We start from the raw sequence: 71,236 nt of genomic DNA, 5'->3' as shown, positions 1-71,236 counted from the left end.
CCTTTCAACACCCTTTAATCATTCCCCTTTAAGTTATGATTTTATTTCCTAACCCTACATGCATTATTTATTAGCTCCCATTCCCTTATGCCATTCACTTCATCATTACACCACCACTCATTCTTTAATCCACATGCACATTCAATCATTCACTCAAGCACCCTTGTGCCATGTTTCCCCCTTTGTTCCCACCCATCACATGCATCATCATCAAACAAACATTGCAGCCACATGCACCTAAAACTAATCAATGCCGTGCACTTCCCTTGCATTTTCAGCCATCACACTTCATCATTGCAGCCACCATTCACCCTAATTGTCAATCACATACTTTCCCATTGTATAATACATCCACATGCATCTTTAACCAACAAACATTGCAGCCACAAACACTCAAACACAATCAATGCCGTGGGGTACATTACAATTCCAGAAATTCCAGCTTTCCAACCTAGCCACATTCACATGCATTCACTCATAATCATTCACCAAACTTGCAGCCACATTTCCACCTATTCCAAGCTGTCATGTTCCCTCTCATTTACCTATAAATAAGCATGCAACCTAGCCACAAGGGATTCATCTCATTTTTCATTCATTTCACAACACAACACACCACACAAATACACATCCATTGCCGCAATTCCCCTTCCATTTCTGTGCAGTTTTTCTCCTCCATTGCAGCCACTATCCAACCACTTCCCATCCCTCCAAAACACTTCACATAATCCCCAAAGCTCACCTTAGACCTTGTGCTACAACAACGAGGAAGAAAAGAGTGCTTAAACGTTCATACAATTCAAGTTTGAGTTGTTGGAATGTTTAGGTGTTTCTTTGATTTCAAAGTTTAAATTTAATTCTCTTTGTTTTGTACGTATGAGAATGGAAGATAAGAGTGCCTAAACGTTCATACAATTCAAGTTTGAGTTGTTGGAATGTTTAGGTGTTTCTTTGATTTCAAAGTTATGAGGAACTAAACCCCCTTTAGCTAGGGGGTGATTCGAAACTATGTTTATATTTGCAATTTGAATTGATTACGTTTGGTTGGAATTTCATAAGTTGTGGATTCAATTCGTTTAACTGTTTGATTGATAACTTATTTATGTATGTTCATTGAGATTGCAAGCTTAATTTTCATGCATAAATATGACGCTAGAATATAAGTGAATTTCACCTAATCGTTATGAACTTATATTCACAAGTAGTGGAGGTTGCTTATAAACAATCGCGTTAAACGAATTCTTGGCATAAGTTTCATGCGTATTCCATAGTAACGAATGCCTCGTCGATGTTTATGATTTCCGTTGAACTTAATGATCTTTGTTGAATGTCTCTATCATGCGTATTCCATAGTTAGGGACTTTGATTAAGAATAATTTGGTTGTAATGCGTATTCCATTCAATCCAACGAATCTAGGGAAATCTGAAAGTTAATTTAAGCGGATCTAATTAACTTGGAGCATTGAGTTTCACAACTTATCGAAAGACCAACTGAGAATCAATTTTGTATGCAAGTGTAACATGTGTGGAGAAGAACCCCTTGGCTATTCCATCATCCATATTTTCATCACATTCATATTTACATTTTGCCTTTAATTATATTCTGTCTTTTTAATTTAATATCGTCCAAACACATTTCCCCCATATTTCGTTGAGTCTTAATCATTCGTATTTGTTTTATTTTTGTATCTTTAAGCTTTTGGAGTCATAAACGCTTGCAAATTCGTCTAAATCAAGTTCTAGCTTCTATTTGAGTCAATTTGATTGTTTTAGACAATTTGAGTTTTTCAAAGCCATTCTGAGTCATAGTAGTCTTGTTAAGAGTATTTTGATTTAGTTTTTATGTTTTTAAGTCAATTTAGAAGGTTTTAGCAATCCCTCCTAATCCCCGGTCCAGAACGATCCCTCACTTATCCATTCTACTACAATTGTCAAACGAGGGTTTAATTTGAGTGTGCGTATAAAAATCGCATCAAATTTTGGCGCCGTTGCCGGGGATTTGCAACTTTGCTAATCCTTTGTCTTTATTTTTATATTTTTGTTTTTTTTTTTTCGTGCATTCTTATTTCAGATTCTTAGTTTGTTTGTTTCCTTGTTTTTTAGGTACTGTGTATGACTCGTAGCTCTCGGCCTATTATAGAGAACATCTCCGACTTTGATGGTGATTTTGAACGCACTTTGAGGAGAACGAGGAGTCAACAAGAGCCACCACAACCTCCACCACAACCTGGGCTAGAAGAAGACGAAGTAGGTGTAGAAGAAAAGCCCACGGATCAGATTTTTGAAGAAGAACAAGCCATGGCAGCAGATAATAGAACCATCAAGGAGCTTTCGGCCTCGGGTTTGGATAATGCATTGCCTCTTTGTATCCAATACCCCACGGCTGCAGAGGGGAAGACTGAGGAATTTGAACTCAAATCCAGTTTGTTACACCATATTCCGAAGTTCCATGGCTTGTCTATGGAAGATCCCAACAAACACTTGAAGGAGTTCGAGGTGGTTTGTTCGAGCATGACCCCCATCAATGTGGATGGGAGTATATTGAAGATGAAGGCCTTTCCATTTTCACTTATGGACAAGGCCAAAGATTGGCTCTACGAACTAGCCCCGGGAACTGTGACTTCGTGGGAGAGTATGAAGCGTGCTTTCTTGGAGAAATTCTTCCCTACTTCGAGAGTGATTCTCCTACGGAAGAAAATTAGTGGTATTCAACAGAATCATGGTGAGACATTCCCGGCTTATTATGAGCGCTTCAAGGGCCTTGTAGCTTCATGTCCTCAACATCAAATGAAGGAGGAACTTCTCCTTCAATATTTCTATGAGGGCCTCCTTCCTATCGAACGTCAAATGCTTGATGCATCAGCGGGAGGAGCATTGGTGGACAAAACACCAAGGGATGCCAAGATTCTCATAGCCAACCGAGCGCTCAACGCTCAACAATATGAAGGAGTGGGTCAAAGGGAAGCCCCACGACAACAAAGTGTAAATGAGGTGAGTGCTATTTCTGAAATTCAATCACAACTTGCTAATCTTACTTCTCTTGTTTCTCAGGTTGTGATTGGTCCAAAAGCACAAGAACACCAAGTTTGTGGCGTGTGCTCAATTCAAGGGCATCCATCCGACAAGTGCCCTCAACTAATCGAGAATGGTGGGTGGGAATCTGCCAATGCAATTGGTTTCCAAGGACAAAATCAAAACAACCCATACTCGAACACTTACAATGCCGGATGGAGGGACCATCCAAACTTCAAATGGAGGGAGCCACAACAAGCTGCCCAACAAGGAGGATTTAGGCCAAACCCCCCTGGTTTTTATTCCAAGCCGTATGCACCCCAACAACCCCAACAACCTTCGGCATCATCTCATTCAGGTACGTCCTTGGAAAGTGATCAAGCTATGCAATTACTAACCTCTATTTCGCAGGGGTTGCAAAATCAAAACAACCGGATAGCAAATAACGAGAAGGAGATGACGGATATGAAGAAACAAATAGGGCAGATTTCTGAGTTCCTTGGACAGATTAGAGAGCAAGGAAAGCTTCCTAGCTCAACCACAGTCAATCCAAAGGGAGGATTCGAATCCGCCAAGTCCATCACCCTAAGGGGTGGAAAAGAAGTTGGGACCGAGCCAAACAATCCCAAATCTGCCCAGAAAGTAGATGAAGAGACGACACAACCTGAGGCAGATCACCCTAACTCGGCCAAATCAGGTAATTTAAGTTCAAATTCATGTACTTCACGTCCTAATCTGCCCAATGTACCTTTTCCTCGTAGGTTCATGCAAGAAAAAAAGGAAGAAAGCGAGAAGGACATTCTTGAAACGTTCCGGAAGGTGCAAGTGAACATACCGCTTCTCGATGCAATCAAACAGGTTCCAAAGTATGCTAAATTCCTCAAGGACCTATGCAATACAAAGAGAAAAAGGGCAAACAAAGAGGTAGTGAAGGTAAGCGAGAATGTGTCCGCTGTTTTGCAACGTAAACTGCCTACCAAGTGCAAAGACCCCGGTAGTTTCACGATTCCTTGTGTGATTGGACATAATCGTTTTGAACATGCCATGCTTGATTTAGGTGCATCCATAAATGTCATGCCTTATTCTATTTATGCATCTATGAATTTGGGTGAATTAAAACAAGATGGTGTAATTATACAATTGGCTGATCGTTCTAACGCGTATCCAAAAGGAGTTTTGGAAGATGTGCTTGTGCAGGTGAACCATTTAATTTTTCCGGCTGATTTCTACGTCCTAGACATGGAGGATTCAGCCCATTCTACATCTTTTCCGATTCTCCTTGGTAGGCCATTCATGAAGACGGCCCGAACGAAGATTGATGTATACAAAGGCACCTTGACAATGGAATTCGATGGGGAAGTGATTGATTTTAATATTTCTGAAACTATGAGATATCCCGTTGATGACCATTCTTGTTTTTCCATTGATGTTATCGATTCTTTGGCGCAGGTATACCTTGAAGAATTGAACGAGGACGCCCTGGAAACAACCATCACTAAGGCCATAGAATGCAAAAATGAAGGATTTGGGCCAATGCAAGGCCACGGCAAGGAGGAGGAATTCTTTGCCATGGGTTCTAGTGAAGAAATAATTGAGGTTGTGGCAGCCCTTGAGTCATTGCCACAACAATATGGTAAGGTTCCACTCTCACTTTCAAATTCAGTTTCCACTAAGATGCTACCTTCTGTTGTTCAGGCACCATCGCTTGAACTTAAGCCGTTGCCGGACCATTTGAAGTATGTGTTTTTGGGAGAAGGCGAAACATTGCCCGTCATCATTTCATCAAGTCTCACGGCAATGGAGGATGAGAAGCTTGTGAGGGTGCTGCGAGAACACAAAACGGCCATAGGGTGGACTTTGGCCGACATTAAAGGAATAAGCCCTACCACATGCATGCACCGTATACTTCTTGAGGAGGGGACTAAGCCATCCCGAGAGGCTCAACGCCGTCTCAACCCTCCGATGATGGAAGTGGTGAAGAAGGAAATAATCAAGCTTTTGGATTGCGGAGTGATCTACCCTATCTCCGATAGCCGTTGGGTCTCTCCAGTTCAAGTCGTTCCCAAGAAGTCCGGAGTAACTGTTATCAAGAATGATGAGAATGAGCTCGTACCTACACGCATTCAGACTGGATGGCGAGTATGTATCGATTACCGGAAGCTAAATGCCATGACTAGGAAAGATCACTTTCCTTTGCCATTCATCGACCAGATGCTCGAAAGGTTAGCCGGTCATGCCTTTTACTGTTTTCTTGATGGATACTCTGGATATAACCAAATTGTGATAGCCCCGGATGATCAAGAGAATACCACATTCACATGTCCCTTTGGAACATTTGCTTATCGTCGCATGCCATTTGGCTTATGCAACGCACCGGCCACTTTCCAAAGGTGTATGGTAAGTATATTTTCCGATTTTGTTGAAAAGATCATTGAGGTTTTCATGGATGATTTCAGTGTGTTTGGGAGTTCATTTGATAATTGCTTGGATAATCTAACCTTAATTTTGAAACGATGTGTTGAAACTAACCTTGTCTTGAATTGGGAGAAATGTCATTTTATGGTGAAACAAGGTATAGTTTTAGGACATATTGTTTCAGAAAAAGGAATTGAAGTAGATAAATCGAAAATAGACCTTGTACGTCACTTACCCTCTCCTACTTCGGTTAGAGAGGTACGTTCGTTTCTTGGCCATGCAGGGTTCTATAGGCGTTTTATCAAGGACTTCTCCAAGATGTCCAACCCTCTTTGCCGATTGCTTCAAAAAGATGTGCCATTCAAGTTTGATGAAGAGTGTAATTTGGCATTTAACCAACTCAAGGAGAAGCTAGTCTCGGCCCCCATTATTGTACCTTCAGATTGGAGCCTTCCGTTCGAGCTCATGTGCGATGCATCCGACTATGCATTAGGAGCTGTTCTAGGACAAAGAAGAGACAAGCGGCCGCATGTCATATACTATGCCTCTCGGACTCTCAATGATGCCCAATTGAACTACTCCACGATGGAAAAAGAACTTCTAGCTGTGGTTTTTGCTTTAGATAAATTCCGTTCATATTTAATTGGTACTAAAGTAATCGTTTATTCTGATCATGCAGCTTTGAGGTACTTGATCACGAAAAAGGAAGCAAAGCCGAGGCTTATCCGTTGGATTCTTCTTCTTCAAGAATTTGATATTGAAATCCGGGATAAGAAAGGAAGCGAGAATGTAGTGGCTGACCATTTAAGCCGAATGATCCACGATGAGCATGAACATGCCGTACCTATCCCTGAAACTTTTCCCGATGAGCAGCTGCTATCCATTGAGGTAAGTGAACCATGGTATGCAGATTTAGTGAATTACTTGGTGGCTAAACAAATTCCAAATGAACTAAACAAGCACCAACGTGATAAGCTTAAAAATAATGCACGTTTCTATGTTTGGGATGACCCTTATTTGTGGAAGTATTGCTCAGATCAAATTGTACGTAGATGTGTGCATGATTCTGAATTTCACTCAATTCTAAGCTTTTGTCACACATATGCATGTGGTGGTCATTTTGGCACACAACGCACTGCCCTCAAGGTTCTAGAGTGTGGTTTTTATTGGCCGACTATATTTAGGGATGCTAGAACCTTTTGTATGTCTTGTGATCGTTGCCAACGAATGGGTAACATAGGTACCAATGACCAAATGTCGCAAACCCCTGTCTTTAATGTTGAAATTTTTGATGTTTGGGGCATTGATTTCATGGGCCCTTTCCCTCCATCTTATGGTTTCACTTATATCTTGCTAGCCGTTGATTATGTTTCTAAATGGGTGGAAGCAAAAGCCACCCGTACTAACGATTCTAAGGTGGTTGCAGATTTCGTGAAAACTAACATTTTTGCTAGGTTTGGAATGCCGAGAGTAATCATAAGTGATGGAGGGTCTCACTTTTGCAATCGGACCATTGAGGCGTTGCTAAGAAAGTACCATGTCAACCATAAGGTCTCCACACCTTACCATCCTCAAACAAATGGCCAAGCCGAGGTGTCTAATCGAGAAATCAAACAAATTTTGGAGAAGACCGTTGGACCAACAAGGAGGGATTGGAGCTTACGTTTAGATGATGCACTGTGGGCATATCGTACGGCATACAAAACACCCATTGGGATGTCACCTTTTCGGCTCGTCTATGGTAAGCCATGTCATTTGCCCGTAGAGTTAGAGCACAAGGCACATTGGGCCGTGAAGACTTTCAACATGGACATAGATGCAGCGGGAGTTCATAGGAAACTCCAATTGAATGAACTTGAGGAGATTCGGAATGAAGCCTATGAGAATACCCGGATGTACAAAGCCAAGACCAAAGCATTCCATGATAAAATGATTCGAACCAAGACCTTCACAGTTGGGCAGAAAGTGTTACTTTTCAACTCTCGCCTACGTTTGTTTCCTGGTAAGTTGCGTTCTAAATGGATTGGCCCGTTTGTTGTTACTAATGTTTTCCCTCATGGTGCAGTGCAAATCAAAAGTTCAAGGACGCAGCAAGAATTCAAAGTGAATGGGCATCGATTGAAGCCCTATTACGAGATGTTTGAGGAGCATGTCGTGGAGGAGGTACCCCTCCATGCCGTGGAACCTAGTCATGCTTAAACGGAGGTACCGTCCGGCTGCAAGACGTAAAAGAAAGCGCTACTTGGGAGGCAACCCATGCATTCAACAAAGGAAGACTTAGAAAGCACTCCAAATCCAGATTCCTAAAAAACTCTTCTCTTTGTTGCTATTTCGTTTCTGCCTTGTTAGGTTGTTTAGTTGTTATTGTTTGTTTGTTTATTAATTGTGTGAGTCTATGATTGTAACATTGAGAAAATGTTTGATTTATTGATAGGCACTGCTAAACAAAGAAAGATGGTGCTTCACAAAGGTTGTTTGCTTGAGGCCCCACTACGTGGCTTTACTCTTGAAGCGGAAGGCGTAGGAACAGAAGGCATCGGAGCGGAAGGCATAGGAGCAAAAGGCATCGGAGCGGGAGGCATCGAAGATAGAGCATTCCAGGCCTCAATACTTGGCCAAGCGCTGGATGAGCCAGGAAAAAGGTGCCTCTGGAGGAAAGACGAAAACCTTTGACGGTCACTGTGAATCCGACCTTCAGACTCTTGCAGCTCATCAAGCTTCCTCTTCATGCCCGTCGAATAGTTGTTTGCAAGCACGTGCAAACTTCTATTCTCATACTTCAGCTGCTGGATCTCCTGCTTGAGACTTTCCACCTCTGCCATCAATGATTCCACCTGACGGGAGCGGGCAAGCAGGCGTTGGCCCATGTTGGACACAGAACTCGCACACTGAACACTAAGTGCGAGGGACTCTTGAACGGCCAACTCATCGGACCATCCTGACAGCAGCCTACTATCTTTCGGAGTGAGGAGGTTCCTAACTACTATTGTAGCTGTTGTGGCGTCCTGCATCACGGAGTCTTCACCTGTGAGATGACCGTTAGAAGAAAAGAAAGAAGGGCGCCATACGTTACCTTGACGCGGCGCGCCCGTATCACTGCTAAGGCTCAATTCCAAGCTAAGGTTCGATGAGTTTGCCATTTTTCAAAAGTGTTCAAAGAGAAGGGATGGAGTTAAATTTCAAAGGGCCGGAGTCGATTTTCAAGAATGGGAAATCTTCAGAGTGTGTTTGTTGTGGTGATCGATAGCTCAATAAAAAAGCCAAGGCGACGCGTCCACCAATTCAAAAAGCCGGAATTTTCGGCGTAATTTAGGCGACGCTTTCTCGGCTTTTCAGAAGGCGCGTTCAACTTTGTCAAAAGATTTCTTCTTTTCAGACAACACGTGGAGGCCATCATCACAACTACACATCTTTAGCCGACAAGCGCAAAGTTCGGCGACGCTTTCTCTGCTTTTCAGAAGACGCGTGCAGCTTTGTCAAAAGGAGCCGCATCTGCACTACCACGTGTCGCTCAGAAATCGAAGGGGCGCCTGCTCAGAAATCGAAGAGGCGTATTCAAAAATCGAAGAGGCGCCACTATTTCAAAAAGCCAGAGTTGCGGGATCAAAACGTTTGTCGACAAAGGTAAAAAGTACCACCACTTGCTATTATCTCTATATATGTCGACCTTCGTCTTTTATGGCAGGGCAAACCTGAAGAAAATGCCCAACTCTCCCTCACCTCTGAGGGTGCACTCCCAGCAAAGCCTTTCGAAATACTAAATTCTTTCTTCTTCCCCAAAGATGATACCAGATGTCTGGAGTACAGATGACCCAGGAGGAAACAGCACAACAAATACATGTGCTGATTCATTCACCGCTTCTTCAAAAGCAAAGGTATCTCATATCATCAAGGTCAAAAGCAAAAGTATCTCATATCATGCTCTTTCCCTGTCTTTTTCTTTGTCCTTGTTCTTACTCGCATGGCAAAGTAAAACAAGCAATCAGCCGGCACTTGGAGTCAGTCTTCCGTTCTGGAGCCAACTGCCTGGAATCTATTCCTGATTGCTTACCTAGCGTTGCTCTCGAGTAGTCATCTTCAACGGTTGATACACTTCCAGAGAAGGGACCACTTCTGCAAAGGGGAGCGAGTAAGGCAAGTGAAAATGATACATTGAAGCATGTGGAGACAAACATAGGCTGAGTTATCCTCCAACCCTTTTCAATACGAATTGGAAAGATTGAACAAAGAAACAGATAAAAGGGATAAGCTCAGACCTTCGGGGGAGACCAAAAGAACCATCCTGCTGCCCAGTTCAAGAAGTAACACAAAGGAAAATCAACGATGGGCAGAAACCAGTTCAAGAGTAAGCCTGTGGAATCACAAAGATCAAAAGCCTCAATGCAATTACCAAGGAGAAGATGGAATTTACACTCTATAACCAGATTTGCGTCTCTAAACTCTTCTCTTTGTTAATTACATTCTGCCATGTTTATTATGTTTAAGTGCTTTTTGTGTATTTACTTATGCTTTGTGTGAATCTATGCTTAAAACATTGAGGACAATGTTTGATTTAAGTGTGGGGGGGGTAACTAAGTATGTTGATGCAAATTCGTTGAATTTTATCACCCATAACTTCAAGTGTTGTTCCTTGCTGTTTTAAATGTTTTTAAGGTGTTTTTAAACTGTTTTAGCGTGTTTTGTTTTATAACTCCGAAAATCACATAAAAATTTGAAAAACATTTTTTTTTTGAAAAGCCTAAAAAGAGTGTTTTGAGTTGTTTTTGTGTCTTAGGGAACCTTCCAACGTTATGATGAGGATTTGGTTTGTAATTGCATGACTGTTAAAAAGAGTTATAAACATGGATGAAAGTTTGATTTACTCTTGGTATATGTTTAGTTATGGTTATAATGTATGACTTCACATGCAATCATAAAAGAAAAATTCGTTTTTGTAACATGCTTGAAGGAAGGAACTCATAATGACGCTACATCCCTGTGAGACTCGAGCCATTACCTTCTTTGGAGAGTTTTAATCTGTGATTTCTTGTTTTCTAAAGTCGTTGCATGATCTCATTATTCTTTGCTTGGTTACTACTTAGAAGGCGTTTCATCATATAGTTCCAAATGCTAGAACTCATGCCCATTTCATTCAAAGCATGTTATTGATTTGCATAACACATATTCAAGATGAAGTTGTGTAGTTACCACCATAGCCAAATAGCCTCACTTCCCATATTTCGTATATGTTGTAAGTTGTACCCCCGTTGAGCCGTGTTAGCCCATGTTCTTTGTTAACCCACTTTTTCCTTACCTAGCCTAGTTTAGGACAATCCCCACCCTTGTTCTTAAAAGATAGTGAGCATGACTTAATTGAATTCCTTTTGAGTTACATTATGAAAGAAAATAAGTGTGGGGGAGAGAATGTTTAAGTGTTTATGTTTTGATATTCAAAAGAAAAGAAAAAGAAAAGAAAAGAAAAAAAAAAAAGAAAAGAATAAGTGATTGAAGAAAGGTTCCAAAACACCAATTCTGGGCGTAAATTGTCTAAATTCTCCCTTTTTGTTCAAAAGTTGAGTTTTCATTCAAAAGTGAATTCTAAGTTGATTCAAATGCTTTGCTCACTATTTCTTTAAGAACCTTTGTTTTCCATATCCCTTCTTTGTTATCCACATACCCCAAGCCCCGTTACAACCCTTGACTTCTATCTTGAGTGTTGTGTATTTCAATTTGTGGAGTTTGAACTTGGTATGAGCTTATGGTGTCACTGGTTCTCACGTCTAAGTAGTAGCATTCCATTCATGAGATCATATCTAAACATGCTTATTAACTCCAGAAATTGCTCTCTTTATGATACATATATGTGAGTGTTCGTTTTCATATTTACATCAATCTTCTCACATGTAACTAGATTAGGGTGTGTAGTCAGAAAATCTGAGTGAAATTTGAGTACATATCTTGTAAGGAATTGAGCAAATTTTCTAAAAGCATGTTACTACATTCAAAATATAGTTTTAAATGCTTAATTGTGAATTAGTATGTGGTGACTATGATTAAGTATGTACTTAAGTGTAAAGATAACCAAAATATGTGGGAATAATGATTTTTAACATGTCATATGCATTGGAAATCCCTGAGGCAACGTTGGAAGGTTTAAGATTGTGTTTGGTTTGTTTCGTTTCGTTTTATTTTGTTTTTCTGTTTTGCTCGAGGACTAGCAAAAGCTAAGTGTGGGGGTATTTGATAGGAGCATATTCATGCGACTTAAATGGCTTGTTCTCGTGCATTTACGTTATGTTTCTCTCGTTATTTTAGTCCTTTATGCTTCTTTTGTGTGTTTTCAGGTTCTAAGGGCCTAGGGAGCAAGAAAGTGCATTTTGAGGCCATTTGGAGCATTTTTGGGCATGGATTGGATAGCTTATCCATGGAGCCAAGAGGATGGACGAATTTGAAGGCCTTGTATGCACTTGAAGACACAAAACAATGGCCCTAACCCAATCACATAACACCTTGCCATGGGCTTAACACAAACACCATTCCTTGCCATGCAAGGAGGAGCAATTTGGGTCCATTTCATGTACTTAAACTCTAGCCCAATCCACAATCACTTCAAAGCCATGCAAAACCTTTCAACACCCTTTAATCATTCCCCTTTAAGTTATGATTTTATTTCCTAACCCTACATGCATTATTTATTAGCTCCCATTCCCTTATGCCATTTTCAGATTTCCACCCACTAACCTAGTCATCAACACATGCATTCACTTCATCATTACACCACCACTCATTCTTTAATCCACATGCACATTCAATCATTCACTCAAGCACCCTTGTGCCATGTTTCCCCCTTTGTTCCCACCCATCACATGCATCATCATCAAACAAACATTGCAGCCACATGCACCTAAAACTAATCAATGCCGTGCACTTCCCTTGCATTTTCAGCCATCACACTTCATCATTGCAGCCACCATTCACCCTAATTGTCAATCACATACTTTCCCATTGTATAATACATCCACATGCATCTTTAACCAACAAACATTGCAGCCACAAACACTCAAACACAATCAATGCCGTGGGGTACATTACAATTCCAGAAATTCCAGCTTTCCAACCTAGCCACATTCACATGCATTCACTCATAATCATTCACCAAACTTGCAGCCACATTTCCACCTATTCCAAGCTGTCATGTTCCCTCTCATTTACCTATAAATAAGCATGCAACCTAGCCACAAGGGATTCATCTCATTTTTCATTCATTTCACAACACAACACACCACACAAATACACATCCATTGCCGCAATTCCCCTTCCATTTCTGTGCAGTTTTTCTCCTCCATTGCAGCCACTATCCAACCACTTCCCATCCCTCCAAAACACTTCACATAATCCCCAAAGCTCACCTTAGACCTTGTGCTACAACAACGAGGAAGAAAAGAGTGCTTAAACGTTCATACAATTCAAGTTTGAGTTGTTGGAATGTTTAGGTGTTTCTTTGATTTCAAAGTTTAAATTTAATTCTCTTTGTTTTGTACGTATGAGAATGGAAGATAAGAGTGCCTAAACGTTCATACAATTCAAGTTTGAGTTGTTGGAATGTTTAGGTGTTTCTTTGATTTCAAAGTTATGAGGAACTAAACCCCCTTTAGCTAGGGGGTGATTCGAAACTATGTTTATATTTGCAATTTGAATTGATTACGTTTGGTTGGAATTTCATAAGTTGTGGATTCAATTCGTTTAACTGTTTGATTGATAACTTATTTATGTATGTTCATTGAGATTGCAAGCTTAATTTTCATGCATAAATATGACGCTAGAATATAAGTGAATTTCACCTAATCGTTATGAACTTATATTCACAAGTAGTGGAGGTTGCTTATAAACAATCGCGTTAAACGAATTCTTGGCATAAGTTTCATGCGTATTCCATAGTAACGAATGCCTCGTCGATGTTTATGATTTCCGTTGAACTTAATGATCTTTGTTGAATGTCTCTATCATGCGTATTCCATAGTTAGGGACTTTGATTAAGAATAATTTGGTTGTAATGCGTATTCCATTCAATCCAACGAATCTAGGGAAATCTGAAAGTTAATTTAAGCGGATCTAATTAACTTGGAGCATTGAGTTTCACAACTTATCGAAAGACCAACTGAGAATCAATTTTGTATGCAAGTGTAACATGTGTGGAGAAGAACCCCTTGGCTATTCCATCATCCATATTTTCATCACATTCATATTTACATTTTGCCTTTAATTATATTCTGTCTTTTTAATTTAATATCGTCCAAACACATTTCCCCCATATTTCGTTGAGTCTTAATCATTCGTATTTGTTTTATTTTTGTATCTTTAAGCTTTTGGAGTCATAAACGCTTGCAAATTCGTCTAAATCAAGTTCTAGCTTCTATTTGAGTCAATTTGATTGTTTTAGACAATTTGAGTTTTTCAAAGCCATTCTGAGTCATAGTAGTCTTGTTAAGAGTATTTTGATTTAGTTTTTATGTTTTTAAGTCAATTTAGAAGGTTTTAGCAATCCCTCCTAATCCCCGGTCCAGAACGATCCCTCACTTATCCATTCTACTACAATTGTCAAACGAGGGTTTAATTTGAGTGTGCGTATAAAAATCGCATCAAGGGGGCAACAAAGAATACCACAAAGATGCTAAGCCCACCAAGGAGTTCCCAAACAATCTCAACTTATAGTTGGGATTATCTTCAAATGCCACGTAGTTATTAGAGAACTTGAAAATGTGATCTTTGGAAGACACATTACCATCTTGTCCACTGAATGTTGGGGATGCAAGCATCTTGAAGTTGACTGGAAAAGGGTTCTGCTCGTCAATGTACAAAAGATAAGGCATCTGATAAGTGATCCTAAATAGTGGGCGAGCTTGTGGCTAAGCATTCCAGGCCATCATCCTCCTCAACTCGACTAACTTATCCCTGAGCTATTGGTGAGTTGTATTATTAGGAAGAATATGAAGATGTTCCCATTTCGGGCAACGATCATTGCTCGAGAAAGTCTCTTTTCTTGGCTCGGGCTTCCTCCACTTGGGATCCCCTCCCTTACTGGCCAATGATGGAGGCCTATAAGGAAAAGGCTTGTCTGCCTTGGTAGGCCTGCCTTTTCCGCTGGATTCCCAGATCAACTAGGGCATCCCATACTTCATTCTTTCTTGCCCATTTTGCCCCTACTATTAATTGGAAATAGTAAAGGGTTAGGCAACTCTACTTCTAAGATTTCCTCCAACACTGGCTCATTGGTGCCAAATTCTTCTTTGTTTTTATTTTTACCATTCTTCTCCTCAAGCAAATGAAAGAATGGAATAACTAGTTCTTCTTCAGGGCTTACTCCCCTTACATAACCATTTTTTGGAGTAGAATACTCTAGATCTAGTCTTCTTTGCAAACTCTCTGTTAAAGAACAGAGTTTGCTTACTTCTCCTCTGGTTTCAAGAGAAATCTTCTCCATACTCCTTAACACTTGCACCATGGTGATTTTCAAGTCCTCATTGGTTACCATTCCCCCTAACTTCTCAAATAAGGTCGGGCTTCTCAAAACAGCTGGTCCTTGTGAGGATGGAACGTTCTCTGGGTAATTTGTCATCACTAAGCATGATGTCAACAGCTACTGTGTACGCAAATGCATCGTCGACGATCATCTTATTCCTATTTCAAACCTTATCCAATACTGCGTAGTGGATCGAAATCTCACGATTCTCGGGAGGTCAGGTTGTCTCGTCTAAGACATCGCCATAATCTAGAATAACCTTATGCTTTGGAACGGATGAGTGAGTGATGGTCGGATTCAAACTAAGGTCACTCGTTGGTGCCATTTTCTTCTTCCGAGGTTAAGAATCCTTTGAATAATGGGGGTCTACCACGCTTCAGGGTCGGAACAAATGATTGGTTAGCAGCCAATGTACCTTGCCGCGTGGAAGGTGCGGCCTCCCCACCTTCGGGGATGGTCCAACCTTCCCAGGCGGATTGTTGATATACACGAGGTACATCTATCCTTGCATGTGTGTTTGTAGTGAGTATATGTGATCTTGTCACTTAGCTAAATCATTAAAAGCATCTGGCATGCTCTGAAGATCTATAATTCGGTGCACCTTAGTTTCAAACTGAGCAGTGCAGGGATCTAAATGAGACATAGTGGAAGCATACCACAACAATTCACGGCTGTAACATCCAAAAAAATTTATTTCGAAAGATAATTACTAAGATAGGCCAAATTCCTTTTCTTAGACAATTTTCAATAAAGGATTAATCTTAGTTATTTTATGGATGCATCTAACCTCCTTGTTAGACTGCCTACGTACCCTAAAAGGGATCAAGCCATTTATAGTTCTCCATTCACTAAACTCCAACGTTTAACATAGTACATTCAAGCATAAAGCATGACCAAATGAAAGCAAACACAAGTAAACACCTATTAGCAAGTATGGAAGTGAGTAATTACAATTTATTAACTTGTGTAGCATAGGCATGATTTTAATACAACTTATACTTCAAATAACAACAGTAGTATAAAGCAAAGTAATTTAAAGAAAAACTCGGATAAGAATTGCATAATGTAGAAATAACAATCTTTCCTATGCAAAAGTTGTATATAACTGCTTTGATCAACCAAGTTTAAGCTTATAATGAACGCTCAAACCTGAACCAAATAGTACCATCTTAAATGGTTGTTGGAGGCTTGCTCTGTGTACTTTAAAATCATATAATAGTGGTAGAGAACGGAACCCTAAATTGAAAGTTAATGCCAATTATAAAATGGAATCCCAAAACTGGAAATACAAAACTTGCTGCTGTCTGGCAACCCTGTGACTCAACTTTGGACATAATTTTGATCAATCAAAATTCAACAAAATTAAGTGAAATCAGATAGGTTTTGATCACCGACATGTCTAATTCAAAACACACAATATTAGATCAAAAGGAACTCATAAGGACATAGAAATCAAGAGCCAAAGTAGGCTACTTGAAACGTAGTTTCTCTCTGCAAAATGAAAAAGTTTTCTGCAATGTAGAACCCATACTTATTTAATCCAATTTACAATTTTAGGGCAATCCTAAACTATCCAAGAATCATATTTAACTTCTATTTCAATGTGTTAGTTTACCCATATCATGCTTAGTTCTTCTTCTTTTAGCCAAAGACTACAAACAATTCAATAAAATTAAAGTATGTACCATTTCTTGTTCTTGTCCTGCCCTTCAAACTCCTCCAAAGTTGTTCATCAACCTACCACTTAGCTACTAAGCTCTTCAATCAATGTCACCACCACAACTCCTCAACAAGAACACCAGAAATTCAAGTTAAACACATAAATCTCAAACTTGTTCGAAAATGAAACTTGAAATTCGGAAGATCCACTTACATATCCTGGAAGTGCATGAAGAGAAGAGTATTTTTCTCTCTTAAGTCAAGACCTATCTCCGGCGAGGTTAGCTGGAATATGCGAAAAAACTATGAAAACCATCAAAGCTTCTAGGCTTCAACATATGGGCACGCTTGGTTCAAGCATATGGGTTTGGTAACAAATTGAAGACGGCTTCGCTACGAATAATAGACTTTGACCGCGCTTGATTTCGTTGCCGTACGAGAAAGTTATGATTCAATGAAGTTTTTGGAGGGAAGGAGAATTAAAAAGGAGAAGAACACAACAGCCCCAGCTGCTGGTTTTGCACGTAGGGAAGAAGGAAAAGGAAGCCATTGGCTTCTAGAAAGTTCCACTTGAATTTACCAAAATGTTCTTTTATTTAGAAAATTCGTAACTTTCTCATTCGAATTTCAAACTTCAATCCGTTTGCGCTTACATTTTCATAGTAACATGTAATCTCTAAATATGCCAAGAACAGTAGAAAAAAAAATGTGGAAGAATCAAATACGTCTATGAAAAATCCCGTTTAGCACAACAGGGGCATTTTCGTCTTTTTCACGTATCGATAAATTTTTCGACGTAAATTATAATAAATCCCGGAAACAAAATTCTAAAATTTCTCTAATCAAATTTTCATAACCATAAATCATGTATTCTCGATTTACTCCAAATAATCATATATTTTAAATTTTTAGGGTATTATAGTGGCGTTCTCCAGGAACGTTACCATGCTTATCTCCCCCTAACGACGAGAAGACTGTCTCATCAAAGTGACAATTCGCAAAATGTGCGGTAAAGAGATCTCTTGTCAAGGATTCTAAATAGCGAACAATTGATGGCGAATCATTTTTGACATAGATTCCTATTTTTCTCTAATGACCCATTTTGATACGTAGTGACGGCATTATTGGCACAAATGGCACACCCAAACACTTGTAAATGCGAGACGTCAAGCTCATATCCAGTGACAAAATATAACGGTGAATGTGGTTGGGTAGTGATGGACCTCAGGCAAACCAGTATAGTTGCGTGCAATATTGCATAGCCCCAAGCAGATATCAGCAATTTGGTTCTCATAACCAAAGTTCGAGCTATCAATTGAATGCGCTTTATGAAAGCTTCTGCTAGGCTGTTTTAGGTGTGAACATGGGGTATAGGGTGTTCCACATCAATCTCTACTGACATGCAATAATCGTCAAAAGTCTGTGACGTAAAATCTCCAACGTTATCCAATCAAATCGACTTGATCGGATAATTAGGGTGGTGAGCTCTTACCTTAATAATTTGTTCTAGGAGTTTAGTGAACACAGACCATCGTGTCGATGCATCAACCAACACTGTATAATATTTAAATGGTCCGTAGGTTGGTTGGATAGGTCCACAAATATCCCCTTGAATCCTCTGAAGAAACTTAGAGGGGTCGTGAATGATCTTTGTAATCGAGGGTTGAGTATTCAACTTCCCTAAAGAACACACTTTGCATGGTGGGAATCCAACATAGGGAGATAACTGATGCCCATGTGATGATTTGAGTATACGACGCATCATGTCACGTCCGGGATGTACCAAATGGCCATGCCAAAGCAACAAAGTGTCCTAGAACTCAGGTATATGGCCGGCCAAATCGTGGGCTTCTATGCCGCGAATGGTTGTGATGTACAACCCACTCAGGAGACGTTCCAACTTCTCGTGAATACGCTTATGGCCTTATTCGTACAAAGTGATACAAAGAAATCCAGAACCATTATCTTCAGTGGTTTCAATATGATATTGATTCTCTCGAATATCTCTAAAACTCAGCACCGTTCTTCCGAAACGTGGAAAATAAAGTGCCTCTTTAATGGTTAAGACTATACCATTAGACAACATGATACATGCCTTTTCATATCCTTCAATCAGGTTGGATAGGCCTGAAAGAATTGTCAGAGGTGCTTTCATGGGTATTTAGTTAGTAAAATAGTGTCGCTCACGCAAGATGGTGTGCGTGGTAGCACTATCAAGTAGACAACTAACTTCCCCACTAGACATACCTAGAAATAAATTGATTGAATTGGTCACATGCATAAATAAAAGTCCACTCATTCAATTAAGCAATTCGAGAAATAATATCCATCAAATAACAATCCATAATTCAAAACAAACCAAAGCCAAAAAAATTATTCCAAAAACTTAGAAAAATTGTTCAAAATTAAATCATAAACCTAGAAAAATAGGGGAGAGGGGCCGACCACTCCTAGTGGGTTCGGCCATCAAGGGTAAACACCCTAGAAATATGTCTAATTTATTCGTCCATAAGAGCTGATACCTCTTGAAAATCCGATATCTCCATTAATATAGTAGCATCTTCCGGATGATCCACATGTGCAAAGTTAGACTCACAAGGGGAATTGTAATGCCCTGAAAATTTATTTCGGAAAATAATTTCGGTGATAGGCCAAATTAAAATCTTGTTTATTTAACTACCATTAATCAAAATTCATTATTTAAATTTCTTAATCACTCACAAAATATATAACCAAAATTTACTTACCAAAAACATAAGATTAAATTTTCAAATTAATCACCAAATTTCTTTTCTTAAATCAAATTCCCAACAAAAGATTAATCTCTATTATTTAAGGCTGCATCTAACCCCTGTTAGACTGCTAACGTACCCTTGAGTGGGATCAAGCCTTTCGTAGTTCACCAACTTTTAGATGTCCTGAATTTTTATGAAGAACCCAATGTTTTCTTTTTTGGATATCCTTCGTAGTGACGCTAAAGCCATACAACTCAATGCTTGCAATTAGTAATCACAACATCATTACCACGCAGTTATGATGTTTGATACAGCTCCATTGTTTGAAATAAACTCAACAATGTTTATTGGCACCATAATCCAAGTTTGAGACTCTAACTCTCAAATGTAAGCACACTCAACTACACAACCCTTCGTTTATCAATGAGCATAGATCTTTCCAAATATACAAAAACAAGCGCATAATATCAAGTTAGAAAGTTGACAAAATATTTTGCTAGAAAGTATGGAGCTTCCTGTACCTAATTAAATGGACTAAGATTCAAAATTTAATATTAAGAAGAATTTAGGAGAGAAGATAAACTTTGACAATGTGAAGCATTGCATTTCCCAGGGAGATAATTCGATCATATGCATTACAAAATTATTCATTCTTATCTCCTTCGTCAGAATTACTATGCTAGAAATAAGGCAAGCAATAATTCATGCCAGTTGGTCTTTCTCTAAGGATCTTCTTGGAAAAAAAAATCTAATTCCAATTCAGAACTGGTACAAGGATTAAGGAATTAAAACACTTATGATTTCGGTATAAAGTATAACCAAGATACCCAATAAAATTCAAACTAATTAACAAACACAGATGAAGGGAATGTGAATTGGAGAATTATGGCCTTACCAATTTACTATCCAAATCTAACCCACTCATAACTTCTTGCTCCTACTGTTTTACTATCTTCTCCAAAAACCAAACAGGGGAAGTCGGAAACGGTGAGTCCGAGCGATAGATAACGGCGAGAGAGAGGGATGGCAAAGTAGAGTGAGAAAGAGAATAGGGAAAGCTGCAGGGTTCGAACCAATTTGGGTTAAAGTCCCCATCCCTTTTCTCCTTTTTCTCATTTCCTCATTTCCCTCATTTATTCCCTTCCCAATTGGCCTACTCTCCCTCCCTCTCAAAGCCCTTCATGTGGCATATTTCCACTAAAACACACCTCCAACCAAATTTGGAGCCTTCTAGATTCATGGAAAAATGACTATTTTGCCCCTACTTTCGTTCATTTCTAATTCATTCGTTATAACTTCGTTTGTCAAACAGTTTTTGCCTACACGCTCGTGCAATCATCCTATATCCAAGTATGTCAAAAAATACGATAAAACATATGAGGATAAAATACATCCTCGTAAAATTACGTTTAGTCAATTAGGGGCATTTTCGTCTTTTCCACTTATCAAAAGTTTTCGACGTAAATTATAATAAATCCTGGAAACAAAATTCTAAAATTTCTCAAATCAAATTTTCATAACCATAAATCTATTTATTCTTGATTTACTCCACATATTTTAAATTTTCAGGGTATTACAAGAATGAAACTTGGCAATAGCCTCGGGGTTAGCTCAGCATACGCGTGACCAATGATCCTTTGATCCACAGCGATAACACATATCCAATTCAATGGAAGCCGATTAAACAAGAGCTTTGCCCTTGTTCTTAAAGTTCAGGGCCTTAAGGGCAAAGGGTGGATGCTGTTGGGTCACATTTCCTCCCTTGGGTGGGCTTGCCTCCCATTACCACGGCCACGACGGTTCTTTCGTCGTTTGTGGCTACTAGAATGTGTCGCATGTGCTTCAGATGTGGCGTTCAAGCCAGTCGGTCGAGTTTGATGATTCTTCATCAAAAGCTGGTTCTGCTTTTCAGCGAGAAGTATCACAGAGATCAAATCTGAAAACTTGGTGAATTTATATGCCCTATATTGTTGCTGCAGGACAATATTGGTAGTATAGAAGGTCGAATAGGTCTTCTCATGGAAATCTAATTTGGTTAGTTCCACTTTACAGAACTTCAGCAGTGATCAAATTCTACAAACTTCAGAGTTGTATTCATTCATTGACTTAAAGTCTTGGAAGCGAAGATGCTGCCAATTGTGCCTTACTTCAGGCAAGTATATGTCTTTCTGGTGATCGAAACGATCGACCAAAGCAAGCCAGATGGTGTGTGGGTCCTCCTCAGTAAGGTACTCGGTCTGTAGAGCATCATGGATGTGTCTTCAGATGAAGATTATTGTAGTAGCTTTCTGAGCTTCATCGACATGTTTGTCTTCGAGAGGTGCCTCGATGATGGCTCTGATACCCTTTGCAGTGAGATTGAGCTTCACATCATGAACCCACTTCAGGTAGTTTCTTCCAAAGACTTCCAGAGCGGTGAAATCGAGCTTGTTTAAGTTCAACATGTCCCTAAAATGGTGGGTACAAAAAACGTGATTAGTCATATGGTGATCCATAAACATATACCATAGAATATTTGGGTTCTAATAGACATGTATTGGTATAATTTATGCATCAAAACTACAGGTTTCATGTGGTAAATTTTGAATGAAAATTTCGGGTTTCAAACGCACTAAATATGAAACTTCAGGTTCAATTTAGTTTTATGAACAATTAGTTCATAAAAGAGAGGTTCTTGCAAGAAACATAAAATGCAATATGCTGATTTAAGTATAGTGGAATTCAAATTCTTTGGGAACTCAAGTGTGAGAGCTTCGTTACTACGAAAGTATGTCAACGGTTCAAAGTATAAAAATAAATTATTGAATTGTTAATGTCCAAAAGTGATCTTCAAGTCAATAATTTTGGATTCATTATAAGATTAATGGACTGCAAGTCACTTTAATTAATTCAATAGATCAGGACCAAAAGGGGTCGATTGTGGAAGCTAAATAATGCTAAAATACTAACATTGGATCGAGAAAACATAGCCCAAAAAAATTGGGTTGGTGCCATGAGTAGAGGGCCTGGATTTCACTATATAATCTACGTATTCGTATTATTGAGATTTTATATTATTTTTCGAGAATATATTTTAATTAGTTTGAATTTAGATTTTTTATTAAACTAGTTACGAAAAGTGAAGTTTGGAAATTATTTATTTAAAACTCGTAGGCGTTTCGAGGTCACAATTTATATCTTTGGATATAGCTCAATCTTAAAAACGCATAGGCGCAAACTGTTCGTGAAATGGAGCTATAACAAGAAATTAGAGACGTTTTGGTATAATTTCTTTTTTTTCAAAAAAAGAAAAAAAAAGAAGGGACTAGATGCAGCCAGATGGCAGCGGGAGAGAGAAGAAGATGAAGTCGCAGGAGAAAAAAAGAAGGGAGGAGTGACCAATGGAAGGGATGAGAAAGGAAGGTAGATGAGAAACCTGAAATGGGTCATTTTTGACCCGCAAACCCCCATTTTTTACCCAGCCATATCTCATTCATTTGACTTCCGTTTGGGGTGATCTTGGTGTCTATGTCAAGCTCTTGATGAGTCCTACATCTATATAGTGTTAGATTTCCATTTTTCAAGGTCGTAGCAACAAAGTGCCGAGGGTTTTTCGGCAAGTTTTCTCATTTTGTGGTGATTCCAACAATGATTACCGTCTATCACCACCACCAATAGACTCATATCAACCCTTGGAGCAAGGTCCAAGCATTGGATATGGCATTGAAGTTCGTTTTGGCGATGAATCGACAAACACCCATTTCTAAGGTTTCCTGTGGATTTGGATGAAATTGGGACACTTCCTAACCAAATTGGACTTGGCCAAAGGTATGAAAATTGCTCCCCTCACTGAGATATACTTGCCTATAAAATTTGGTAATTTTTTAAAATTGTTGAATTTTCCGATGAGTCGAGGCGGCCGACCGCACTGGCGGCGGCACTTTGGCCAGTGGGCTGACAATGCCTTTCTTAGTTCAATTAGATGTCCTGAATTTCTATTTGATATTCCTATGACGTGGTTTGATCGTTTGAACCTAATTTCATTATGACACATTACTTGATCAAAATATGAATCGACGATCCAACTGTCGGATCGCTATGAAATTTTAGTATGTTGTTCTAGAGGAATAATGTGAATTTTAGAAGATTACGGATCCAAAATCCGATGTGTGGATCTTCCGGATCAAATTACGTAAAGATGTGGACCCTACCGTTGATCGGAAGTTGACTTTTGGTCAATAGGTATTGAACCATTTTAACTTACTAAAATTAGTATTACTACAGACTCAGTGAGGCTTTGCGAACTTGTCTTGGTGAGTGACTTTAATATATGTGATATGGTTATTACCCTGTTTTCTTATATTAGTATCCTTTGTGGATATAACTTGGTTTTATAAATGTGTTTTTTGTTAAAATGTGATTTTATAATTGGTCATTGATCTATTTTTATTAAATGTGATTTGATTCATGGATTGGAAATATTTGGGAAAAGGTGAGTTGAAGTGCATATTGAAATGTTTATGAATTGTGTTATAAATATACATTTGAAATGTTGAGAAATGCGAGGGCTAGTAGGGGACCGTTACCTTAGTGTCGCAAGGTTAGGTGAAACCGAGTATGCACCATGTAGCAGTGGTACATGGATGGTCCTGCTTGGTTAATCCACGATGGGGGACCATATTATTTAAGGATCGCACTTGGTTAATCCGCGATGGGCGATCCTTATGGTCATGTATACTTAGGAGTGATCATGCTTAGTTAATCCGTGATGGGTGATCACTGCCTAACAGTTTTGTAGGTGTGACTCTGCTTGGTTAGTCCACGATGGGCGGTCACTGCCTACTTGATTATCTTGACCCTGTTTGGTTAATCTGCGATGGGGGGTCACTTGTGGTCCTGCTTGGTTAATCTGCAATAGAGGACCATATTATTTATGGATCGTGCTTGGTTAATCCAGGATGGGCGATCCTTATGGCCATACATACTTAGGGGTGATCAAGCTTGGTTAATCCACGATGGGTGATCACTGCCTAACAGATTCGTGGGAGCGACTTTACTTGGTTAATTCGCGATGGGGGGTCACTACCTACATGGTTACTCAGGGGTGGCTCTGCTTGGTTAATCCGCTATGGGGGCCACTTTCTATTTGGTTACTTATGTAGGTTTCGGCCGAATTGCGTCCCTCTAGCCCTAGTTTTTAACGTACATATGAACGATGGTTTTTTGGGAATCTTATGGTTTGAATTAGAGAAGTCGTTAGATGTTTAGGTGACTCCTTCGGAGTTTTCAGCGACATGATTATGATTTCATAAAGCATGATTCTATATTTGATGTTTATAGATTGTGATCGATGGCCTGTTTTTATTGGATATCACATACTTGTATTATTGTCACTCACCTGAACTTCGTAGCTTATTCGAGTGTCTGATTTGCCCAGTGTGCCATCTCCTTGATGTAGGCATGATTGTAGATATGACAGGTATGAGGTGATTGCGAGAAGCAGCTTGGTATTTTAGTTACGTTCAGTGGTTCGGAACCTAAGATTGTTGGATTTCGTTGAGTGGTCTGGAATCCTTGCTCTTGCTCATTTTCATAAGGTTAGTCTAGAACCCTAGATTCGAGTGAATGGGAATTATCCCTAATAGACGTTGTGAATATAAATTAGAATTACCATACTTATTACTCATAATCCAAGTAGGGAATTATATAGAGTTCCTTAGTTAAATTCGTGAAATGATAAGTTATCGCATTGATTGATTAACGTAAATAAATGCTAAGATCATGCATTTTTTTATTCATGAATTGATTAATTGACGGGATTGCAAAATGACTTTGGATATGGATGTTATTATTATGATTATTTTAGTTGATCAATATGGCTTGAGAAGAATATTGTGCTTTGTCATTGGTTCTTTGACATATCGCATGGTATGCATTGTGAAATATTGTTGAGACATAGCGATTTATGTGATGGATGTTTAAGCGTAGTAAAATGACAAACTACGAATGGTTTAATCCCTACTAAGGGTACGTAGGCAGTCTAATGAGAGGTTAGATGCGGCCATAAAATGTACAAAAAATTACTACACAATTCAAGGCATAGGATGTGCTTGGTACATATCCTTGAGGCTAGTATGTTAGATATATGGTTATTTGATGACATCATGTGTCGATCCTGGACGTATGTTGAGATCGAGGTGTGACAATGGCTTTGCGATTGCCCTTTTCATTAAATTGCATGAATTTTGGCGACTGATAACCTATTGGCATCCTCAAGGTGTCAATCTTCTTGGAGTATAGCTTTGAGTACAGCACGAAGTCATGTGAGCTTTCTTCGTACTGCACCTTAATGGTGCTTGTGATCATCTCTTGCAGTCGTTGGATAGAGAGATATCCCATAAGCATGGTAGCTCAGTCCATATTCAGCTTCTCCTCAGCTTTGTCCATCAAAGGCTCCTCCTTTTCGTCAGTTTCCTCCTTTGGTGGATCAACCTTCGGGTCAGCTTTCTCGTTATGATGTGCCTCCAAACGGTTGACGAGTGTAGCAATCTGCAAGTCATTTTCCTCCACGGTCCTTGTCAGCCTTACGATCGCTTCGCTCATTTGTGCCAGCTACTCTTTGATTGAAGTTGCACCAGTGGTCATGACTTGCATGGCTATAGGATACAAACTGATGCTTGAGTCGGCATCGGAAGTTAACGACTCGGAGTACCTTTTCGGGCTTTCTTCTTTTGGCCCCCTTAACGAGGCTAGGGTGATCACGGGCTCGTGCCTCGGGTTCTCTTGCTTATTCAACAGAGTTGATGTAGGGGTGGAAGGCACGGTAGAGAGAGCTCTTGCCTTGCTTCGGGTTATAATACCCAAAGTGCCACTATTTATGGCAAGGATGATTTTGTTCTTCACGTTGGTTGCAGGAACAGCTTGATCTTTTCTTGATGCCATTTGTGCTTCTTGTGAATTTGAAGACAGGGATGAGAGGTAGAGAAGTCCCACCGGGCGTGGCAAATTTGTAAACACGAAAATTCTGTAACGAATGAAACGAGAACATGTGTACAAACTAGATTTGTATTGATTTGAATTTGTAGGGTTACAATCTCTGTTTACAATATTCCTCTGATTCAGTCTTCAATTTTGATGTAGATGTGTAGGTTCTTAATCCAAGGGTCGCGATGACTTGATCTCAGAAGAATGATTGAATGATTACCTCAAGTTTTGGGCTTGAAACGATGCTTGGATGGTTTTCACCTCAAAGTTGCAGCAAAGGGTGATGTTGATGTAAGATTTAGTTGATTCAAGGGTCTTGGCGACTTGATCTTAACACAAATGTGTTACAAGTTTTGAGCTTGCAACAAAGTCTTGAAGGAATCGGCACGAGTGCTAGTTGATTCTTCAAGGGAGTGCTTCGGGTTTGGTCAACAGAAAGCTTCGGCTTTGGTTGTGTGTTCTTCGAAGAGAACTTTGGTAGCGTATTAGTCTTCAAATATTTGTGTAGAGGTTCTTCTTAATGTGTAATTTTCAACCCATTTGTGTGTCTTGGGTCCTTGTATTTATAGACTTCCAAAGCCATGCATTTGGATGGATTTGGCCTTGATTTGTGTCTTGATTCGTCCATGGGAGAATTTAGGCATGTTTTGTATCTTAATTTCAGCCACCTTCCTCGTATTGGCCGAAATTTATAGGCCTTGTTGCCTATTTGTGAGCAATCTTCAATTCTTGCTTATTTTGTGAAGATGCTTTGACTTTCTTTTCGGTTTTGAGAGATTTTGGGCCCCTTACCGATTTTAAGGGGGATTTTCTCCCTTTTTGCCGAATTTTGGGAATGTTTTACACTTCCTTTGCTTGATTTGTGCCACATGCCATTGATGACTTTTCCATTTGTGATGGGTCATTTGCCACATGGAACTTTGTGATGTATCATTTGTATGCAATAAAATTTACATGTTTACAGTTCGCTCTTCAACTCGCTTTCCTCTATTTAGTGAACTAAGCATGCTGTATTTTTGTAACTACTGGTGCAGTGCAGTGAGCATTTTGAATGGGCTCTCTAAATAGCTCTTAACCAAAATTTAAGAAAAAATAACAAAAAAATTATTTCCAAAATTAATTAGAATAATTATTACTTCTTAAACTGGTTTATTTAATACCCTGGATATACTAATGTGTGATATCTCACGCCGATGCTTCTAACAGTACAATCTAACACCACCCAATGAGCCCAAACCCACTCCTAAAGGCTAAAGGCCCAAGAAAAGCTTGGTGAGGACGGTCGCACACCGGCACAAGTGCCAACAAAACGCCCATAAGTTACATGACATGACCAAATCGGTCGACTGACTGCACATAGCCAATCTCGCTCTCGCGGCCCGTTTGGTGTGCTTGTTAGGGACAAGATACGGACAATTAGAATGAATATTAATCTCGACGTTTGTTTGGTGAGTGTAAACTGTATCTCCGATTGATTGATTACCCATCGTGGACACGAGTCCAGAATTCAAGGGATTTCAATCCCGACTCGACACACGGGTTATGAATCCCGTCGACTTGCCGACCTTCTTCTTCTCTGTTGAAGCAAGCTGTGAAATTGCTAGTCACAAAGTCCAACTCATCTCTCTCTCAACAATATGAAACTCTTCAATTATGGCGTTTTCTCTTATTTTTCAGAAAATTCCAACGATCTCCTATTTAATTTTTTTTTTTAAGTTTAATTATTTAAAAAAAAAATTAACCAAAGCCAGTCCGCTCCTACTGGCTTAGTGAGTACCAAACAACGGACATGAATCCAGTCAAGTCTCATCCAGTCCAGTCCAATACTGCAAGCCATTCCCATGTCAATCCATGCCAGCCAAACCTAAAGTGATGCAGCAGGAAACGGGATAGGATGATTGAAAACCGTTTGGATCGAAAAATACATAAATATAATTTCTTCAGTATTTACAACTCTAAGCTAGTAGGCAGCAAACCTTAATAGAATTAAGGAATTAGAAATCTTTTTTTTTTTTTTTTTAGATTTTACTATGATTAGGGAGGGAGAGTTTGAAATTATTACAATAATTTAGGAGTTTTGAACCCAAAACGCATAAGTAGAAGCCTAACACTCAACACTATTCACTAGGATGTTGGAATGCATAAAAAAACTCCTTGTCAACTAGAAAAAAGAAAACCAAATCCATATGGACATGTAAAGACAAAATTATCCAAAATTTAAACTTTTATACCAATCTTAAAACTCAAACCTCTCTTTTCTTAAAACGCACTCGAGGCACCAACAAATATGTAACACTAACATGTCTTTTCCTACACAAAATATATGGGTCAAAAAGGAGCAAACAACAACGACCATATTGGGTCGACACGAACAAGCGGAGCGTTTGTCTTGGTTACATGAGAGATTCTCTCGTCAACACCACCTACCACAAGACTAGTGAATGCCAGTGATACCTAGCCATGAACCCAAGTCCAAAGACCAAAAATGACTCTGGCTAAACTTTTAAGTCTGCATCTGATGTTAGCGTTCCTAAAACCTCTTGCAGATGAATTCAATTGACAGAACTTCACAGCAATTTCATGCCCAATCATTAGTAATTACTGGCCAATTGATTGGACGTCACGCTCGAAATTTGAGAAAGATCAAACGTCCAGCACAGAGAATTGTACATTAGTTCAGCACTTGTAATTAATTGGATGAACAACAAAATTACCGAGACAGCCAGAATTCTGGAAATTTAGATTGATGTACAAAAATATTGCAAGAAAGAAAGATTCAAGAAAAAGTCACAAATGCATTAAAACAAGCTACAGGTTCCCTAATTATTCAAAACTAAAACAAACAAAAAAATCACTCCGTTTAGACAATGAGGCTCCGCTCCAGGAAGGCCGGCGGTTGCCCACCGCTCTCTGGACCCGTGATTCCTCCGGCTGAAGGTGGCACCGCCACCATCACTGCCTCTAAAACTAAAACCCAAAATTGCCAACAGAGCCATTACTCTCATACATCTCTTTCGTCGGCAGGAGTAGAAGAGCTCGAACCAATATCGAAATTCAAACCCAAATAATCCTTGGTACAAAGTTCTCTCCTATTCATCTCATCCAACTTAATAGCCGCATTCTCCCTCAAACGTTCTAACAAAGACTTGTACTTTTTAAGCTCCGGCAGTTCCAATCCTTCTTCAATCGGCTTCTCCCACCACAAACTCCCCTTCTCCTCGTCCATAACATTGGAACCTTCTTTCACTTCCTCTCGACTCGATTCCAAATCTTGGTGCTCATTGCCGGCACTAGCTGACCCAAGAACCTCCTCTCCGTCATCATCGGATGCACACCTCGCTCGTTCACCAAGAAATCGATCAATGACAGATTCCGCAGAGGGGTGGCCGAAGAGGAAAGGATTGTTACCGGGCGAAAAGGCAATAACCGCAAGGGTGGCGCCAGTCAAGCAGCAAAGATCAGTGGCCTTTCGGAACAAACCCTTGCGCCGCTTTGAGAATGTGGCCTTGAGGTAGTTCTTGTTGGTTATTTTCTTGATGTCGATCCTGTTCTTCCCCATGATGATTCGTATATAATCTGCACACACACATATATATATATATATATATATGTATATACGTCGTCTTCTTCCTCTGAATCTTCTTCTAAATTGGTGGAGGGGAGTTGTGGGTACCCAAAAAAGAAGACGCGGTTTTGTATTTATATTTGAAGGGTTAGGGTTTCCAGGTTGCCCCTTTTTTATAGATTAATTGTTTCCCAAGTTAACACGGCATAGGAAAACATTTAAATGGGATTTTGCCACGTGTCAAATCAATGTTTCTCTTTTTTTTCTTTTTTAAGTACATCGATATTTAAGTCTCCTTCTTAAATTTGTCTATGTTTTTATGAGAATTTTTAAGCTCCGAGTTAGATTTCATATTTTTCAGATGAATCCCAGTTGTCAATCGGAAAGGGATCCAAACCGGAGTATCACATATTCCGAGGTATACTTCGAGATATTGTAGAAAGTTTCGACTTTGGTACAAGAATTTGTACTTTTCTATTCCATTAGCTCTCATTATGTGTATTCATCAACATTCGTTGTGCTTGTTATGTCTTTATTTCGTATTTGACTAAGTTCCAGGAGTCAAAATGAAATTAAAATCGAGTTCTATGGGGCAAAATGAAGTGAACTTTGAGTTTCATGAAGTAAAGCTACGACTTTTGAGTTACATGAAGTAAATTGAGATTAAAGTCGAGTTCCAAAAGGCATAGCTAAAAATAAGCCCTTGATCAATCAGAAATGTAGTTCATCATGAACATAACCATAGAAGAAAGTAAAACAGTCCACCGTCCAAATCTCACTCGCTGTGAATATTTTCGTTTCCATTGAGAATCCGACATTCGTGGAAGTGGCTGTCTAGCTGATCAAGGAAAACAAAAGCGAAACAACAAACGAAATAACATATGCGAAATAACATATGCGAAATAACATATACATGAAGCTCACTAGATAGCATGAAAAAGGTCCACCTGATGTTTCCAATGACTCAAAACTACATACATTAATCTAAGAATACAACAAAACCAGAACCTCTGGTTCCTCAAATGTACACCAATGTCTCTATAAGACCTACGAACCTAACAAGTTGCAACTCCGTTCGTGCAGGAAAAAAGTGTTTCCAGACCAATAATTAAGAGTATGTGCCCCGAACTTACATTTAGAATCGCAGTAGAGTACAATTGTCCCCTGAAAATGGCTGCTGGGAAAGCCTGAACTTCTGAGTAATGCCAACACCAACCACAAAATTCTGTCAAATGCCGACCCATTTCACCCATCTGAAAACCCGGCTAATTCTGAAGGGCAGCTGATAGTCCTTGGCAACTGCAGGCTCCCTCTTAGCAACCTCAGATTCAGACCACACATACACCCCGCGTTCTTGACGACTGCCAGGGACAGTGTTATCCAGGATAACAGCCACAAGGAATGCAACCACCATGTGTAATGAGAATAACGTGTTCAGCACATAGTTCACCTGCAAAAATAACTTCTTAAGTAGAGTTTATTGGTTTGAAAAATCAATTACGCATGCAGGCCCAGCATGTTTATGAAACATTAGACTCATTGTGCCACCGATATATCCAGTGTTTTAGCAGCACTAGTGCACCTGCAAAGAGAACATCTTAAGTAGAGCTTATTATGTATGCAGGCCCAGCACGTGTAATGATCAGTAGATCGACTATGCCACCCAAATAGGCATATGCCAGGGAAATAGCGACAAACATACTGGTTTCTATAGGGTTGATATGCAGAGATATAACACCTAATAATTGAAACCAACCATCTCCCATGCTATCCAAAACATACCGATTTTATCTTCAAAAAAAATGACAATCGCCGAACAGAATTTTAAAACATTGTCCAACAAGAATGCAGAAAATACAATGAATAAAGTAGAAAAGGACCAGGTACCAAAATGGTTATAATTATCTAAAATTGTCCCAAGTAATTGAAGTAAGGTGGTTGGTTCTATTTCCCAACCACCAAGTGCTTTGTCTGGGAAAACAAGGTAGAATCAGGGATTCAGGATTCAATGAATTGATGACTAATGTATGCGCCACACCTAACACACAGAAGGGCAAAAAGGGAAAAGGGAGGTAAGCATCAACACGGTAATTTCTAAGTGTTACAGTATGTTCAGGGAGAAAGTTATGGAATGAGCATTGAGTCTTAGATAAGTAACATGTTAGGGGCAAAAATTGTTGTACAAGTCTTAACTCTCGCATCAGTCAACTAGATGTTGTTGAGTATAAGTGGGACATTGAATCAGTATTAGATGATTCCACCAGTCGTGAAATAGTTTTGGAATATGAGTAGCTTAACTTGTTTTGACTTTTCCTATGTTCACGGGATTGTACGAACTCTATTTAAACGCTAGAATGAATAAAGAAAGGCAGCTGATTATCTTATGTACTATTATGCGCAAAGGACATGGATTCTCTTGTAGTATGGCAGTTATTTAACAAGGAAACACAAACAAACACAGAACACATTCTTCTTATAGCAGAAGGCCAAGTAGAAGCATACCCCTCTATTTTTGCTGCGGAAGGGCCCATGAGAAGCTATAATGTATGGCTGAAAGTAACTTGGAACAGATAAGTTGGAGTTTGGAGAGATGCCATATTGCTGAAAGTAGGCCGGTATTGACAGCGAGAAAAACAAAGATAACCCGACTATGATAATATTCCTAGAGCTTCCAGCCTCACTATAACGTAGATTTGAAAGGCCTAATGCAGCAAGCATCGCCCACATGAAGCAGAGCAGTGCGGCAACCATGACTTGGGGAATAGATGCTAGAAAGCCTCCAACTTTACCTGCAAGTATAGTGTCTGTTATTAGTTGCAGTGAGAAACATGCCCTTGATTCTACATATAACTTGCATCTTTTAAGTTGTACCAGGGGTAATGGATATCAGATCACCATGATGTGGTGATATGAAGACATGAGAAACAGAGGAAACATTCAAAACAAATGTTGATTATAAGTTTCTATTATACGAACAACAATGGTCAGGATCCAATAGCCAATTTCTACAGCAGAAGATCTGCTCTGTCCAAGATATGAAAATACAAACATATTTCATTGTAATCTTTGCAGACAAGCTTTGTTCAAAAGTTTTAAACAGTGGAGCACAACAATATGCTAACAATTTAATTGCACAGAAAGATCAGTGGTGGTGAAATAACTGCAGAATAAGCAAATGGTAATCCCGAAAAGTGTATAAAGAAGATTGAGAAAAATGTGTAACCCAACGGGCCACAAACATATCAAGTGAGCAATTATAATCCACCAACCAATAGAAAAGCTGCTATTATAGATATTCAAACTACACACTTTATATTTAAATGCTGCAATGCCCAACCAAATGAGAAACTGACTAGTAGTCATACAGATTCTTGTTCAAGTACAGTCTCATTGTTACAATTGAAAACAGAAGTTTAACACACTTACCAACAAGGGATAAGACGATCAAAACGCATGCACCCAACTCAACAGCTCTACGGCTTCCCATCTTAGTGACAGCTATTGTGTGCACATTTTCAGTTAAGCTCGTGGACCCTGTTCCAGTACCCCATAGACCAGCCAAGACACTAGAAAGACCTTCCAGACCAATCCCTCGACTAAGAACACCAGGAGTAGGAGGTCTGGATGCCACCAATAATGACGATGCATGATATGACCCAATCTAGGAAGTTCATACACAAAGAAAAGGTCAGAAACCAAACTAATCAGACCGTCTGACACAACAAATTAAACTAGCAGCTTGATGAGAGTGAAAAAGAAGAATAATACCTAATGTTGTAAATAGTTTTCATTGTAACCAGTAATTTGGTAGTTTTTTAATATTTCCACGACGCAAGTATAGAGGGCATTCTCAGGAGGCCATCTCATGCAATGATGTAACCGGGATCTTAAAACCAATACAACGTAATCAGACTGGTGTTTTTCTAAAGTGAAAAATTAAGACCATGAGACAATAGATTTTCACCTAGCAACAAAGAAATTATGAGTTGCTCTCAGTTTATTATCCTAATCAAAAAAGTTCTAGGGGACCAAGACAAATGAAGAGAAAAAATTATAAAGCATTAGTCCAGGACATGAAACCTTCCAATCAGGAATCGCTTAAGGACTAATTTATCAAACTGGGTTAAAGCCAAATCATTCATTTCATACTCATCCATTTAATGGAATTAGACTTCTAATAACATATATAAATTTGGAACTCTCATACAAATACCATTGTCGTGTCCATTAAAATCATGAGTCCAGTGTGTGCTTAACAGTGGAACTAAAAAAAAATGAAAATATAAAAGTTCATGTTATAAAGAACTATAACTCCATGAAGTTTATAGCCAAAATGAATGACAAGAAAACTAACCGAATCAACTGACGCAATAATTGATACCACACACATGACAAGGGACATTTTCCAGTGGAATACAGGAGTACCCCATTGCAACGGATAGGGAAACCTAAACCAGGGGGAAGACCTTAGTGCATGAGAAGTATCAACTCGACAGCTCTTCATCCTCAAAACATGCTTTCTGCAATGTTCAGATACTATGTTTGATGCAGGTACATTTATATCACAACCTTTATAGCTATATGCTCCAGCTTCAGTTAGTAGGAAAGCAGCCGACCATGTGATTGCCAGACCCAACGGAACCTGGCAGTTTAGACAGAACCACATCAATTTACAGAAGGCATGCATACAAGTGTTACATACCTGCTGAGATTACTCATTGTAAACAGTATGAATATGACACAATTATGAATCTTTCTAAGTTACAGAATATATCTTTTTTATTTTGTTACATGGAGGAACTTACCGCATATATCAGAAATACACGATGACCAAAAACAGATATCTTTCGTAAGTACTGCAGAAAGTAAAATAACGGTGCGTTAGGTGTTTTGGCAAAGAAAAAATAAACAGCTCACATGAATAATCTATAATTTACCTATAAAAGAAATGGCCAAATACAAATACAAGGGCAGCTTCATATACTTACAAGAGAAAAAAGAATGACCACTAATATCTGCACCGCACCAATCTCAAGACAATTACCAACTAACGGGAAACCATAACTATAGAACGAAAGTCCAACAGCAGCAATTGTTGGTGACACAACCACTGGATTGATCAACCTGAATAGGAAAGGCAAACGAACTGACGTTAAGTTATTAATTTTGCAGTACATGACCCAATTATTGCAAGTATTGTACAGAAATCTAGGAACCAAATCCAACACAAATATTTCAAGAGTACAAAGATATCATACTTGGCAAACACATAATGAAAAGTGATTCAGTGGAGAACCTATATTGAAAGACCCTATGAATTGTGAGGTATAGCATGTATAACAATGAACTTCATGTTTTACTTAAGTTTCTTCTCAATAATCTTACTGTTGAGAATGAATCCCACATTGATGAGAGGAGGGACCTTGCATGGGCTTATAAAAGGTTGGGCTACTCCCCATATTGCCAATTGGTTTTATGGTGGAACCTCAACTTTCTTTATGATATCAGAGCAGGTTGTCCCACGTGTGAAACCAAACGACCACACACACTCCACGTCACCCCGTTGTGTTGTCCACGTGTTAGGCTTGAAAATTCGCCTCACTTGGGGGCGTGTTGAGAATGAATCCCACATTGATGAGAGGAAGGACCTTGCATGAGCTTATAAGAGGTTGGGCTACTCCCCATAATGCCAATTGGTTTTATGGTGGAACCCAAATTTTCTTCACTTAGGTGTGGGTGGTCTCACAATACCTTGGTCTTAGCAACAACAACAGCTCCTTATAAGTGGCAAAAAGAGGGCCAAATCACATAGGTTGGTGGTCGCAGTATGCTGGTAGAACAAATATAACACACTCAGAAGTGGCAGGAACCATTTTCACTAAATTCCATAGACATACAAGCCAAAAACATTTTCCATACAATGATCCATGAGCTCCAGCACACCAAGTCTGACTCAGAGACAATAAGAAACCTAAGCTTGAAAATACATCTCAGTGCTCCTAACTTTTTTCTATCTCCCACTAAGCAGTACTCAATCTCCTTCTTGTCTTTTCAAGGCACCCACTTGGGGTTGATTGACAGAGTACTGTTACACTTTCTTCGATTAGGATGATGATTTATAATCTAGGTTATTCTCAAATATAGGAAGATGCAGAAATAACTCTGCCACGTGTTGCATATGTGATTAAAATTGTTGCTCTTCCCACCTAACCATTTCAGACCAATAAGCTGACTAAATTATTGAGCACGTATTCCAGCATCCACTAGATGAGCCAAGTCTTAAATTAAGGGGTGTGATATCCACACACCCCATTTTACTTCTCACACACCTTTTTAAATTTCAGCCGTTGGATCGGATGAATTGAAGAAGATCAATGGACATAAATTATCAAGAGGTGTGTGAGAAGTAAAATGGGGTGTGTGGATAGCACACCCCTAAATTAATTTATGCAATTTTTGCTACCCCCCTATACTTTACACAGTACACTCTATACTTTACCTTATTTCATCAACTGGTTAAACGAGGCTTAATTTTGGTGATGTCGAAAATGGTCTTTGGTCCTTTCAGCTCATTTGCACATTTAGAATATCTGAAACCACAAAAATACCCTGGCACGAAGAACAAAAAACAAAACACTCACCAAAAACACCCCAATTTCTTTCCTTGGCAACCCTAAATGACTCAATTCCCAAAACTGCCTTCAAAACTCACAATTTTTTGACCTATCCCTATAATTCACTGCTGAAAATGCCAAAGAAACACTGTCACATCAGCAAAACTAATGCTTCTCTCAACCAGTTGACAAAATGGGGTAATATGGGGCATAAAAAATGAGTGCAGGGTGTTGAGAATATCGCGTTTAAGAATGGGAAAAATAGAATAAACTCCGGAAATCAAAAACAAATAACCAAGATAAATAACATCAAGAATTTACATGGTTCGGCAATATGTGCCTACGTCCACGGGACAGCAACAACAATCTTTCACCATATCAATAATGAGTACAACCAATAATCTTGCCAAATCTCTAGAACTAGGACTTGACGAAAAACTTGAAAGAACAAGAACAAGAAATACACTATCTCTTTTCTTTTCTCTTGCACACACTTTACAATATTCTCTCACTCTAATCCCTTGAGTGGTATACAATTTATTGTTTTGCTCCCTTAAATTCAAAACTAGTACAATAGCCCCTTTATATAGACATAATAAAGGTCTTCTTCAATAAGGATTATTAATCCTAATTGGAATCTAGTTATGAATCCTACTCCAATTGAGAAACTAATTCCCAATTGGGTAAACAACTCCAATTGGAAAAACAATTTAATCCTCTAAGACTATAATTCCTTATAGACTTAGGACAACTTATCATGGGCTGGAAAAAGCTAACATTCTCCCCCTTCAGACCATGAGGAAGGTATACCAAAAAAATAGAATTGCTCCTCTTGACCAAACTCCCATTGATCGAACTTTTCATGACCAGACTCCTCCTGATCGAATTACCCATAACCAAGCTCCCCCTCATCGACCAGGCTCCCTCTGATCGCAATACCCATGACCAGACTCCATGTGATCGAACATCTCTTGACCAAAATTCACTTGACCAAACTTCTCTTGACCAGGCTCCCCCTGATCAGAACTACCATCGTCATTGGCAAAGGCAATTATAGACTTCTTTGCCAGAAAACATCGCTTATCTTCATCTTGGTCCAATCAGCATCAGACATGCTTGCTTGCTCAACACCTTTAGTAAAGCATGTCATCCGCTTGATTTCCACCTAACCCAATTAAAGCGGGTTGCACCCTCCATTCTTAAACACAATATTCTCAACACAGGGGGTAAAGTGAAACAAAATAGTGTAGGGGTAAAGTGATATTTTTTTATTGAGTACAGGGGGCATAGCAAAAAATAAGCCTTTAATTTAATCAGCTCCAGTACCAACCAAGATTAATATTTCTAACATATTAATGATCCATCAATTGGTTTAAACGTTAGGCTAGTTTACAATATCACCATGCACTCTACATTATTCATATGATTGCTTACCTGCACTCTTCACAAATACTTGATCCCCTTCAATATATTAAAAACTCAGTATACACTATTATCATATAATCGTCCCACGGTTCACTCCCCCTTTTCATGCATAATAATGATGGCATATCAAATCAACCACAGCCAAGACCAAAACCCATGGAATAGTGGATCACTGTCAACTAAGCTGCATCAAATGATTCAATCCCAAATACCCCTTCTGAATAAATCGAGACTTGAAAATCTAATCGGTGGTTTCTGGGAAGCATCCTGTATCACTTTTTTCCCCTTACATTCACAAAATTGTCTGCTTTCCAGTTTTTCATATTGGAGAACCCATTACCTATCTTGCCAGAATCGAAAAGTAATTATTGCAACTTACAAGCCACAGATCACACATATAACAACGAAGCTGCTATCTACTAGTACTAAAGATCATTACAGTAGTAACATATTATTAAATAAACATGTCAACTATCAGCACAAACACCAACAAACATTCGAAACCACTACCACTACAGCAAATGAAACTAATATCTATCAACTCAAGCTCCGATTAGGCAATACCAGTTGGAGGTATGGCAAGTATTTGAAGGTAAACTATCAAATACTTGTCATTCTGATTTTTTTCCAATTAGCACAACAACAACAACAACAAAGCCTTACCCCACTAAGTGGGGTCGGCTATATGAATTATAAAACGCCATTGCGCTCAGTTTTTTCCCAATTAGCACAAAAAAATAAAACAGAAATAATATAAATAACCAAACATGAGGGGGATGTGGTAAAGATGCTAGAATCAAACCTCAAAAATACTGACATTAGTCCACTATATCCAAGTATTGCTTGAAAAGCTGAACCTATTATTACAGCCCCCTGTAGCTCTTTCATGATATGCTTAAAATTCTGCCATGTCAAAGGATTACCATCAGTTGTGGATAAGACTTCACCAGTAGTTAAATAGCTATTCAATTTCAAAAGGAATGTAAAAGTTGAATGAAACTAATAAAATAAAGAAAACAGGAATTCTGAGGCATTCATAGATGGTAACAGCACAGTTTATTGCATATAACGTATCACTGATGTTTGTATGTGAAAATGACCTCTGGTTTACTACTTAATTGCAGTTGCTGAATATCACGAAATATATATATATATATATATATATCAACTGGTGGCTGGACAAATTTCCCAACATTTATTTTGTAATGCTAAGATTCCCTTCCAAAATTTAGGAAAACCTCTATTTCAAGATTGAGATTATTCAAGCCAAATATATGTCAATTATTTTTTGAGTGGGAAAGACATTTCTTTAAGTACATAATTATGCTTTATAAACAAGGTCTACCCAATGTACATTCAGCACTCTTGGGCACTGATTAAGAAACTTTACAAAATCTTCTCTTCATTTAGCACATGGCATAATGTAATTTGAAGTCTCAAGTACTGCCTAGGTAATGTACAGGTGCAAAAATAAGTTCATGGGTCGTTGAATACTTGTGACATGGTCTAGAGGAGCCGATATTCTTCTTGTCCATCTCCTCATTGGTGTGCTATGTGTAAAGGTGGGGCTGAAAGCTTGGAGCATTTGCTTCTTTACCTTCCAGTTGTGTTGTCTTTGTGGTCGAGGCTGTTTTGGCCTGAGTTGGGTGATCCCAGTCTCATGTGCTTCTTTGTTATGGGAGAGGTTTCTGGCTTTTGGAGATAAGAAGGGAGTGGAAATGGGGAGTTGTGCTGTGATGGCTGGGTTTTGGGTAGTTTGGGAGTATAGAAATAGAAGGATAATTGATGACATTAGGGGGCAGAAGGTCAACAATTTATGAGAAAGAGTCCAATTTCAGGCATCCTCATGGGCTTCGGTTTCTCCAAAGTTTAGGGACTATTCTTCCTCTGTTAGACTATCTTACTGGAATGTAGTGTCTTAACGTTTTGGTATTGTTAAAAATAAAGATAAAACTGATATGATCCACTGAAAGACAGCTTTGTAATCAGTGAGTCTTTCTTCTTCAGAAATAGGATAAAGCAACAGTTCATAGAATATATAAACAATGAAATAGAATCCTTGCATGTAAAGTAATCCTGATAACTTACATGAACCCTATTAAAATGCAAATTTTAAACTGAAGCAACAAAACGCAACTTCTAATAATATAACCGTACGAGCTAATCAACAAAGGACAGAAAGAAGAAAAGCAAACAACATTATTAGATGGCGGACATCATGCCTGGAGTAATCACTAAGATGTGCGCTATTTAAAGCATTCGGAAATTTTATAAGATAACACTAACAAAATTCACTTTGTTTTGGCTGAACACTTAACTATTGAAGGGCCTGTGGTAAATACAAAAAGATATTCACTAAGCTCCCAGTCAAACTAAACAAAAGCAAGAACAGAAGCATACATTTCCAGTGAGTCCTTGAAATTCTGGGGAGTTGATTATCGCCAATGCAGGAGCTAGGTAAACAAATGACGGGCCCTGTATCAAGGGCAATCTGGATCCAAACGATGTCTGCAAGAGAGTGGTCACTCCCGAAACAAAAAGCACTGTGGAGACAACATTTGCGGTATCCTCCTACATACTCTAAATCCAGTCAGTTCAAACTATCCAACACTGTACCCTCCAGTAAACAAAAGCATAACATAAAATAAATATATGTGCATAACTACTCACATAAGTACCACCCATTGCCGGAACTATGACGAGTGGAATTAGAATTATCGAACCCAACATGGAAAGATAATGCTGAAACCCGTAGAGACCAATGGGAACTGCAACATTGTACCAACAAACACAAACCGTATCAATCACAAAAAATTGACTTTACAAAAGCAAATTCAATTACATTTACAATGCTTAATCAAGACAAAAAACAAGTAAACCGCCGAACAATCACAAACAAACATAATACATTTTGAATTATCAAAAAACCGAATCAAATTAGACAATCAACGACTGTACAAACACACCGAGCTCAAAATTTACCAATTAAATTTATTGAAAGAAAGCACATTTGTATGAGAAAATACACTCACCCAGACCAGGAGTATCTCTGAGCTCATACTTCATATGAGAGTGCCTAGACACATACCCATCATCGTCAAGCCCATGTGGCAAAACATCAACCACCTCCTCACTCCTGGCCGCCCTCCGCGGTTGCGAATTGGGCTCCGTAGTCCCAGCCGCAGCCTGCCCATTAGCCCCATGGGGCCCATTAGCCGCACTCTTCGACCCTCCATCAGACTCCTTCCTCCTCTTCACCTTGTTGTCCTTATCCGAAGGCGCCGCTGCCGCTGGGGTCGGTGTAGCCATCTCGCGCTCGGGTACACCATTCAGCACCGGTTGGGGGCGGGCCCGACCAGCCTCGAGATCGGGCTGGGCTTCTGGCTCCCGGGGCCGGGGTGGCGGCAGCGATATCTGGCCAGAATCACTGGCATTGGTCTCGCCGGAGAACTTGGGGCGGAACCCGGTTTTCTTAGCCCAGGAAGAAGGGGGAATTGGGGAGGACTCCGGTACGGGAGGCCATGGACCTGGACGGGGTCGGGTTTTCGGGTCGGAGTTCGACATTTGGGGGTTGAGTGAACTATTGGAGCATAGCTTGAACTGAATGAATGTCAGCGCAGATCTGGTGTTGTACGGCAAGGTTAGGGCTTTCTGAGAAATGCAGGAAGTACAACACCAATAAAACCCAGAGAGAGAAAGGCGGAGGGTTTTGGAGTGTGAGAGTGAGTAGTGCAGAAGGGAGTGAAGTGAGAGAGGAGAGAGAGAGACAGAGGAGGGAGAGAGAGTAAGAAACGACAAGAACCAATAAGATAGAAACTCGAAGCGCGTTTCTTCTATTTCTATCGTAATTTGCTTCCCGAGTTTGAACGATGACTTAACAAATAGGTTAATTACGCCTCAATTTTGAGTAGTATAACAAACTTATCCCTTTCTCTTTTGAACACTTGCACTATTACACATCAATTGATAAATTCGATGCAATATTAAACTTTCGTTAGGCAATTCGTTAAACTTAACTGCGAAATCAGTAAAATATGGGCCCTGCATTTTTTATGATTTTTCATCCATCAATGAGTTCCAACGACGACCCCTGGAGACTATGCTATATGTATCGAGTAAACCAAGACATGATACATCAATGAAGTCAACGACAAGTATATTGCATCCAAATCACATCAACAAAACATGAGGAGATTGAAGTCAAGCAATAGGATCCTAGACAACCTTACTGATCTCATATGCAATGCTTTTATTTCTCATTTGAAAATTTTGTCAAACTCAGGAAGAGTATCTAGAAGTAGAGCTTAATGTACTCTTTTTTTCCTATGATTAAGAGTATTTGTGTCACTGTTTTCGCTGCCTAACTAAGTTTTAATGAGACACTTATCCTAGGTTGGTCATACCCTTATGAGCTTTTCTACTTGTGTCCAAAAGATGTTTAGTTTTGACTTAATGTAAACTTCTCACGTTTCTCCTTAATCTATGGGTTTTTCTCCCATATTGGGTTTTACCTTAGTGAGATTTTGTGAGTTTTACATTTTTATGAGTTCTTTTGTGGACTTAAGACTTGCATTCGCTTATTATGTTGACGACCCCATCAATTGAACTTACTTCATCATTGGCGACCTAATGCACCATTTACTTGAATATTTACACACTCAAAGAAGAGTAGTGCAGCCTAATTTAGTTAGGAATGTGACTAAAAAAGTTGATGTGTGACTATTGCTTTCTCTCTAAAACATTTCCTCCCTTCTGCCTTCACGAAAACAAAAACCCTCCTAGCTGTCGTTCCTTGCTCCAGCTTGGGCTCGGCGGCAGCCCAACTCCCACCTCTTTCTAGCCATCCTTCCCTCTTTCTCTTCCTTCACCCTCTGGATCTTTCCTTTTTCCCCTTCTTTCTACATCTTTCTCGTATCCTTCCCCCATCCTTCCTACCCTTTTCTAGCCCTCATTCCTTCTCTCATCCATCTCTACTCTCTGCGTCTTCCCTCTTCTTTCCTTCATCCTTCCCTCATCCTTTCACTAAAAAAGTTTTTTAATTTCTCAACTTTTCTCTGTTGGTCTTTGTTTTGGCTTCCCTTGAGTTTTGTTCTTAAACTTTGTCTTAATTCCCATGAAGATCTGGACCTTCATGGTCCTCTCCTGCTCCGATGCTACTTATATCGTGCATCCTCAATGACCAGCCTTTGCTACTTGACCCATGTGCTTCTACTCAGGTGTTGGGTTGCTGTTAAAGTGCTTTTAGCACTATTTAGTAGGATTATGGGAGTGCTCACTGCGCGAGTGGCTCGCTCACCCTCATTTTTCGTTGATCCAGTTGTTCCGTTGGTTTGTTCTCTTGGTGGTGGTGGTGGCCTTGCGATGGAGGCCCATCTAGCGGCTCCCTGTTTACATTCCAATCTTAGGGTTTTTTTGTTGTTGTTCAGTTAACCATTTTTTGGCCTATCTATTGTATTTTCTTATTTGTTGTTGGGCTTGTATTTAGGTAGTGGATTGTCTTTTTCTTGTACTTGCCTTTTTTAATTAATGGAAGTAATAGTTTGACAAAAAAAAAAAAAAACTAGGAATATGATTGTTTAAATTTTAGAAAATCTTATTGGTAAATAGTATTCAGTTTAAGTTGTAATAAATACGCTATGATATGAAAAATCATACCTCACAATAAAAAACAAAGGGGTGTGTTATCCACACACACCCGTTGTCAACTTTTGTCCTTTGATTTTTTTCAATTCTTACGATCCGACGATCGAAAATTTAAAGGGATGTAAGAAGTAAAAAGGGATGTGTAGATATCACACCCCAAAACAAAATTGTGCTATTTTTTTGGATGAATCCAGGGTATCCTAACACGTAGGTGAGGACTAATCCCTCGAGCTGAGTTGGACCTCATTCGAACGGCAAACTCTTCTAATATTAGCTTCTCTATTTACAAGGTTCGAACTCAAAATCTTGCTTAAGGGAACAAGCCCTTGCCACTTGAACTACCAAGCCTGGGTAAAACTGCTTTATTTTATTATTGTGTAAACCCGGAATTGCCCAGCCCAACTATTACTAAAACCCTAAACCCGACTTCTCTCTTCTTTCCCCCCTCCTCTCGTCTCCTGCGACGTCTCTTGCAGGCGCTTCACCTTCTCCCACCCCTCGCCTTCCTCTCTCTCTCTCTCTCTCTCTCTCTTCTCAGTCGGTGAGTTCTCTCTCTCTCCCAATAGGTAATCTCAATCGATTCTTTAATTTCACTTCTAAATTTTGCTATGTTTTTCTTTCGTGATTCTGATTTTGGAAATGACGTCCACTGCTAGATATTGGTTGATAGGCTTAATCCCAACCTGGATGTTCAACTTCATGTCGAAATATTTTCCTTTTTCTTCCCCTCATTTTTTGGGGAAAAAGATTGAAAACTGGCCACAAATTGCATCCTGATTTTAGAATAAAAACAATAATATCCAAATTAATATGGAATTAGTTATTTTCTTTAATTTTGGGATATTGTAGGTTACAATTTGTAAATAATATTTCTGATTGACGTATCTATGCCGTACCTGTATCCTGAATTTTTGAGTTTTCCCAAAATGCTTATCGTGTTGTATTGTATCGCCGTAGTTGTGCCCATTTCGTGTCATAGGTGGGACTTGGGATTTTATTTTTTGGCCACTATGTTACTTTCGATAACTTTTTTGTAGCAGTGGGACTTTAGAAGATGACTGTTAGAGCTAACTTTGAGATTTGAGAATGTGTGCTTTTTTGATATATCAACCGATCTAATGTCTGGTAGATTAATGTGAATGGAGGGTATATATTGTGATGCTGCTTGGCGGGATCTTTGTAATCATTTCGGTTGTAATTGATGGATGGATTTGGATAGATGAATAAAGGGGTTCCATGTACTTTTGTAATAATTGATGTGGTTGGTTGTGTATTCTTAATGACAGTGTCCTTATTTTTGTTTCCAGAAAGTAGTACTATATAATCACAGGACGCAATGAGGTTGGAAAAATGCTGGTTTTGTTCCTCTACCGTATACCCTGGACATGGGATTCAGTTTGTTCGCAATGATGCAAAGGTAAAGTTGTTATATACTCCCTACTAAAGCACAGAAGTTGTATTCGTATTGTAGTATTCTCAACATGGACCATGGTATAGTTATACGGTGATGCACTCATGAACTCTAAGTAAGATATTTTAACTTCAGATGCTATGTCCTGGTCGTTAAACTTGACTTTACCTTTGACGACATGTAAAAGTGAAAATGGTACTCACTTTAGTCCCGAACAGCTGAACCTATATGGTTTTCCAGTCTATATTCAACTGCTGCCTTATTTACTGTTGGTTGGGTTGATAGGGAAGTATAAGTCAGCCTAGATTAGATTTGTTTACATGGTTATGTCAAGGATGCTGTGTATGCTCATTCCATTCATGGTTGACGTTAGAATGAGTCAATTTATGTGGCACTCAATTTGGGCTTTTTTTGGGGGTTTTGTTTTGGATTGAGGTCCTCAAGTCGAGTTAATTTCTTGATCTTTTAGTTCAGATTTACTCCACGAATGGTTTGCATTTTCTGTACCCCTTATGGTTTCACTGCTAAATGGATGATGGTTACTGATTACATTCACATATATGATGTGGGACTGGGTTACCTGACACCAATCCTCCTCTAGATTTTTCGATTCTGTAGATCCAAATGCCACAAGAACTTTAAAATGAAGAGGAATCCTCGTAAAGTGAAATGGACTAAGGCTTATAGGCGGTTGCGTGGGAAGGATATGACACAGGTAAACAAACATTGATCTCTCTTAGTCCAATCTTGTTCATTTTATTGTTTCAAACATTTTAGTTAGATCGTTGAAGTGCTTGGGGTAATATACTGTTAGTTATGTTACTCTTTGCTTTCTTCCCTGTAGGACTCAACCTTTGAGTTTGAGAGAAAGCGAAATAGGCCTGAGAGATACGACAGGAATCTTGCAGAAAACACTTTGAAGGCAATTAAGAAGATCGATAAAGTCAGAGTGGAGAGAGAGGCCAGACACCACAAGAATAGGTACTTTCTTCCTCTTCCCTTTTAACCTTTTGTAGAAATGGTAAACCTGTTTTTGGTTTTCTTCATCTTACGAAACTTATTGAAAAACTTGTGCAGGATGAAGGGCAAGAGTGCTAAGGAGCGCAATGAGGCAATTAAAGAGATTGATCAGAGCACCATTTTGGTCAAAGCTCCGAGTGCGCTACAACCAGAGCCATCACTCGTCAAGGTTTCCCAATTGCAACTCGACAAAAACGTTGCCATGGAGGAGTAATTTTATTGTTGCAGCCATGGTTTTGTGTCTCTTTTGCGTCCACGGTTCCATCAAATAGCAAGACGGTTGTTTGTGTGGATTGAAGTTTTGGATCCCGATTTCCTTTCATGAATTGTAGCTACTGATTTAATCTAAATTATGTTTGTTGAGTCCCAGATTTGCTGTAAACATTTATAACAAGATATGCTATATGTAGGTTTTTGAATTTATGCTCCAAAAGTTAGTTATTTTTGCTTAGGGATTGCGGTAAGTCAATTTTTCGTGTCCTCCCACTTATATTATGACACGCCGAATACTATATTGTGTCCCATGTAGTTGAAAAAATTTCTCTTGAAGATGAAGCAAGATAACTTCAAGGCGGCGTAGGTTCGAATCTCGTTGATAACTAATATCACACCTAATCTAACAAAACTTATCATTCGACAAAATAAAAATAAAAATAAAGTTAGAACTTCAAGAGTCGCATGTGTCACTGTATTACCTTCCCCCTCCTCATCCTGACCCATAGAAGCAACGGTAACCATACAAAACCCCCCCTCCAACTGATTTTCCTGCTCTTTAGCGCCAAACAACCCAAAACACAGAGAAACAAACGCTTCCAAATCCAAATACCAGATTATGATCTCACTCACTCCTACTCCCTCTCTCGTCCACCGCACAAGCTCCGCCGTCGTCTTCCTCTTCCCGATCCCAAACCCGACAAGGGTGCACCCTAGCAGTAGCACCAGCCCCTTCAGGATCCGATGCTCTTCGGCTGGCTCGGGCTTGCAGGAGGCACCCAAGTCCTCCGAGGAGAGGAAGCTGAGCTCCGAGCTCTACTCGTCGATGCCATTCCCAGCGGTGAAGGGGGCAAAGAGGGTGGTGCTGGTGAGGCACGGGCAGAGCACGTGGAACGAGGAGGGCCGGATCCAGGGGAGCTCCAATTTCTCTGTGCTCACCAAGAAAGGCGAGGCTCAGGCTGAGACTTCTCGCCTGATGCTCATCGATGATGCCTTCGATGTCTGCTTCACCAGGTTCGGATCTTTGCATTTCGATTTGTTTTGTAGCTTATGTAATGCTTGAGAAATAATTGAATTGTTGGGAATGTGGTCTCATTGTTTTAAGCAATTGTTAATGCTTTTAATTTTTGAGGATATGATTGGGGTTTTAGGTTCCACATGGAAAAATATTTATGAGATTAAAGCATTAATTAAATTGCCTAAGTAAAAGACTGGCTGCGTTGATGCAAGGAGTCATTCCTACTTGGAGACAAATCACAGCCTTGGATCTCTGCATTTCTCTTTGGTGTGATTTTAAATGAGATTGTTTTGCATGTGTGTCAACTATGATTTGCAGGAGTTAAGCAATGTTCGTTGCATAATACCTTTTCCCATGATTCTGAAAATCCAATAGGAAAAGGGAGCATTTGGTGGGAGTATCCAATCAATCTGTTATGTCAGGACTCAGGCCTATATAAATCCAATCGAAACATAGACTTTGTACTAGTTGTAGAGTAGTCGGAGCCAAGGTAGCTGTCTTGTTAATCGTTACGGCCTTTCCTTATCCCACTTTCTCCTATTTGAGTATGAATAATTGTTCCACCTTTTACAGCTTAAGTTTTTACGAATAGTGGTAACTCAAAGAAAACCTTAACCTATAATTCTGGAAATCAAATTCTTGATACAAAACACAACCTTTCAGTTGTGCAATTTGCCAGTTTCGCATGCTGGGATCTCCAGTGATGCAAGAGGCCACAAAACTGTAAGTGAGGGGAGTGTTGTTCCGATAAGCAAAGACAATGTATTAGATTCAACCATCTTGAGCATTTCCACCAACCACATTTTAGCATATATCAAATCCGTGATTTTTTTAGTTTTGTTGAGTCTCGTTAACTGTCCTTGTTCAAGATTTCTTCTTTTGCATTTCGTCCCTGCTAAAATTTGCATCGTGTGCTGCAGTCCCCTGACGAGGTCAAAGAGAACAGCTGAAATTATATGGGGCCCTCGCGAAGAGGAAATGATTATGGACTCTGATTTGAGGGAAATTGACTTGTATGCATTCCAAGTGAGTTCTATTTTCTATGTTCTTAACCATTTTACTTTTCAAATTTTGCATCAGCAGGAGTTAAACTAAACAAAATGATGTGAAGATAGTCCAATGATTGCTAGTATACTTTCTGATGTTAGGGCCTCTTGAAGCATGAGGGAAAAGCAAAATTTGGTGAAGCTTTTCATCAATGGCAGGTAGATGCTGCAAACTTTATTATTGACGGTCATTATCCTGTGAGAGAGTTATGGGCGCGTGCTAGGAGCTGCTGGAATCGAATACTGTTGCATGAAAGCAGGTCTGTTCTTGTGGTTGCTCACAATGCTGTTAATCAAGCTCTCATTGCAACTTCTATTGGTATTTTTCCTTTCTCAGATATACGAAATTTCTTTCTTAACATACTTTTGTCCATTTCATTAATTACTTTTTAAAACTTTCTTTTTGAAAAATCAGGATTGGGAACGGAGTACTTTAGGGTTTTAGTTCAGAGCAATTGTGGTGTAAGTGTGCTGGATTTCATCCCACGAGCTGAGGGTGGATCACCATTAATTTGCCTTAATCGCCTAAACCAGGTATAGGGCATCTTACTGATAAAGAAGAAACAGATTAATTTCTCCGTTCTGTTATTTACTAGGAAGTATGGAGAAAAAGATCTTCAAACCTCCCTCCCTCCCTCCCTCCCTCCCTCCCTCTCTCTCTGTTGTTTGAATTATTTGTGTGGTTCATGGAGGTATCATTGTTATGTAGGTAGTGTAACTGGATATGCTGTCCTCTAAATGGTATTGCAATATTAATGCAGACCCCAAGTTCACCGGTTGCTAGTGGAAGTTCAGGGGGAAGGAAAGCAAGTAAGCGCATTGTACTTGTTTGTCATGGATCCACACAGAGCGACACAGAGGTATGAGGTGATAATTTGAAAGTGACTCACGATTTTTTGGTTGATATTTTGTCACTTGGTTTTGTTGAGTATAAATTTATGGTTGGACTATCAAGGGAATTCACCAAGCTGAATGTTCCTCAGATGTTTATTTATAAATTGTCACCTTCAATGTTAAACAGACTGGTTTTCCTTCGACCGGGGATCAACCAATGGACATGCTTGGGGTTATAAAGGTGTGGCATCCACTTTTTGTCTCTTTTTACATTTTCATAACATTGTCTTATGATCTGAATTTGAATGTACTTTTCGGGGATGCATTACAGTCCCAGAAAACTGCAGAGCTACTTCTTGATTTGAAAGTGAGTTCTATAGTTAGCAGTCCGAAGAAAGCTTGTGTTGAAACAGCAATTACCATCTCCAAAGTAAGCTCATCCTAGATCTTCCCCAGCCGTTAGTAAAATAAAGTATTCTCTCCTTTACTCTTCCTTGTTTGAAACTAAAATTTCTATTTCTTTTGGGCGGTTTGGTGGGTGGGGGTTGTGAAAGAATTGGAGATTTAAATCTTCTGTTTAAAAGTGTATTAAGTTTTGTTCCCTAGTTAATTACGTGCTAAAGCAATTGTAGGTGCAAGAAGCTGCAGATTGCTTGGGTGTTGATTGTGTGCCGCGTGGCGTGGAAATGAAACAGATGGAGAACCTTGATGTTGAAGACATCCTTCAGCGCTCATCTAAGGCAAGACATCTGAACTTGATAACAGAAGTTCTTGCTTCTTGTTTACATCGCGGAAAATAATCTCACTTATTAACCTAAACTGAGATAGATAACTGGGTGATTGAGCCCAACACAATAAAACAGTACAGCACTAGCATCAAACATTCACGTTGTCGCCTCTTTTTTCTTTTGTATTTGTTGTAATAGAGTCCATGCGCCAAGGTAAACAAGCTAGTCGTGTAACGTTGTTTTTCAGTGTGTTTTATTGAGTGACTGTTTTCTTTCTGCAGGGCGGAACAAAGATTCTACCTATTCGGCCTGGTTGGTTGAATGGATACGAGGACAGTGTGATGGGAGATGTGTGGGACCAATCCGAGAAAGCCTGGCAGTATCTCATAAACGAACTAGCTGCTGAAGCCGAACCAGAAAGAGTTGTTGTAGCAGTTGGCCATCCTGCATTGCACATAGCACTGATGGGCCACTGCCTGAATCTGACAAAAGAATGGTTGGGATCATTTCATCTTGATGCAGGAAGCATCAGTGTCATCGACTTTCCTGACGGTCCTAATGGAAGAGGAGTTATTCGGTGCGTAAACTATACCGCTCATATGGGGAGATGGGCGACCCCCATCACCAGATCAACACTCGACGACGAAGAGTTTTAGATGAGAGAATTTGTAAGGATATTAAGTAAATTGGAAATGATTCATCTAGTAACAAGTACGTAAGTATATTGATCTTCTGAGTTTTGACAGGCTGCTTAGATCATGAGAAAATGAGGTTAATTCTGCTCCACGGAAGCTGATATCTTTCACTTCCTGCTGTTTTGTAGCTCACATACTAAAGTATCTAAACTAGGAGAGTTTGGTGAAACTTTCACACTACCAATTTTCTAAAGGAAAAAAGAATCCAATACAAATTTTCTAAAGGTAAAGGTAGTAAAATTAAACAAATACCAATAATGATTCGGAGACTGCACACACGAGAAAGCCAATTGGTATTTTAAGACCTGGTTTGGTATTGAGATGATTCTGAAAAAAATTGCTATCAAAAAAAGTTGGGAGTTGTTTTTGTGTTTGGTAAACACTCAGCTTCAGTTTTTTTTCACAGTTTTGGATGAAAAAAAGCCAAAAACAAGAAGCTGCAAAACCAAGCTTTGAAAAACCAGCTTTTTTTCACATCTGTTTTACATAAAAGTTTACCAAACACTCTAATACTGCTTTTTTTTTTTTTTTTTTTTCAAAAGCACCTTTACAAAAAAGTTTACCAAACACTCTGCTGCTTTATTTCACAGCTGCTTATTCTCACAGCACAGCAGAAGTAGCTTTTTTTCAAAGCACAGCAGTACCAAACCAACCCTAAACACGTACTGAGAAACTAGATGGTTATAAAAGGGTAGATAGAGTCGAGAATTATGATGTCATTCACAGATGAGCAAGTCGCATGCCAAATTTTTTGTCGTTGGAGAGTTCCCGACTCTAATGCTATAGAAAACCTGTTCACCGTTTCACGAGTAGATTATAACATACCAAATGGTGCAACAGATAACACATAATGTTTGTACAACATAGATATATGACAATTTAGTTGATTTGAATAGTGTGCTCTTGCTCTTACTACCTTTTAATCGAATTCAAATCCCTCGACACTCTCGTATTACTAGGAGGGAAAACTTGATGTAAGTCCAATTTTTTGACCAATATTAGAAATAATCCAGTTTCTTGAAATAAGTCCCAATTTTTAAATTTAAGATCCTTTTATTATCAGTAAGTATTATTTATTGATAAGATTTATTATAAAAATTAATTTCTTTTTAGTAATCTCTTTAATTTAATTTAATTTTTTGTTCTTCTGTTCCAAACCCCATTTATAATTTTTTTATTTTATTTTTTATAATTGTGACAGCCTGTCTCGAAGGTGTATATTATTTTATCCTCGAGGGTAATGAAATGACTTAATTACCCTTGGACGTTGAAATGTGTTATGTGTGATATGTTTTTGGTTGTGGTCTAATTCCTAACTTTCCTATACTTTTGGAACTACTTAGGACTTAGGTTTTATTTTCTTTTGTTTTTGGTTGGTGACCCACGAGGACCACACACACACACCTAAACCTCTCTGTTGACTCTCTCTTTCTCTCTCCTTCTCTCAGATTACATCCGTTGTCCGTACAAGTTGTACAGTCACTCTTCAAACTAGCTTCATCTTTCATGGATCAATGTCGAGAAGGTTGCTTTTGTGTTCTTTGTGAGCTCAAGAGCTCATCCATACCCTTAGTTCGACGTGAGAACTCGTAAAACCCGGAAACCAGAGAACCCAATTTTGGGTTACTGTTCATGCAGTTGTGATCGTGGAATTTTCAGTGAGTTTTAAGCTTATAGGAAGCTTTAGGACGTCTTCACGAAGCTCGGGGAGTAATTTTGAAGTGTTTTGGACATCGGGAAGCTCGAGTTCATCAAGTTGCAGAGGTTGCTGGAGTGTTTGAGGGTTTTCTGGCGAGATCCCGTGGATTTCAAGGCTTCAAGTGGTAAGGTTTTTTTCTACTCGTTGTAAGCTTCATTTTGGTACAAATTTCATTCGTTGAGAAATGGCGGAGATATCAAGCTTTGAAAATTTTCCAATTTCCGGTGACACAAATGGCGCCAGGCGGCGGAGTCCGGTGATCCACCGGAGAAGAAAGGAGAATATTCCTAACGGCGATTAACGACGTTAGGTATGTTTAACAGAATATTCCACGGAATATTCCTAACGGTAGTTAAGTTTCCGTCAGGGTTAGGCGCGCGTGGGGGCGCGCTTGTGCCCTTACCGGTACGTGGCGACGCGTGGGTGGTCCAAAAATTATTTTAAAAATATGGGGATGTTTATGGTGTTGAGTAGATTATGTTGGTATATTCAAACACCCAATTTGAGTAATGTATGAGATGTTATTAGCTAGTTTCGTTTATGTGCTTTAAATTAACGTTTATATAGTTGTTTCACATATATGTGAGACCTATCCTCAGGACAAGTGCAGTTAATCAAGGACCCTTCCACAAACCAGTGAGTGGGCTTTTGGTTTTCCGTATATACCTATATACCTGAGATTTTTCCCAGAAAATTGATTTAAATGAAATTATGTTTGAAATGCCATGCCTATTGATTTATGCTTAGACTATGAATTTGTATGAAATGTACATATTGTGATTTGACTCTGTGGACACTCAGGTAAATACCAGGTGAGTTGTAGATTGTTTATGTAAATTGGTTGATTATGTGAGATGTGTTGAGAGCTCATAAACTTGCACCGCGGTGTTAGTGCTTCTGCCTAGAGTTAGGGCACAGTCCTTCACGTGATGTTCACCTCCCGCACCATACGCTCACCTTGGATTCAAGTTAGGTGCACAGTCCTGTCATACAGACCACTATAGGTGTTTCCGACTCGTAGGTGACCCGCGATTATTCACACAGTCTTCACGTGATCATAGCACTTTAGCGTACTTATTTATACCCAGTCGTGTCGTACAAACCACTTTAGGTGGTTCCAACTCGTGTGCATGTATATTTGTTGAGATGTGGATTTGAGCTGTACAGGTCACATTAGGTGACTTCGGCTAGATGGATGAGCTCTAGATTCAGCCGTACATGTCACGTTAGGTGACTGCGGCTGACATATCATTTGCATTAATTTATATCACTTGGCTTACATATTTTATTGCTGAGATATTCGATATGGCATATTTGTGAAGTTTGCTATTTTGAGCATGGTTGTGGTATAAATATGTATTCTATTTTCTGAGAAATTATACAGGTTTTACGGCGAGGGGTTACAATCTTTGATAAATGAAATGGTTTTGAAAAGCTTTGTTTTTGCCCACTCACACTTTTTGTTTTGCACCCCTCCAGGTTCTAGTTAAGAGTGTTTTTTGGTGGCTTGCGAGGAATCCATGGCAGCTTTGACAGAATATCACCATTGTAGGTTTACCTTTGGTGTTGTATAATTAGTATTCGTCCAGCTGGACTGCACTTAAGCTACTTATGCTTTGGTTGTGAATTCACACTTATTTCGTCTTGCACCTTATCTTATCTAGTACTTTAGTTAGTTGGGTTTTATTTATTCGCATTTCTTATATCAATATTGTTGCCGCACTGTGCACATGGCTACGTCACCTTCGCGTGACGGGCAACACGCCTTGATTTTGGTCGGGGTGTGTCAATAATCAACCTATATCATAGGTTGATTGTATTTATCTACTATATGAAGGATTTATATTTATAATAAACATGTATAGTTGTATCTTACTTGTAGGTGTTATATTTTTGTATTTTGTAGTTATGTTTCATATCTTGCTTATGGGTAGAATATATATTTAATTGTCTATCTGCCTATGCCATAGGTTTTTGTTGTTAGTCTACCTATAACACAGATTAATTGCATTACATATATATATATATATTTTATATGCCTTTATCACAAAAGGTAATGAATTTAAATTTTTTATCTAAAAATATAAAATTGAATAATTGATACAAAAATATGTAATTAAATAACTGAACTTAGTCCGAAAAACAGCCTACATTTTTGGACCGTGATCTAAAAGCCCCTTACTAGAATAATAGAACATCGCTTTGTAAAAGAAATATATTTCGACAACTACCCACTTGGCATGTTGGTCGAAAGTTCAGGCTAAAAGCCCAAAATATATTGGGCCCGTATACGATACCATTTCATCCAGCCCAACCCAATACGACGCAGGACGTGAATTAGAGCTGTGTCCCCATCACTCTCTCTGTGAGTGAAATGGGGGCTTTACAGAGGTTTTAGGGTTTGGAATCGAAATACACAGACGAACAGAGATAAAAAAATGTCAGCTTCGATCGCTGGAAGATCGACAATTCTGCGCGCGTTTTTCCGAGCAGCGACGTCAACAGCAAGAACAAGAATTTCAGCAGCGCCATGCCCTTCGATTCCGTCCAATTTCATGGCTCGTCGCTCCCCTTCCTCAAGGTAGTTTCTTTCTTTCATATAGATGCAATACACACACACACACACACACACACACACACACACACACACACACACACATTTCAAATGTATATGAATGTAATAATCTTGTTTATATTTGCATTGGAAGGCTGTTGCGGCGAGAATTGAGCTCTCTTCAACCGCTCCACACTGCCATTGCGTCCGCTTGCCTTATCTCCAAGCTCCCCGCCTTGGCCACCTCCTCCGAAGGTTCCTACTGCTCCTCATTTTCTCTTAATTTGGTGTTGTTGCATCCATGTTTACGTCTTCCTATCGTTTTACCGGCGTGTTGTTTGTTAATTGCTATTCAATGTTCTGTAGGCTTGTTATATAGTATAATGTTCATCTGTATAATTTTGCCACTTTTATTGTCCTTTATTTCGTTATAAAAGCTAATGTTAGTTGATAGATTAAGAAGGTAAGCTCTAACCGTGTTAAATTCCTATGAATACAATAATCATAAATTAGCACCGTTTACCATTGATTCGTTAAATTGGCCAAATGGGTAAATGTTTGCTGTAGGGAAATGATTTCCACACACCCCATTTCTTCTTCTGCACACTGTTGTTTACTTATGTCCTTTGATTATCGTTTCATTTATTCAATCCAAAGGCTAGAAGTAAACATGGGGCTGCGGGGGGAGAGAAGGCCAAAAGGGATGTGCTGAAATCACTTCCTTAGTAGTATTGTTATATTCACTGAGTTTAATGACTACATCTTTCGCAGAGGTGGGATGTACTTGCACTGTTGTCAGAAATGTCGTTGGTGAATAATGAATATGTTACAACTTACAAGTATTGTTGTTCAAGAGTTTGAAATTTATGTGGTTTATGCTATCAAGCGTCAGTTGTCAAAACCAAATGAAAAAAGAGAGGAAAGAATGAGATAGCAACGATGCCTGATTTATGTGCTGAACTTTTGGACTTCTTCTTTTACAAATTTAATAGGCGTTATTGGAGTTACCTGATGGTTCTATTTTCCCATGGTCAACAGGTAGATTTGTGAATTACATCAGTCCCATCTAGGGGCGTGTGCATGCATAGATCAAGAGTTCTTCTACTTTTCTTGAATTTGCCGATAAGTTCCCTTGGAAAGTCGAAATGCTTGTCTTTTGAGGTTAACTGCTGAACATGCTTGTTTTGAATTAAATAGAAAATCTTTGACATCTCGTGAAATTCTTCTTGTTTGTTACATGGTGAATTCAATTTAACATTCATAAATTAGATGATGTACTTGGATTGCTTTGAAGAAATGTCAAGTTTAATAATTTGTATTAGAGTAACAAATAAAATACGAGACGAGTTGTCTTTGGACGGTTTGCTTTTGGGAAAAGAAATAACCCTGGTTGTGGAATGGTAAGGCCTGAAATCTAGGTCTCAGTTGTTTCTCTTTTAGTAATATTCTTTTTGGGTTACAATGTTGTATATTTGATTTGCGAGAGATATTGGAATGAGGACGTCTCTCTAAAGGAGTCCTGTCACTTGTACCTCTACTTGCTTAATAGGCAAGTATGTTAGTATCTATTGAACCGGCTGCTTGCTGTAGAGTGTACTTAGTAACAACTAGCAAGATGAGAAGAAGGCTAGGTTATCAACTAGTCGTGCAAAGCATATTGTTACTGAGCGATAGTTAATTTACTTTGTTGGAGACGGTGTTTTGGGATAGTTTAAGTTTGTTGAACTTCTATTTTGAGCACAAAACAGAAGGCTTGTTTCGGAGTTAAAAATGTCGTTTTGTATTCTGGGGTAATTAGATTGACTTGATTTTTTTTTTTCTCCTTTTGATCTGAATGATCTTTCTTAGAAGCATATTATCCATTGTTTTCAGTCATTTGTATTCGTTTCCTTGTATAAATCACTCCCTTGGCACCCTTGCTGCTATTTGCTGAGTAACAATCGATCATTCATTGCTTATCCTGTTTCGCTTCGATCCTTAAGGGGGCGTTTGTTGCGCCGGACTATTTCGGACTGGATTAGCTTCAAGGACTAAGCTGGACTGGCTTAGACTAGACTAAACTGGACTAACTTAGTGAAGCGTTTGGTGCAGTATTGGACTAAGAAGCTGGATAATAACAACTTCTAATATTATATTATTTAATATATAAATTATTAATATTTTATTATGATCTTATATTTTTCTTTATCTTTTCCTACCATTTCCGTCCCACTCTTTTCCTCTTCTCTCATCGTCCCACCCTCTCCCTCTTTTTTTCCTCTTAGACCTCTCAATTCATGTCTCTTTCTCATTCCTGGTCAAACTCCTTATTGATTCAAGTCTCTATTTCTCTGTCCTCCCTCTCTAGCTATGCGTTGTTCGAATGGAACCTCACGGCTTCAATTTTCCCGACGAGTTGCAGGTTTCCCGATGTGTTTTCCGGCCAACCCTCATTAAATTGGATGAAGTTAGCACTGCCAAAGAATTCATCACCATCCTTGGATCGAGATCTTAGCTTTGAATGCTCGAATCTGTCATGGATTTGAAGAAGCCCAAACAGGCCGAGACTTCCAGACCATTTTCCGGCCACATTCGACCACATTTTAGCCTCGATTCAGGTAAAATCGTAATCTTGTCACTCCCAGCTTCAATTTGGTATATTTTATATGAAAGTTGGTTGTGAAATGGATCTGAAAGAGAGTCGGAAAGTTAATGATTGATCTAGGTGACCGAAGATGACGAGGAGTCTGTCGGGAGTGGTCGTTAAGCATGACGAGGACGAGAAAGAGAGGATAGTCTTAGCTAGTCCCATGGTTATTGGGGGGTCTCGCTAAGATCTCTTAGTGAAGGGTTTTGTCCATGCTAGTCCCTTTTAGTCTCATTAATGTTAGTCCCAGCATGGAACAAACACAGTATTGGATTAATAGCTAGTCCAGTCCAGTCCAGTCCAACTTAGTGAGGGCAAACAAACGCTCCCTAAATGATAGTATAGCTCCTGTTTGAACTTTGTTGATTTGTGAATGCGGATGAGTCATTTCCTTAGAGATCAACTTTGATTTCAAATCTAAAGAGTCTAGATCTCAGTTAATTTTTTCCAGTAAATATATGTAAACATGATTTACAGCATTTGCTCATGGCGCATCAATTTGCTGAAATTCTTTGTTCATGAAAACAACCCTCATCTTCCAACGTATCACCTTCTATTCGAAATTCTCATCCGCACATTTTTTTTTCCATGAGTGAACGGGATTTAGTTAAATTTTAACCGTTCACTCATGGAAAAAAGTGCGGGAGGGCAACCCTAAACCAAACTGCTCCTACACAATCCTCCCTTGTGATGCAAAGGCAGAGTAGAAGAAGAGTAAACTGGATCGGCCCAATTGCATTACTTTTTCTCAATTGTGCTAAAATTTCAATGGACCCGTATAACCTTGGTTGCCGCTATGATTTCATTTTCCAAATTTGTTCACGTGATAAATTCCTTGGTGAAAAATTCACTATTAAATTTATTCATATTATAACGCATTTTTTATTTTATTATTATACTTTTTTGCTCGTGTGGTTGTTTTATTGTTACACAAATAATTTTGAGCAATTAGCTAAAATGATCGGAAGCTAAATTTTGGTTGCCAAACAAATCGATTGGACGTCCTCCTCATCTCATCATATCACCCTTAGTTCAACATTTGGATGCTTTCGAATCATTCGAACAACCAATTTCCCAATATTTTTGTACCAATCGAACACATAGATGGGGTTCCTCTAGTGACCATGAGATCAGAACTTAGAACCTCCTTCAATTGTTCAACGTAGAACGAGTACATACCTAGAGACTAAGTGGTAATCAGCAAGATGTTTAAATGTGGCAAGCAAACTTATTTTCCAAGTTCTTCACGTTCTCAACATTTATTAAAAGACATACAAATTCAACACCAAAACACTTGTACGTACACTTCAAAACAAAAAAAAAAAGGTGGTTTGGTTAGCAACATATTCAAACAAAAGATTCGTTTTTGCGATGATTGTACATCTTGTCTAACATCTGCAACCTTCCTGAAGACAGCACAAGTTGACCAAAAACAGCTTCTTCTCCCAAATAGAAAGGCTTACTACAATTACGATATAACTACGTTTGGTATCGTTCGATTCTTGTCAAAGACAAATTTGAATCAAATTATTGCTAGTTCATTATGAGGCTTAATCCACTCCTTGACTCTTTTAGTGTAGATAATATCGTTTTTTAAAAAAATTATTTTCAATTTATATTAAAAATAGCAATACAAATGCGCCGACAAATGGAGCTAAATTACATTGTTAATATTTTCTGAAATATTATATTATTCTGATGATGCAGGAATTGAATGGCAATTTCTAAGTCAGTTTTCACTTGTTAATTTTCATTTAATAACCAAAATGGACTTTTAACAACTTCCAAGAAGCAACAAATACATCAGGTTTTAATGGATGCTTACATGCAATATCTTTGACTTAATTGGGAGATGCATCACATGATTATTTAAGTCATATATTTTAATACATACACTTACTTTGAAAACCTAAGTTTTCACATGGCTTTATTTAATTAATTAGTAGATGAGATGTTATTTTAAATTTGGTTGATAAATTAATTGGCCATATATTCAACTAGGCCACTGGTTGTGACTTGTGATTTTGAAAAGACTTGGAGAGAAAGAAGATCGACAGGGGACCTCATACTTAGTTATTGTCATGCGTGGGAGAGGTTTACTGTGTAGAAAAACTTCATTGTCACATGAGTATATTTTTGTGTAAGTGTAATATTCTAATCACAAGATAAATAAGATCGAAGATATATCTTTTTAAATGAGCGTTTGGTTTTGACTTACAATATGACGTGATCAAATACTGAATGAGCCACTCACAGAATCACACGAAGATATAATCATGGTTGAGATCAAACAATAGGTGCTTTCCAACGTGTTGTACACATTAATAGAGTGGAGTTATTTCCTCCAAGTGTAGCTTAGTTTCTATGAGATGTTTTGATTTGATCATTTGAGTAGTTGACTTCCAAAGCCTAATGGTAATCAGTTTTAAGACTTGATTATTTGAAAAATTCTTTACCCACCTTCTCATAAATTTAAAATTAATCTTCATCTATGACTATCAAATTCCTCCCCTTGACCTAAAACAACAGGCCAACATCCAAATCCTAATGTATGATTAATATATTTTGTATAATCTACTATAAATTCCAAAGCTTTAAGCTCTTGATAAACCTGAAAACATGATTAATTAGCAATCTTATAAACCATTAGAGAGAAAATTAAAGAAACTAATTTGTTCATCAGCTGACTATCTCTATCTTGTCGGTGTAGAGCTATCTGTCTCTGTCTCGTGTCCATTTCTCACACACATGCCTGCTTACACGCACACAATATTATATTAAGAGATGGAGGGAGAGAGCTTTTGATTATTCAGAAGAAAATTTCAGTGCCCATCATCATAAACGCACGGAACACGACAATGTTGATTGAGATCAGCAGAATTTTTATGCACTTAAACAAAGGGGCAAACCCCAATCATTTTATTTTATTTTACTAATTTTTATTTTATTTTATTTATTTTCTTTCATTCTTCGAAAGCCGAGTTACCAACCCAGGCCGGCAACTTCCCTATAATATTGAAAACAGTTGGTTCCGACACAAGTGGTCATCTGCTATAATGATGGAGAAGAGTGTTGCCATTGCACCAAGGCGTGAGTATGAATTTGACAAAAAGAAAGAAAAAAAAAAAAAAAAAAAAAAAAAAAAACAGTTAGCTCCGACACCATTTCATGTTTTCAGTTGAATGGCCTTTTTTTGGTGGTCAAAAGTTGAATAGGCACTTGCATGCAACGTGCAGGACATAATACATGCCTTCCAATTTCCAGTTTTATGTAGATCCTCAAGAAAGAAAGGCCAAAAGTGTTGAGTGAAGGATAATCCATGACCTAGCAGTGTGGACTATATATCTATCTTCCAATATTTCCTCCTCAAAATGGCCTAATTCCTTTGAACAAAACAAGTGGTCCACGTTCAAAACTCTGCAGATTTGGCATATGTCATGAGAAAATATTCCAGTGTGGGATCTTTTCTTTTACACATTATTATCAACGGTAATTTGTGTCAAATGAAAGATTTTCAATGCTTTCTGGTCCAATTTATAGGCTGGTAGAGTTAGTTATTGTTAGGTACAAAGCCAAAATAGAAAGATCCTTTTCCTATGAACTGTTTTCATTGTTGCTCACACGTTGGCGGCCGCTGATTTAGGTGTTCATGTTTGAACTAAAAAAAGCGGCATACTCATTCCTAAATAATATTTCTTCTCTAAATTCTTGGATGGGAGAATATAAGATAATAGTTGGAATTTTGGAGCCTTTGTAGCCCTAGTGTGTTAAGAGTATTTATCCACGGCGGCCCTGAGAATTTGGGGGACCCTAGGCAATCCTTTGAAGTTGAGTTCCAGAGTTCTTTGACTCTGGTCCCTTGTACATTCACATGTATAAAAAAAAAAAATTTGCTAAACACATGAAAAAGTCTATTTTCTACATCAAAAATTGTTAAAAAATATATCAAAAGAAGAAAGATAGATAAACATTATAATAAAATAACTAATTCATTCAATCTTTCTAGTGAAATCACAATGCAACAATCAACTCAATATTCTACAAATAATAAATTGATAGAGAAACAAACTAAAAACACCCAAGTTGAAGTGTCGGTACACCAAATTCCAATCAATTTTCTATTATTACAATATTACTTATTGCGTTCAGTAAATGATTGAACAGTTGAATTACAGAGACTGCATCTGACAGCTGGGGAAAATACTTGAGTGAAGAGGATAATAATTTTCGTATATGTGCAAAACTAAAGTTACATGTGGGTGAGGGAAATGAAAAAACAAGTAAAACATTTTTTTTTTTTTGTTGAAAATTATATTATTGCCTATGATTTTAGTTTTTGATATTTTTATTGAATTCGAATTGTAAAAAATTTAGGGGTCCTAGGCGGGCGCATACTTCGGCTACTCTCAAGACCGGCTTTGTAAATGGTAGAGTCACTTCCATTAGAGATTGTTACTTTAAAAGAGGAGTATCAGTACCATTTATTCTGAACAATAACTTCATAATGCATACACGTTCATGCATATATAATAGGCTATCTTGACAGTGTAACAGGACGTCCACAACATAAACATTGTTATAGTAACAATGCTATAACAATGTGATTTTATGCAATTAACTAGAACCTCAGCATTTATTACTATGTAATATTGGGTTGTAAGATTTGACGATTATAATGTCACATAATATTTTTGAGTGTGTTTCATACGCTGAATATTAAGGTTAAGCTGTAACATTGTTAAACATGAAGGGAGCCAAAAAATGAATATTGATGATTAACAATTCCATGATGTCCACTAGTAACTTTATATCAAATAAATTAACGGCTTATCATGAATATATTGCTTGCTACTTATTATACTGTCAATTGGTTCCATACATTTAATTGGATTACTAAATGATATATGATTCAAATGATTTTCTGAATGAATGATCTTCGAATGATCTTCAAATGATTATCAAAATCTGAATTGTTTCGATTATAAAACTTGATAAGTGAAGATACGTTATCCGCAAAGAGTGCATATGAGGTGAATGCAAGTATTTTCCTTCTAATTGTTTTTCTAACAGAAGCAGACAAACTATTTTAGTTAAAATATACCCATATTTAGTTCTTTCCTACTAAAGTCTCAAAAGTCTTCTTGTTAGCCTTCTATAGGGTTTATCCTTCCCAGCGAAATTAAAGGTTAGGCTGCTCAGGGAAATTGCATTGTTATTAAGAAAACTTATGCATCTATGTTCGAGAATTATACTACTACAGAGCGACCTTTTCTGGTCAGAAGTCTCTACCATGATACACTTTCGACCAGTTTCATGCATAGTTTTAAAAATATTTAAAGGTGCTACTAGCACTATAATCTAGTAGTAATAATATTTATTTGTAATGAAAAATTTTAGGTTCAATCTCTCATGAGAATTTGACACCAATTATTTTTTGAGCATTGTGTAGTATAGTGCAACCCATTTCTAATACTTTATAACTATATGGTATTCTATTTTGTAATTTATATATCTCAATACAATTATGTATTTTTTTAAGTATAGACAATTATATTTATATGTTATATGAAAATTAAAAATCCGTCCAGATGCTAAGCTCTAATCCGCTGTCCGGCAAACATCCATCATCTTTTAGAACCTTGATTTCATGGCATTAGGTATATGACGGCTGCCTTTTGAAAAGGTATGGTGCGATCATTCTCGTAATTATTTATTTTCTTTTTCTCTGTGAAGGGTTTTGAAGAAGTCTGCAATTTTAGGTAGTCTGTTGGGAAACCAAGCAAAGTGAAGTTGTTAAATTGGCAATAGGCAGATTATTATAATTAGTTAATGAATGACAGATCAAATAGTCTATGAAATTTGGGGTGTCACACACTTAAAAGATAACCTTTAGTATGCATTGACAATGCACAAGTACATCTGCTGCCTAATCAATTTGGTTGGCAGGATTTAATTTCCTTCCATACTTGCAATTAAGAATTCATGATTCAAGAATATTTGCTTGAAGTAAGATAATAAGGAATTAATTTGGAAAGTGTTGTAGCCTATTTTATCTGACAAGGAGAAGGAGCCGGCGGCAAGGTGAGAGAGAGAGAGAGAGAGAGAGAGAGAGAGAGGGAGGAGACATATGTTTGTAGAATCGTAGGGGAATTATGTATTGAGGATTTGTTATGCCCCTTACGTAGTGCCTTTATTTATAGTAGTAAAAGGAGAGAAGAAATCCTTCATCCCCAAAGAATACAAGTCCATATAGGAAAGAATAACTAGAATAAAATCTAATCTAGGATTTACACAATCATACTTAAACTAGGAAAGTTCACAACACTCCCCCTTGAGTGTGTAAATACTCAAAGTAGATCCAGCATCATGCAGAAGTTGAGGAAGTTGACTCGCTGGCACTGATTTTAAGGAACAACGCTTATTCTCAATAAGGTAGGAACTTGCATAAAGTAGTAAGTCTCACTAAAATTCCCTAAGGCTATGGCAAAAACTTGAGTAGGGACAAAATCCATAGTCTAAGGAAAAATGCGTGAGAAATGCAAAGTCAAAAGAAATGTCTACGGGACGTCATTAGGGATATGATCAACCCAAGTTGGGTGCCTAATTAAAACCTAGTTAGGTTGCAAAAACCCAGTGGTAAAAATGCTCCTAATCGTAGGGAAAAATAGTACATTAAGATCAAGCAAGTATTCTTCTGGATACTCCCCCTGAGTTTGACACAATTCTAAAAAGAAATAGCAATGTTAACTCAGAAAGTTTACGCATACCAATTCCTTGAACAAGCTTCTAAAACGTCACATTCGGTAGTGATTTGGTGAAGAGGTTGGCCATATTGTCTTGTGAACGGATTTGCATGACTTCAATCTTCTGATGTTATTGTTGTTGATGTGAAAAAAAAAACTTCAGCACAATGTGCTTGATGCTGTCTCCTTCGATGTTACCCTTCTTGAGCTGTTCGATGCATGTTGCGTTGTCTTTAAAGATCGTCGTAGAGACATCTACATCGGGGTAGAGATCGCAGGAGCTTCGAATATGGGCCACAACTGCTCTTAACCAAAAGCATTCCCAAATTGCTACATGTAAGGTGAGAATTTCAGCATGGTTAGACGAAGTGGCAACTAAGGTCTGTTTAGTTGACCTCCAAGAGATTGCAGTGCCTCCAACGGTAAAGACATAAACCGTTTGAGAACGCGCCTTGTGCGAATCAAATAAGTATCCTAAGTCGGCATAACCAACAAGGCGAGAATCGACTCGTGAAGCAGAGGGTGCGGCATCACTTGAGGATCCGTAGGGATAGAACAAGCCCGAATCCATAGTACCCATAAGGTAACAGAAGATGTCTTCCACGCCAGTCCGGTGTATGTGTGTTGGTGCATTACTGTATCTTGCCAAAAGATTAACGGCAAAGGATATTTTGGGTCTAGTGCATTGAGCTAAGTATAATAAAGAGCCTATCGCACTTAGATAAGGAACTTTAGGCTCCAAAATCTCTTTATCATCCTCATTCGGACGAAAGGGATATCGTTTTGCATCTAGTGATCAAACGACCATATGAGTACTCAAAGGCTTCGCTTTATCCTCGTTAAAACGATGCAACACCTTCTGGATGTAGTTCATTTGATGTATTAGGATCCCATCTAAAAGATGCTTTATCTCGAGACCGAGACAATATCGAGTCTTACTTAGATCTTTCATCTCAAATTCCGACAAGGTTCATGTCATCGACATATACTGCAACCATCGCAAAATCGGAATGTGACTTCTTAATGAAAACTCAAGGGCATAGTTCGTTGTTCACATGTCCCTAACTAGTTAAATACTCACTAAGACGGTTATACCACATTCTTTCAGATTGCTTCAAACCGTAAAGTGAACGCCTCAGCCGAATTGAGAGCGTGTTTCGAGGTTTGGACATATTTGATCCAATCAATGTAAGTCATTCGGGAACTTTCATATAGATTTTCGTATCAAGATCCCCATAGAGATACGTAGTTACTATGTCCATCAATCGCATACTCAATTTTTTGAAAACTACCAAACTGATAAGGTAGTGAAAAGTAATCACATCCATAATGGGTGAATAAGTTTCGTCATAGTTAATCCCGGGGCGCTGTGAGAAACCTCGTGCAACAAGACAAGCATTGTAATGCACAATTTCGTTCTTCTCATTATGCTTCCGAACGAAAACCCACTTGTAGCCAAGGGGCTTCACATGTAGAGGAGTAGGAGCTACAGGTCCAAACACTTTACGTTTTGCAAGTGAATCGAGTTCGACTTGGATTGCTTGTTTCTAGTTTGACCAATCAGTTTTATGTCGACATTTATCAAAGGAACAAGGTTCAATGTCATCACTCAACATGATCTCAGTAGCTATTGCATATGCTAATGCATTGTTGACTATCATCTTGTTTATACACCACACATTATCTAAGCTAGCATGATATACCGAAATCTCACGATTCTTGGGAAGAGGATTCGTCTCTTCAAGGACGCTTCCGTAATCTAGAATTTCCTCATGAGTTGGATAGAATGAGTAATCGACATTCAGATTCACGGTAGGCTCTTTAGGTGCCTATGTTGTGGGTTTCCTCTTTTGGGGATGTGAATCATTTGAACCAAGAGGTCTTCCATGCTTTTGTGTAGGGGCAGATGATTGGTTAGCCGTTACTGTACGTGGATCACCAAGATTGGTGTCCCGGGTGTAATACTTGAAAATTTTAAAATATATGATTATGTGGAAATTTTTATCGGAAAGTGAAATGACAAAAATGTTCCTCTTTGACCAAACGTAATTTTATGAGGACGTATTTTGTCCTTATATGCTTCATCATATTTCTTGGCATATTTGGATAGAGTTCGATCTCACAAACGCGTAGGTGCAAACCGTTTGTGAAACGGAATTATAACGAATGAGATATAAACGAGCGAAGTTAGGGGTGAAATGGTCATTTGACCATAATATGGATTTCTCCAGATAATTGTGAGGTGCCACATGTGTGGCATTGGTTGGGAAAGAGAGAGCACTGCCCAATCAGAAAACAAGGAAGGAGGGAAATGAGAGAAGGAGGAAAAATGAGGGAAATGAGGAAAAGGAGAAGGAGAGAACCGGCCAACCTAGTTTCTCCACCCAACCCGCCATTTTTGGTTGATATTGGTGTCCATAGAAAGCCCTTGACGAGCCTTACATCTCTATAGTGTTAGATTTCCTAATTTATTTCCCATTTCTCCAGTTTGAAGCCACAAAACCCACGATTTTTTCGACGGCTTTAATCTTTTTCCGGTGGCTCCAGCGAGCTTTAATGTCGATGACCTCCACCAAAAGACTCATCTCAACCCCAGGATCAAGGCCCAAGCCTTTGATGAGGCGACAAAGTTTGTTTTGGTGACGAATCAACAACTACCCAAATCAAGGGTTTCCTGCGGGTTCAAGTTAATTTGGAGCATTTTCCGGCCAAATTGGAGTTGGCTACAGGTATAAAGTTTGCTCTACTCTTTGAGATCTACATTTCTATAAAATTTGAGTATTTTTGGAAATAGTTGAAATTCTTCTGCGAGTCAGGGCAGCCGACTGCCACCTATGGCAGCGAGTGGGCAGAGGGCCATCAATACTATTTTTAGGCTAAATTAGATGCCTTAATTTTAGTTTTGATATTCGTATGACGTAGGTTGATCGTTTGAACCTAAATTCACTATGATACTTTACTTGAACAATTTGTGAATAGACGATCTGACCGTTGGATCATCACCAAACTTTGAGATCTTATCGTACGTAATATTTGAGGACCTTAGGAACTTATAGAGTGGGAATCTGACATATGGATCTTCCCGAATTGGATATGCAAGTTTGTAAAATAAAACGTTAACCGTCATTTGATTTCGTGATTGGCGGAGATCCGACGGTTGGACTGGAATGAAATTTTAGTATGTTGTTCTAGAAGTGTAAGGTGAACTACGAATGACTTGGTCGCTTCATTTAGGGTGCGTAGGCAGTCTAACCAGGATGTTAGATGCAGCCATAAATTAAACAAAATGATTATAATTTTTTTTTTAGTGTGGTTGGTTAGAATTATAATTAACCATTATTTTATTGTGGCCTACCTATGTGTTTGGCTTCCGAATTAGAAATTTTGGGTCGTTACACTAGGTTTCCAGGAAGGAAGTCCGTCATACATTTGGTACATCCATCTTTGCAGGCATATTCGCAGCTGGAATATGTGATCTTGTCACGCGTGCTAGATTGATGAAAGCATTTGGCATGCTCTAAGCTATGCTTTGGAGATTTAGTATGAGTTGCACTTCAGTTTCAAACTGAGTGGTACGGGGATATAAATGAGACAAAGTGGGAGTTGTCCATGATAATTTGGGTTGTTCTTCATGAACGTTGACGTTCTTATCTCCCATAAATGACGGGAAGATTGTCTCATAGAAGTGACAATCAGTGAAACGAGCGGTAAAAAGATCGCTTGTCAAAAGTTCTAAGTAATGAATAATCTAAGGATAATCATATCTGACATAGATTCCTATCATTCGCTGAGGACCCATTTTTGTATGTAAGGGCCATAAAATCTATCGGCACATAGATCGCACAACCAAAAATGTGCAGATGCGATATGTCGGGTTCTTATCCGGTAACCAACTAAAGGGCGCTATATGGTTGGGTAGTAATAGGCCTCAGGCGGACCAACATGACTACATGCAATATTGCATGGCCCCAAGCATTGGTACGTATGACCAACGATCAAACCTAGAATGAAAAATTAATTGGAATCGGTCACATGCATAAAAGTTCTAAAAACAAATATCCTTTCAAAATAATTTTAAGTATTCAAGGACGGAAATTAATTAAAAACTTAATATCCAAAAAATAAATCACCAACAAATAATCCAAATATAAAGGAAAATTGTTCAAAATTTAACCAAAAAATAAGGAGGGTTTGGCCACTACCGTGGAATTTGGCCCTATGGTCTTATTTCAACTAAAAAATAAGTCTATGTCTAAGATTCTAATCTTCCATAGGTGTGATAGCCTCCTGAAAGTCAGAAACCTCCATCTTTGTACTCTCCGGGTCGTCCACTTGCACAAAGTTTGATTCAAACTTTTTACGACGAGAATGATATTCAGCTAAAACCTTCTGGGGATCTCAGCAAATATAGGACTAATGGTCTTTTGAACCACATTGATAACACATATCCGCATCCAGGTGCTTTGCCCTTATTCGTGAAGTTTGGGGCATTGGGAGCGAGGTTTAGGTCATTCTGGGCTTTGTTTCCTCATTTGGATGGGCCTTGACTCTATTGACCTTGGTGGGATGGCTTTTGGCCGCCCCTACGATGCCTCATTTGGCGTTTTGGGCGTTGGTTTGTGCTATAGTGTGCTTCAGGCATAACAGTCGCCCTAGTAGGTTAAGCTTGATGATTCTTCATCAACAGCTGGTTCTACTTTTCAACGAGAAGTAAAACAGAGATCAAATTCGAGAACTTAGTGACCTTCTAAGCTCTATATTGTTGCTGTAGGACAATATTAGTAGCAGAGAAGGTCGAACAGGTCTTTTCCATGAGATCCTTTTTGGTTAAAGTTTCATTACAAAACTTGAGAAGTGATCGGATTCGAAAAACTTCAGAATTATATTCATTCACAGACTTAAAGTCTTGGAAGCACAAATGCTACCAATCATGTGTGATGAGACATAGGGGAACATAGATACCCCAGCCGGGCTAGGATCTAGTACGGCACACATCGCTAGGACACCATGCCCTTTCAACCAGTGTTGGTTGAGCCAGTGTTGGGCCGCATCTGCGAGCCCGTTCTAGAAGAATTTTTTTTTTCTTTTTTCTCTGCGGGCCAAGAAGGCCTGCCCAAATATTGGGCTTAGGGTTTCAACCAAGAACACCTCAGCTGGAGCTGGGTGCAGTCACAGGGATGAAGGCCGGTGCCGGCGCTGCAGGCGGCTATGTTTTGGAAGAAATTTCTCTGTGCAAAGTCATGGGTTCGACGACAAGAAAGTTCCTAGGGATGGAGATAGTACCTCGACATCAAGGAAAAAGGAAACCTAAGAAATTCAAACTGGAATTTCACCCAAATTCGATGGAATTCTTTAGGAATTTCAATGATATTGGATCAAAAATCACAACACCAAGTTGGATTTAGGCAAAAAATTACAAGGCAAGGCCGTGGTCTCGCTTCAGGTGATGTGGCTTTTCTGGGTTTGGTTTGGACACCATAGGCGTCGAGTTCCAAAGGAGCTTGATGCTCCATGCTTGCTCGGGGTCACGGGTTTGAAGAACCCAAATGGCGATTTCAATGTCTTTTTTTTTTTTTTTTTCAATTCAATTCATAGCATATTCAATTTAATAATTTTAATGCATTACATATATTTGATGCAATTCATGGCAAATATCAAATTCACATAATTCAACAATTATGAATATATATAATGCATACACAATTTATGTAGAATCTAAAATTCGAAAAATGTAAAGTTGGGTCAAGCATTATGATGAATGTTCAGGCTATCAGGGCTGCAAAAATATTGAGATAAACACTGTTGTTTTGAAAGAACCTGATTGCGTGATGATATGGATGAACTAGTTTGATGCAGAAAAATCTTCAACGTCAGATTCCTAAGCGCAGCAGTAGGAGTGTGCTGATAACATGTTATAGCCTATTTTATCTAACAAGGAGAAGTGGGCCGGCGACAAGGGTAGAGAGAGAGAGAGGAGAGATATGTTTGTTGAATCGTAGGGGAAATGTGTATTGAGGATTTGTTATCCCCCGACGTAGTATCTTTATTTATAGTAGTAAAAGGAGAGAAGAAATCCTTCATCCCTAAGGAATACAAGTCCATATAAGAAAGAATAACTATAATCAAATCTAATTTAGGATTTACACAATTGCACTTAAACTAGAAAAGTTCACAACATAAAGCATTATTTTTCAATTGTTTGAGTAATATATTTTGGACCGACGAGAAATTACAACAAGAGAAAGTTCGAAATAATTGAGAAACCGAAGAGAAATCACAAAGATCACATATTAAGCATATATGAATATTGGCGATGAAGAATTTGTGGCAGTTTGACATTTTGTGAGGTTTTTTTTTAATTTTTTTATTATTTATTTATTTTTTCTGTCAAATGACATAAAAATGTTGCTGAATTACTTTAAAAATATATTTAGCAAGAGAAACATTCAGTTTTTTAAAAAGGTGAATATTTTAACCAATAATTTAAATGGTATTATGGTAAACCCCATTTTCCACGACCTGGGTGGTGAAACATGGTAATATGAAATACTGAACGTTGCAGGAAAAATAATAGGGAAATATGCTGATAAAAGGAATTTACCTGATGTGTTTGCTAGGGAACTTAATCGTTCTACATTGCATGGAGGTAAATTAATATTCAGTACGAAGTTGTTAACAGACAATATATCATGACATACCCACATTTTTCATAAGCAACTCAGCCATGATGAAGAATATGTATGTACCACAGCCACAACATCTGGGGTCCATGGCTCAGAGGTATGCCTCACGCTTGTACCAACAAGACTCAATAAGTTATAAATATATAATGCCTCGTTAATATGCAGATATATAGAAATTTTCTTAAGTGTAATTAACCGTACTTTTTACAATGCAAATTTATCGTCAATGTAAGCATTAACACAGTTGAAAATAAAACTCAACAATTTTCCTAACTTTTCTTTTGAAAGAACCATTTTCTCAACTTGAAACAAAAACGATTATTAATATGAAGAATGGTTGGATTTGATAGCCTGACAAGTTACAACATAATATACAATACCTCAAACTTGTGTAACAAGGTAACATTTCTCTATGATGTTAATGGGTGTAATTAAC

General features: G+C 38.6%; 6 protein-coding genes across 7 annotated transcripts; 4 read left to right on the top strand and 2 right to left on the bottom strand.

Moving 5' to 3' along the window:
- Positions 1 to 2,415: 2,415 nt before the first annotated feature.
- On the top strand, positions 2,416 to 4,452 carry LOC137743029 (uncharacterized; the record flags this gene model as incomplete). The annotated part of the gene is made up of 2 exons (XM_068482951.1): positions 2,416 to 2,907; positions 3,745 to 4,452. Coding segments are annotated over 2 exons (1,200 nt in total), but the record flags the coding sequence as incomplete, so codon positions are not given.
- A 24,559-nt stretch (positions 4,453 to 29,011) lies between these two features.
- On the bottom strand, positions 29,012 to 29,894 carry LOC137741360 (agamous-like MADS-box protein AGL61). The gene has a single exon (XM_068481082.1). The coding sequence runs from the start codon at positions 29,840 to 29,842 to the stop codon at positions 29,285 to 29,287; it is 558 nt and encodes a 185-aa protein (XP_068337183.1). The 5' UTR covers positions 29,843 to 29,894; the 3' UTR covers positions 29,012 to 29,284.
- A 661-nt stretch (positions 29,895 to 30,555) lies between these two features.
- LOC137742080 (nucleobase-ascorbate transporter 12-like) lies at positions 30,556 to 41,716 on the bottom strand. The gene is made up of 10 exons (XM_068481826.1): positions 40,920 to 41,716; positions 40,558 to 40,655; positions 40,288 to 40,458; positions 38,690 to 38,790; positions 34,837 to 34,972; positions 34,654 to 34,704; positions 34,203 to 34,490; positions 33,275 to 33,509; positions 32,351 to 32,637; positions 30,556 to 31,298 (listed from the first exon to the last, which is right to left on the bottom strand). Exons 1-10 carry the CDS (start codon positions 41,449 to 41,451, stop codon positions 31,077 to 31,079), a joined length of 2,121 nt encoding a protein of 706 aa, XP_068337927.1. The 5' UTR covers positions 41,452 to 41,716; the 3' UTR covers positions 30,556 to 31,076.
- A 2,207-nt stretch (positions 41,717 to 43,923) lies between these two features.
- On the top strand, positions 43,924 to 46,380 carry LOC137742721 (probable ribosome biogenesis protein RLP24). Of its 2 annotated transcripts, none has more exons than XM_068482660.1 (5): positions 43,924 to 44,071; positions 44,838 to 44,947; positions 45,543 to 45,656; positions 45,786 to 45,922; positions 46,019 to 46,380. In XM_068482660.1, the coding sequence occupies exons 2-5, from the start codon at positions 44,867 to 44,869 to the stop codon at positions 46,173 to 46,175; spliced, it is 489 nt and encodes a 162-aa protein (XP_068338761.1). In that variant the 5' UTR covers positions 43,924 to 44,071; positions 44,838 to 44,866; the 3' UTR covers positions 46,176 to 46,380. The 2 variants fall into 2 exon arrangements, with proteins under 2 accessions (XP_068338761.1, XP_068338760.1); XM_068482659.1 differs by having other exon boundaries at positions 43,927 to 44,096.
- A 282-nt stretch (positions 46,381 to 46,662) lies between these two features.
- On the top strand, positions 46,663 to 50,558 carry LOC137743608 (probable 2-carboxy-D-arabinitol-1-phosphatase). The gene is made up of 9 exons (XM_068483534.1): positions 46,663 to 47,188; positions 48,113 to 48,218; positions 48,341 to 48,557; positions 48,654 to 48,772; positions 49,000 to 49,098; positions 49,260 to 49,313; positions 49,404 to 49,502; positions 49,705 to 49,812; positions 50,082 to 50,558. Exons 1-9 carry the CDS (start codon positions 46,794 to 46,796, stop codon positions 50,454 to 50,456), a joined length of 1,572 nt encoding a protein of 523 aa, XP_068339635.1. The 5' UTR covers positions 46,663 to 46,793; the 3' UTR covers positions 50,457 to 50,558.
- Positions 50,559 to 54,576: 4,018 nt separating this feature from the next.
- Positions 54,577 to 55,984, top strand: LOC137743738 (uncharacterized). The gene is made up of 3 exons (XM_068483684.1): positions 54,577 to 54,775; positions 54,903 to 55,003; positions 55,787 to 55,984. Exons 1-3 carry the CDS (start codon positions 54,633 to 54,635, stop codon positions 55,816 to 55,818), a joined length of 276 nt encoding a protein of 91 aa, XP_068339785.1. The 5' UTR covers positions 54,577 to 54,632; the 3' UTR covers positions 55,819 to 55,984.
- The last annotated feature ends 15,252 nt before the right edge of the window (positions 55,985 to 71,236 follow it).

The sequence above is a fragment of the Pyrus communis genome, chromosome 8 (assembly GCF_963583255.1).
Source record: "Pyrus communis chromosome 8, drPyrComm1.1, whole genome shotgun sequence".
Classification (NCBI taxonomy): Eukaryota; Viridiplantae; Streptophyta; class Magnoliopsida; order Rosales; family Rosaceae; genus Pyrus; species Pyrus communis.
This window is presented reverse-complemented; position numbering and strand designations above follow the sequence as displayed.

Excerpts from the sequence above, each read along its gene's own strand:
- LOC137742080 (XM_068481826.1), bottom strand. The coding sequence starts at position 41,451 with ATGTCGAACTCCGACCCGAAAACCCGACCCCGTCCAGGTCCATGGCCT. Across the intron at positions 40,459-40,557 it reads CGGCAATGGGTGGTACTTAT|GAGGATACCGCAAATGTTGT; the intron begins GTGAGTAGTTAT and ends TAGAGTATGTAG. Across the intron at positions 34,491-34,653 it reads GTGTATTTCTGATATATGCG|GTTCCGTTGGGTCTGGCAAT; the intron begins GTAAGTTCCTCC and ends CTAAACTGCCAG.
- LOC137742721 (XM_068482660.1), top strand. The coding sequence starts at position 44,867 with ATGAGGTTGGAAAAATGCTGGTTTTGTTCCTCTACCGTATACCCTGGA. Across the intron at positions 45,657-45,785 it reads GTGGGAAGGATATGACACAG|GACTCAACCTTTGAGTTTGA; the intron begins GTAAACAAACAT and ends TCTTCCCTGTAG. Across the intron at positions 45,923-46,018 it reads GCCAGACACCACAAGAATAG|GATGAAGGGCAAGAGTGCTA; the intron begins GTACTTTCTTCC and ends AAACTTGTGCAG.
- LOC137741360 (XM_068481082.1), bottom strand. The coding sequence starts at position 29,842 with ATGGGGAAGAACAGGATCGACATCAAGAAAATAACCAACAAGAACTAC.
- LOC137743608 (XM_068483534.1), top strand. The coding sequence starts at position 46,794 with ATGATCTCACTCACTCCTACTCCCTCTCTCGTCCACCGCACAAGCTCC. Across the intron at positions 48,219-48,340 it reads TTGACTTGTATGCATTCCAA|GGCCTCTTGAAGCATGAGGG; the intron begins GTGAGTTCTATT and ends TTCTGATGTTAG. Across the intron at positions 49,503-49,704 it reads CAGCAATTACCATCTCCAAA|GTGCAAGAAGCTGCAGATTG; the intron begins GTAAGCTCATCC and ends AAGCAATTGTAG.
- LOC137743738 (XM_068483684.1), top strand. The coding sequence starts at position 54,633 with ATGTCAGCTTCGATCGCTGGAAGATCGACAATTCTGCGCGCGTTTTTC. Across the intron at positions 54,776-54,902 it reads CGTCGCTCCCCTTCCTCAAG|GCTGTTGCGGCGAGAATTGA; the intron begins GTAGTTTCTTTC and ends TTGCATTGGAAG. Across the intron at positions 55,004-55,786 it reads CTTGGCCACCTCCTCCGAAG|GTAGATTTGTGAATTACATC; the intron begins GTTCCTACTGCT and ends CATGGTCAACAG.